The following is a 71,829-nucleotide window of genomic DNA, read 5'->3' as shown; positions in this document are numbered from 1 at the left end:
TAGAACGGAGGAGGGGAGTACCACCTAATACTACTACCATATAACTACACACTTACATTAAACCTAATTAACGAAATTTCTCACTCTAGTTAATATATATAATCTCCGACGACCCATCTCATGGTCATGGATCTCCAGGCTCTGAGCTCGCCGTACCTTGGCAATGGCGGCAGCAGCAGCAATGGTGGAGGTGGTGGTGGAGGTGGCTCCAACAGCAAGCTCCAGCATCAGCCAGAAGCCAGCAGGGTGAGTATATAGCTATACAATATCTACTGTAGCTTATATCCACTGTGCATGCATGCCTGCACTGCAAACGCCCCCCCACGCGCGAGAGATCGATGTGCACAATTCCCGACGTTGGCTGCAGCAGCAGGGGTTTTTTTTTTCTCTCATCATCACCGTGCGTGCCATATCCATCTGCACGCCTTCCATCCGCGGTTCGCATCGCATCACATCGCATCGCATCTGTATCCTTTTGCGTTTGGAATGGCTTTGAATTGGCAGCTAGCTGGGTCAACAAGGGTGAAAGGGAGCGTAAGTATTGGCAGAAAATATCCAGGCTTAATTTGCATTGGGTCGTCGTTGCATCTGCTGCTGCTGCTGCAAATCTGCAATAGCAGCAGCCTGGTCTTTTTTACCGTGGGCAAGGCATGCAGATGCAGATGCAGGCAGCTTCATTATTGGGTGGCGGCTGATAGATAGGAGTAAGTAGATCATCGGAATGAATGGTCGTTGGTCGTTGTTGTTACTTTGTTGGCGTGGTCCAAACGTAACCACGGTCCATATATATAGGAAAACCGTTTTCGTCCTTACTTAGTTGTTGTAGCATTATTTTCTGGCTCATATATATATCGATATATATGGTTGTTGGTACGTTGGGGGGTCGTCGATCGAACTCAGATCGATCACGCTTCAAATTAAGCCCAAACACATTATTTTACCATATGGTGCAATCTATCGTTTGTTTCTTGTTGTTTTTAAATCATATCATTTCAATGGTTTTTAAATAATTATCGTGTGAAAAATAGACACATTCAAATTAAGCCGGCACACATACAATGCATGGGGAGTAGGGAATGCATAATGATGGGGGGGGGGGGGGGTAAAACACATAAAATGTCATTGGAGACTACTATAGTAGAATATTGAGTTGCATGCACCCTTACGCGAGGCCTCCTCAAGCCCTTTAGCATGAAATAGAGCGCTAACCAAGATTTGATCTCGAGATCTTTGGATCTGATTGCATATTAAGTTGTGCACCAATCAATTCAAACTAAAAGCCACAACTGATTAGAAAAAGCAGACAATTCACTTTATATTCGAAAAAAAAACACACTCTCTATATATATTGGTTATTAACACTAGCCACTTTGTAGAGGATTAACAAAAACATTTAGTCCTCTAGCTATGTACAACAGTAGGTGACATAAGGCTTTGTCATGACAGAAACACAACAATGATTTGGTCGGTTGAAACCGATGAAAAATTGTTGGTTTCCTGCAACCACCTCACGATTAATAAAGTATCTCTACCTTTTTTATGTGCACAAAATATAATTCTATCAGTACTACTGCAATTTATTCTAGTTAACTTTATTTAGGAAGCATGACCCGTAGTACACACAAATAATATTGAAATCCCCTCACAGAGCTTGTCCACAATAAAGACAAAGGGTAATGTCAAGTGATTGTGTTCCAAGTACGTTGTCAATTACTATCTAGCATGCATCTATCTGTTCATATGTCAACTATAGTACAGTGGTGCGCACATATTTGTTGTATGTTTTTGGCAGCTAGGCTAAGTTGTTGGGAAAAATATATACTGATAGAAAAAACATATTCGTACATATAGTAGGTTGTTTTGTAATTAAATAACCACACACCACGCATAAAACCTTTTTTTTTTCCAACAAGAATTCTCTTTTAGGAAAAGGCTACATTAGACGGTCATACACAAATTTTAGACCAAACTTCAACCTCACAAATTTTAGCTAGTATAAGTTTATAAAATGTGCCCACAACTTCAACCTCACAACTATTTTCATGTAGCACATACACTTGAAATATTTTATCTAAAATTATGGCTTTATTCCAAACTATGTTGCCTGCACAGGTGTTGCGTCAGTACATTTTGTTAATTGTAGGGTTACGTTACTTCTTCATGTACTGCTCAATATAATATTATTCTGATCCACATTGACACATGCATTGAGTCTGCACACTGCAGAACAGGGAGTACACTTGCTATAATTAATTAATCTAATCATTGCAATTTTATTGTACTGGTCTCAATAGACTATTCTTCCGATCCATGGATTGACACATGCACTGATCTCTGCACACTGCAAAAAGAACAACAAAACTACCATATGCATGGGTTAGCTAGATTAGTTTAGATTAGGTTACGTAATGGCAGAACAAACTTTGCACACAATAATCAAGAATAAAAAGCTTGTGCTTATGATTTTATTCAGAGCATCGTATCTCTGTGAGATCTTTCGATAAAAGTATTGACAGAAACTTTATGCCTGACGAACCAAATGAGTATATATATGCTGGTCGATAAAAAAGCTAGCTGTTTGATTCCCTTTAATTGCTGTTTAATTTTATAGGTGCAAGGAGAAAGGAACAGCATATTTCCAGAAGACCCTGGCCAGGTATTAAGTAACTAATGAATTATTCGATCAATTAGTCATTTTTCCTTTATGGGATCTATACCCAGCTGATCAGTTAAGTAAAGCACAAAAGATGATCCTTTTGTTCCCAAAGGGGCTTTTAGTTTGTCTAAAGCTTTGCTTTAATTGGTCCATAAAAGCATCCTGGAAAGTTAATCATGGGGCCAGTACTTTGTCTCTAGCTTTACACCTTTAATAACTATCACTGCAAACTTAGCTTTGATTAATCACTTAATAACTAATACAACACCCTCTTTATGTGTGGTTCCATTGTACGAGCAGCTCCTACATGACAATGCCGTGAAAAAGAGAGGACAGCCTGATCAAGTGAGTCCTCATCCCTTAGAACGATACATGTACTCTCATCGATTTAAATTTCATGTAAATTACAAGTATACATAATTTAGCAAAATAATTGTAAAATACTAAATGGTGCCTACGATAATTTTGTGTGACAATAATTAACTCGATTAATTAATTAATTAATCAGGATGAAAGCTGTGAGGAAGCGAAGACGATGGATCTGAGGAGCAGGGGCCTGTGCCTGGTTCCGGTGAGCTGCACGGTGGACGTCGGCGTCGACGCCGGCCCGGCGGACTACTGGGCGGCGCCGCCGGCTTTCGGCATAGGGTTCGGCCGCTAGATCGATGCATGGTCCGGTGATCTCTGTGGGCGCCATGGCCAATGAAATGGCTGGCTCGGCTGGCTAATTAAGCTAGCTGAAGAATCAATGGAAATATAGAGATCATATCTTACATATTACATCACATGCATGCATGCTTGCATTTGGGTTAATTAGCTGCATAACATCAGGAGCAGCCATCCTGCTGAAAAGGCTGGTTCCTCTTGATGCTATGCACGTGTATGCTCATGGTTTGATGGGTGCAACAACAGAGTATATAACTGGTAGTGTGTGTGTGTGTGTGTGTGGCTCTTGTCTAGCTAGAGATTGATCTCTTTGGGTGGATTAATGGATTATTATGCACTGGAAGAATGAAGAAGGGTTAAGTTGTAGACAGCTGCCAGAGCGCACCTATGCTTGCTATAGCTTGGTGTTGATCATCAAACATCAGTAACACCCTTGTAATTTAAGTCTTTTATCTTGGTGAATGCATGCATGTCACCTTGCTTGTTCACGAAAATAATGGTCATGAATGTGTAATGCATGCATGTGTATCTACGTTTTAATTTATTGCTTGCTGTAATAAAGTCTAAATGGTTTCATCTTGCGAGACTGGCCCGTTCCCTTTTCAGGAAAAAAATTTGATAAAATTCCAATTTATTAAACTCTGCTCTCATCTTTTTTTAGAAATACACTACTGGAAATTTGTTGTGTAGTTGCCGAAAAATCGCCACTCCGGTATGTGCTTTTCCTGTACTATACAGTGATGCTCCTCAATTCATAGATACATATACCCTTTTCTCCTCCCTCCCCATTTGAGGAACTAGGTCCCGATTTTTCGATAGGTATTGATAACTCTTAATTTAGCGGAAACTTGACAGACACGATCCTGCCCTGCAATCACAACACCATGTCTCCTCTGGTTATCAACCGTGCTGAAACATTGACCTTACCGAAAAGACTAATCCTTGCACGCGAATTGAAGAACATAAGTAAGAACAAGGTAGATTGTAACTCAATCTGAAGATGAATAGTTAAGATCTCAAAGTTGGCATTACACAAATCAAACTAGCAACGAAACTGCAATGATAGAAATAATCTAAGCAAAATCTTATTCTAAACTATGATGGCTACTGAATAAATATTCTTAGGGTCGCCCTAAGGTGCACAACTCTTTGGGCTTAGCTCATGACATAATTATAAGGCACAAGACCCAAATCAGACTCGAATTGGATGATGTACATGGCTTGTTTTGTAGATTTTCGACAGCAAAGAAGGAATTTTGTCGTGAGACAAAAACCATGTGAAAGTAGATTCCATAAAATTTCTAACAAGTACTCATGTACCTTGAGAATCCTTCTGGATCAGCTGCTATGTCCGTTTGAAGTTGATGCTGCCGGGAGACCCGAATCCGAATCTAAGATATGCATGAACTTCATCTCTTGACTTCTATGGAGCAAAAGTGATCTGATAATATTGGAGTAGACTTGTGGAAGGTCTTGGTTTGGTTCCCAATCAACCTCTATGATCGTTCATTTCTTCCTTGCGCTCGGTCTCTTTCCCTTTACCCAAGCAAGTACCTTTGCAAACGAGAACACACAAAACTCATAGTGCAATATGTAACGCGTAAATCTCACATAGAAAGCAGGCACCTTTGCTTGATGAATACATAAGGTAGCTATGGTCATATCCGAGCTAGTGTTGTCCTTATCATCCTCCCTTTCTTGATTAGAAACCGTCATCGGTTTCATCTTGTCATTGAGCCTGTTAGGGCATGGCCGACACGGGGACGTGGACCGCACCCCCAGCCCTCCACATTAGACCATCCGCCAAAAAGCGTCGAGGAGCACGCGCCCGTAGGGAGGCGTGGACCTTCTGCACGTGCGCGCACCTCTGCGCGGGGAGTTGATGCGAGGCAAAGCTTTGGGTCTGGGCACCGCGTTGTGTAGGTCGATTCCTCGCGTTGTTGGAGCGGTCCCCCCTCTCTCAATCCACAGGGGTACAAGCTTGTCGCTCTTGCCCCTCTCGCCATTCGCTCGGCCGGTTTGCCCCTCTCTTTCTGCCTCGGTTCACCTCGCCGTGCGACGCACCGTCGGTCATCGTCGGCCATCATTCGCAGGCATTCCCGTAGGTCGCGGCGAGCCTCGTCGAGCCCCATCAGAGAAAACCCCCAAAAAGGTTAGTTCTTTTTATCCTGAACCCTAGGTCTGTACACCCTAGTCGCCACCCCCATTTTTGTTTGTTGATTTGGTTTTCCTTTGCGGTTCTAAGAACAATCTGTTTGCAGGTCGACATGGATCCGAATCCTCCCACTGGCTTCCCCAACATGTTCAATGACCCAGATCTGGTCACCAATCTTGGCAAATCTTCGAGCCAACCTGCCTTTGTCCATCCCCAGTTCATGTTCCCCTATGCTCATTCACAGTTTCCTGCATTCTGCACTCAACCCCCTCCACCTCTAGTAGTGGATTCACGGGCAGCAGCACAAGGGGCTCAAGATCTTGCCAGCACCATAGGGTTTCAGCAAATTCCCAACCCCAAGTGCCAAATCCCTAGCTGCCAATTCCAGATCCCCCACCCCAAGCTGGTGATGACGGGAGGGTCAAACTCTACTACACACATGATGAGGACCTAAGGCTGGTGAGAATTTTTGTTTCATCCTATTTATTTTGGTTTATGTATTGATGATGCTACTGCTGTGATGGGTGAATAATTGGTTGGTTAAGTCAATTATTTGTGAATGTTGTACATGTGGTGGATGAGTATCATTGGTTTATTTGTTATTTGTTAGTGAGTTAGTTTGATTACTTCAATGATGATGATTTTTGGAGTTTGTAGATGATAGATATGATGATGGTACTGAGATGGATTAGTTTGATATGATGATGTTAGTGAGTTGGGATATTTTTATAGAATTGTTAACTGTGAGTATTGATTGGTTTTAAATTTAGTTACTTATTTAGGGTGCCGAAACTTCTGTAAAAGGGTTTATGCAATTTATGTGCTATTGAGTTTCTTGCTGAGATTACATTTGTTCCATTTTATTTAAATGAAGATGATATTAAGGTGAGTGAAACTAGTATGTTTACCCCACTACATTGAATTGTTGGTTAGTGCTTGGCTCAACAATTCCACTGATCCCATTGAGGGCAATGGAAGGAAATATCATACTGTTGACGATTCTTAAATCATAATATCTGACCATCAATACTTGTATATAATGAAATAAAATATGGTATCCAACTTAGTGGTAGGGATTATTCCTAATCATTTCCACTAGTGTTGGTGAAATATTTGAATGCAGGTATATTAAGGAGAAAACACGTCCGTCATACGACAAAATACACCTCCGGACAATCAGGACACATTTACATGGATTGGAGGGCCCATATGTCAATCAAAACCACTTATAATTGGGCCAAATCATAGTACATGATGTTGGGGGCCCATTAACAACCTCCCAGCCAAAGGAGTGGCCAGAATGTGGGTTTTTGGGTTCGGCCAAACCTGTTCTGAGGCCGTTGATCGCCATCTTCCACGTTTACGCTCTTGATTTATTCCCAATGACGGTTGGAGGGTGTTTTGGACAATTCCCATAGTTGTAACCATCATATGGAGGCTATAAAAGGAGAAGCTCACTTCACTTCACAACACACACAACTTTGAGCTGAATTATAAGAGGCTCTATTGTATCTTTTGTACATTAGAAAATAGGTAGAGGGTGAAGGGAAGCTCTGGAGGAGTGCCCGGAAGTTTGGCGCTATCTCCGACTTCTACCTCAATGGGTGTAGCTTTCTAGGAGGAATTCTGGAGGAGTACCGGAGCTGTCGGTACACTCTGCTCGGGATCTTTTCTTATGTTATTTAATTATTTAGTCTAAGATAGATTTTCATATTTGCGGGTTCATTGTTTAGTATTCGTACTGAGTGCTCCAATACTAGACTCTGGATAAAGAAGGAAGTTTCTGCACAAGTATTAGATTAGTAATTAATAACTTAGGCATGGTGTCTAGGTTAGAGATTACCTTTGTTTATTGTGTATCCCATGGATTTGTCAGAGGTAAACGACAGTTGGTGACAGCCCTGAATCCTATCCTAGTAATCCTCCACGTTCGGATGCATCATAGAGCTATAGCCGGAACCATGCTGGCAGACTAGCAAGGGTCGGTGCCCGAAGCAGCAGATAGGAAATTACCTTTACTTAGCTTAAATAATTAAAACACATAGAAAGTCCTCTTTAGCCTAGCTAGCCTACCAATAGTTGTTGTCCTTGGATTGTCTTAGCCTTAGGTAGATTATACATGTTCCCTGAGTTCGAAATCCTTTTGGGGTCACCCGAAGGTGAAGTGCAACAGTGGTATTTCGTGTGCTTGCGGATTTATTTGTGGTCATAAGAAATACCAACAGGATAATCCAGTGTACAATGAAGAGAACTTTCGTCATCATTTTCGCATGAGAAAGCCATTGTTCCTTCGTATTGTTGAGCCACTTCATACTTCACACATCGTCTTAATGTACTTGGCCGGCCAGGACATTCACCCTTATAGAAATGTACTGCAGTTATGCGTATGTTAGCATATGCTTTTTGTGCTGACCAACAAGATGAGTATGTAAGAATTGCAGCTTCAACTTCACTAGTGTATCTCAAAAAATTCTATGAGGGGTTATTGAAATATTTGGTGACTGATACTTGAAAAGACATACAGTGGAGAACACTGAGTGGCTTCTCCAGATGCATGAGGCTGAGGGATTTCCTGGAATGCTTGGAAGTGAAGACATACAGTGGTGAACACTGAGCGGCTTCTCCAGATGCATGAGGCCGAGGGATTTCCTGGCAGCTTCTCCAGATGCATGAGGCCGAGGGATTTCCTGGAATGCTTGGAAGTATTGACTGAATGCATTGGAGGTGGCAGAATTGTCTTGCATGAGGTCGAGGGATTTCCTGGAATGCTTGGAAGTATTGACTGAATGCATTGGAGGTGGCAGAATTGTCCCAATGGTTGGAAAGGAATGTATATCAGGGGATTATGGCGTTGCAAGATAAGGCATAGCATCATATGATAGATGGATTTGTCATGCATTCTTTGGTGTCGCTGGTTCTAACAATGATATAAACATGCTCAATTAGTCACCCATCTTCACCAAAATGATATTTGGGACAGCTCCTAGGGTGAGGTACACAGTTAATGGGTATCAATTTGAGTATGGTTACTACTTAGCTAATGGAATTTATCCCAAATGGGTGACGCTAATTATAACAATAAGTTACCGCAAAGTCACAAAGACCAGTTGTTTGCAGCTCACCAAGAGTCAACAAGAAAATACATTGAGTGTGCCTTCGACATCCTGAAGGCGTGTTTTAGGGTGGTTGTTGTGCCTTGTCGATTGTGGGAAATAGGTGGCATTGGATTGATCATGATGGCTTGTATCATATTGCACAACATGATTCTTGAAGATGAGAGAGATCTCCCACCCTTTGATCATAATGACAACAATGGAGAGTTCGAGGTTGACGAACCCGAGTATAATTAAGGTGCACTGGATGAATTTGAGGCTGTCCTTGATGAGGACACAACTAGCTCAGATATAAGCATGACTACCTTATGTATTAATCAACCAAAAGGTGCATATGTTCTATATTAGATTTACTTGTTATATATTTAAACAAATGTTGCTACACAATGAGTTTTGTGTGTTTTCATTTCCAGAGGTACTTGCTTGGGCGAAAGAAAAGAGACCGAACGTAAGAAATGCATGGATGATTGAAGAAGTTGATTGGGGACCAAACCAAGATCTTCTCCAAGTCTTCTTTCATCTCACCACGTTACTTTTGGTCCATAGAAGACAAGAGACAAGAGACAAGAGGAATGCGTGGTCCCGATCTTCCGATAGGTATAGATAAACAATCGATTTGGGCGGAGTCGCGGCACAACTCGATCCGGGTTCTGAACGAACACGCTACTGAGCCCTGCAATTGTAGCACCACGTCTCCTCTGGTTATCAACCGTGCCGAAACCCGGTTGACCTCGCCGAGAAGGTTAATCCCTGCATGCGAATCGAAGAACACAAGTATGAACAAGATAAATTGCAACACAATTGCATATGAATGATTAAGCACTCGAATTTGGGGTTCCACAAACCGATCTAGCATCAAAAAAGTTCTTGACAGTTTAATCTAAGCAAAACCCGACACTAAACGATGACGGCTACTGATTAAGTATGATTAGGGACGTCCTAGGGTTGCTCTAGGGCGCACACCCCCTTGGGCTAAGCCCACGGCACAATTACAAGGCCCAAAACCTAAATCAGATTCGGACTGGATGAGATACGTGGCTTTTTTTGCAGATTCCCGGCAGCTCGGTAGGAATTTTGACGTGAGACCAAAACCATCTGAAAGTAGATTCCATAAGATTTCCAACAAGTACTCATGGGCCCTGAAATTCCTTCTAGATAAGCGACTATGTCCGTTTGAAGTTGATGCTGTCAGGAGGCCCGAATCCAAATTCAAAACCTGTACGACTTTATCTCTTGTCTTCTATGGACCAAAAGTGACGTGGTGAGATGAAAGAAAACTTAGAGAAGGTCTTGGTTTGGTCCCCAATCAACTTCTTCAATCATCCATGCATTCCTTACGCTCGGTCTCTTTTCTTTTGCCCAAGCAAGTAACTTTGCAAACGAAAACACACAAAACTCATTGTGTAGCAACATTTGTTCAAATATATGACAAGTAAATCTAATATAAAACATATGCACCTTTGGTTGATTAATACATAAGTTAGTCATGGTTATATCCGAGCTTGTTGTGTCCTCATCATCCTCCCTTTCTTGATTGGAAACCGTCCTCGGTTTCACCTTGTCATGGAGCGTATTGAACTTATCTTTATCTATCACAACATCCGGTGAGGAACATTTCTTGATGGCCATATGGTTGGATTCTAAAATCTTTGTAGTCGAAAAACCCCAACACTCCCTTTCTTGCAAATTAACTTGTAACTCATTTAAACAACTAGAGGAACTAGAAAGAGAATTACTTATACGCATGCGGTCCTCTAGAAAATACATTTTATCATGAAAAGGAGGTATAGTCAAATTCGAACAAATATATACTCGATGCACATTTTATTCTCCTTTACTATCATAATTGCTAATAATATGTAAAATCACATAAGAAGGACATGGCAATTCAAATCTAGCAAATAATTTCTTCTCTAAACAGTTGAGTGGACAAAGATCATCAAATTGAATATAACCCCAAGTATTCAAAGAAGATAGCAGTTTAAGCTCTTCATTCTCGCTAGCAATATGAATAACATGTTTAAACTCAACACATGGTGGCTTTACTATAGAACCAACATGTTCATTCACTAGTTGTGGCATGGATATAAGTGAAGCATCGCACAACTCTTCTTTATCACAAGAAACATCAAGCAAATTGTTTTGTGACAAAGGTATTTCAACAATCGTTTCCACTATGGGTTGCTCTAATGTAGCACAAGTACTGGATATAGTTGGTACATCATAAATATGCATACCTTGATTAGTTGTAGCACCATTATCATTACATTTATTCTCATCTTCACAAATTATAGGTGCTTGTCCAATTGAACATTCTTCAAGCATGCATGGAGCTATAGATAGGTTTTTTTCTCTTCGTCTTTCTTCTCTTCCTCCTCATCATCTTCAACGTCGGAGGTGCTGGTGTAGCCATCTTCCGTAGCAACGTATGCCCGTTGACTTAGGCAAACCTTCTACACATGGCCAAATCCATGGCAGCGGTGGCACTGAATCCTGGGCGTGCGTCCCGTCGAAGTGACAGATGAGGCACTCTTATTGGATACCTGCGAAGAACCTTTACCTGAATCTGCAGGTCGTGGGTGAGGTGGTTTTGGCGCTGCAGAAACTCCGGGTGCAATTGGTCGCTTGCTCGCTAGTGGGGTCGTCCAGAAAGAGATGGGCTTGGGCAGCCCCGAAGATGGCTTCGCCCGCAGCGTGTACATGCTCGCCTTGTTCTTGACTTGTTGATTACGCCCCTGCAATTCCTTCTCTGCAAGCATAGCAAACTGAAACAACTGGTTGACAGTGTTAAATTCCTTATTATCTACTATGTCCTGAATCTCGCGCCTCAATCCCATGTAAAAGCGACAAATGGAATCCTTAGTTCCATCCACTATGCTACATCGCATCAATCCCTTTTGTAGCTCACCATAGTAATCCTGTACAGATTTATTCCCTTCTTCTAAACGCATCAGTTTCTTGCTTAATTCTCTAAGATAAGATGGTGGAACAAATCTATCACGTATAGCTACCTTAAGTTCTTTCCAAGTAGTAGGTAAAGCTCTCTCTACAGCTAACCCAGACCACCAAATATAAGCAAACTCTTTGAACTCACTACTGGCTTGTCGAACTCTATGTTGCTCAGGCACAAGGTGGGCACTAAACTTTTGCTCTACTGTCATATCCCAATCAAAGTATTTCTCAGCATCATAATAACCCGAAAAGGATGGTATTTTAAACTTAACCTTAGAATAAGGATCATCGGGCACGCGATTATTGTCACCTTGTTGGTATCGCTGATTTTGAGCGCCACCCATACATGTGATTGCAAACACAAAAACAACAACAAACAGTGAAGGTTATCCCTAATAATCTGCTATGTGGTGTAGTGGTGCCTCTCAACAACTCAGCCAAATGGAGCACCTTATCAAGCTCTTACAAGTGCCTTACCAGCAGTGCTAAGGACGGTACATCCGGTGGCTGGTTTGTGACACCTTGAAGGACGTGATGTGGCGATTGCAAGGATCAAAGTGGTGCTCACCAGAAGTATATATGTGGAGCTTGGGAGGCACAATATATAGTAGCAGAGGAACACAATTGTGCTAATCAAAAAATGCAAAATTGAATAATAGTTCAAAGTACTAGTCAATGTGCTGGCCTAGCCTAGACTCAACTCTAGCTCAAGTAAGCACCTGACAACAGTAAGGACTAGATATGAATCAATGCACAACTCTGCACTCTGAAAACATACTCAAAGGATGAATGATTTTTTTTTTCTGGTTATGGGAAGATAAATTACCTATCAGAAGATCGGGACCCCATCCGACATCAGTCCTCCAACATGATCAACGTGTACAAGATCGAGGTACGCACTACGCTTTGAAGAAAGATTCGGTAGAGCATATTTGGTCAAGGTATGGTCCCAATAGGCAGCATGACTACTAGGTTGAATAATCAACATTACAAGTTTGTTTCATCCAAATTTTGGCTAAACCTAAGTCTCAAAAGTTCATGGATCGATGGAACGAGGAACTGGAACGTGGAACGTGGGATGCCATTTTCCAAAAGCATGGAACTAGAGGAGTATACCTCTTCCAAAATTTCGGAACTATAGGTGGAACGTGTTCCTAGCTTAATTTTTTGGAACGACAATCTGGAACTCTACGGAACCATAGATGGAATATGTTCCATGGTTGTTCGAAATGGTGTTGACGGTCGTTAGTGATCAGTTTTGCCCGTCAATACTATCCAAATAAAAGAGAACTAGCCATGGTTGTAATGCATATTTGTGTTTAATTAATAAATATTCCACTAGCATTAGGATTACTAACCTCTTGCAGAGAATGAACATAAAATGAAGGAGAATCAACATCAAAATAGACGATCAATCAATCGGACAATGTCGAGAATCAGATTTATCAATGAATAGGCCAAGAACTCAGAAATGACACGACCAATTAGGCCAAAATTCACAAGTCGGCATATGGGAGCAAGAGAGGAGGCCACCAGCCAAAACCTGGTTCGGCCGAATCCCCCTCGCAGCCGTTTGATCTAGGGCTTTGCCTGGGCGGTGTAGATTAGCTCCCAATGACAGTTGGAGGGTATTTCCGACCATTCCAACCGTCACAACCGTCATTAGGAGGCTATAAAAGGAGCTTCATTCTCCATTTCAAGACACACCTCAAGCAAGAAGCTTCATTCATCTCTCAAGTTTAGTATAGTCTCTATAGTATAGTGGAATAGAAATAGAATAGAATCTTCAGTCCTCGGAGTCTTCGGACGAATTCGTGTATGGCTCTAGTAGCTTTTCCTTCTTTTGTAAGACTTGTACTTTATTTGGAATATTCTTCTTTATACTACTTTGGTATTGTATTACTTTCCAAGTATACAAATACCAACTTTATTATATATCCAAGTTATATTTATTATGATGTTAGCTTATCTGGGAGATGCAATGGTGTGGGTATAATGATCGTATTTACGATGACTCTATGTCATCATGATGATATTAAAGTAGTATTCGGTAGTTTAAGCGTGGTGTTTAGATTACTGGATATCATTATTTGGGGTTATATGCTACGTAAGCGAGGTGGGCCGCTGATGGTGATAGCTCAGTACGGGTATTCCTCCGCGCGTATATGTAGTCCAAAGTTAATTTCCTGGGGAGGGTACTCCTCCGTATTTAGCCCCAGTTGAATGGTCATGACGGATTGTCATAAGGAACTCGGCAATCAAGAGTGGCTTCTCGAAGCACCAGGAGGATATCGGAAAGAGGGTATTAGCTAAGTAATCATATAACTAGGATGTTTGTATTTGGCCCCATTCGAATGTCTTGGAAAGTGTGATTAAATTTTGGATTAAAGTGGCACACTTTTCAAACTGCTAATTGGTTCGTTTCGTGCGAAATTTTCTATATGAAAATTGTTCTAAAATATCAGATTAATCCATTTTTCAAGTTTATAATAATTAAAACTCAATTAATCACACGCTATTACCACTTCGTTTTGCGTGAAACACTTAATCTTCATCTTCAGGAGATTCAAACACCACCTATGTGTACTAGAAGTATAGGAATATAATTTTTCTATTTTCTTTCCACTTAGCTTAGATAATTATGAATGAGTATAAATGCTTCTGCTTAGTGTCACTCTACCCTTTGAATTATATTAACCACTACCTAGACTTTGGTTATTACAAGTAATATATAAATTATTAGTACGATTCTCTTTATCATAATCTTCCCACGGGATTAAGCAAATACGGTACCCTTGGAATACTCTCGAGTGAAATGCTACAATGGTATATCTGTGTGCTTGCGGATGAACTCTGTAACCATAATATATCAGAAGTATTTTTGCGCTATTGCTGAGAATTATATTTCTAGTAATGTCATTAAGAAATACCAACAAACAGTATACCATGCTAGAGGATCGTGTTCCTATATTTGTTAGATACATTGTCTGTTATTACTTGAAGGACATTTCTTGGTCCAATTTCATCAATAGCCTTCAATAAGAACTCTGCAATAGCTTCCCCTGTTTTTTTCAACTCTAGAGAAATCTTCTGCATATAGAAAGCATGAACCTCGGGTATTAGATGCAATCACATTGATCAGTGGCTTGTTCTTTATATCAGTCTATCCATCAGACACAACAGAAACACCTTGTGTGCACCTGCTTGATGCAAAAATAAGAGAAGTGATAGTCAATAACTCAATATTCAGTTAAAAGGTTAACAAATTTGCACCTGTACAAGGATGAAAAAGGTTAGCAACTGAAAATTACCATGTACTTTTGACTATTGCCAAATCATGTTCTACGCTTCTTTTGCATGCATCTAGCTAAGTTGTCCTTGCCTTCTCAGAGGATGGACCTTTGTATCCACTAGAAGCTTTGTTAATGGCTGTGACCATTCCAGCAAATTGTGGGCTTCTCAATACATTAAATGGAATGTCATTAGCACATAAAAATTTAACTATTTTCATATCTGCATCATGTCTTGAGTAATTATTTCCATATGGGTTTCTCTAATCTAGTATAAGTAGTGGACATATTTGGCGCATCATATCTATGCATACCTTGAGTAAATGTAGCACCATTATCATTACCTTTGTTTTCATGTTCAGAAACTGTAGACGCTTGCTCAACTTAACTTTCTTGAAGCATGCATGGAGCAACGAGTAGACCTACTTTTTGCGCGCCTTTCTTCTCTTCCATATTACCTTGGTCATCCACAGATATCTACAAAATGTTAGTACTAGAATCCAAAACTCGTGTAGTAGGTGGCGGTGATAGCATTGCTCCAGCGGTGGAAGAAGGTCGTGTGCTCGCTGGTGGATGCACGGTATGAAAGCTTGTTGACAACTTAGCTTGTCTAGTCGTGGTCGATGTTCTTGACATGAGGGAGTTGCCAATATTGATCTAGTTCTTTTGTTGGTATTCCTGCGACTCTTTCTCAACAAGCATAGCAAGCTGGAACAAACGATTGATAATTTTTTCATCTTTGTTTGTCTGAAAATAAATTATTTTAGGATCTCTTTAAAACAAAGAAAAGCATATAAATTCTAGAGGATTTTATCCTATGGGAAATAATCCTATGAAATCTTTTGAAACAAGTGATTGTTTCATACCCATTCCTTTGAAATTACTATGGAATGGATCATTCTAGAACAAGTTTGAAGGAAAATAAGCATGAGGTCTCACCTCATGTTTTCCTCTTCGTATGTCTAAAATTACTATGTGTTTTCCTATGTGCTCTTCAAATAATATTTTAAAAGTTTCATGTGTTTCAAAATCCTGTTGGAATCCAATGAGTATGACATCCTATTCATATGTTTTTCTTTTCCTATCTTTTCTCAATCCTGCGTCTCGAATGGCCCTTAGCAATCACTTCATCAGAGTTTGTGAAAGTAAAGGAATAAATATATTGAGAATAGATAAAGAGAGGAATAAGTACATTGAGATTTGATAAAGTTGGGGTATTCCAGTCCTCTTGGTTTTATATTGGCATGTATGGTATGGGTGAAAAATAAACTTATTTTGGGATGAAGGGCATAGTAAATAGAATAATTACAACCAACTAGCTAAGATGATATGTTGTTAGTCGTTACCAAGCTGCCTGGGTTTAGGGAAGCTCACTCAATCGACTGCTGACGATGACGTGTATTGGAGGACGATGAGGAGGATGAACTATGCTAGATCCTGGTAGGAGAAGAATGGGTAACAGTGGATCCGATGATGGCTGATCTGGCCGAGGGATAGGCCAAATCGCCTATGATGGTATGGTGATGACCGCCAACTGTTGCGCTCGAAGTACTTTGTCGCAATCCCAAGGGCCACAACAGTGTAGTGGTGACTCCTGGCTGCTATGTCTTGGGTGCTTCGTCATCACCGACTAAGGGCACTTAGTCATGATTCATGACGCAGAGGCCCACGATAGCTCCACCATGATGGTATCCATTTTAGGAAGATTAGAGCGAAGAAGATAAAGAAAACATCGATATATTTCGTGGTTTTTCTGTCTTCAATTGGGTGGATGTTGTATTATAATGTACCTGTGTTCTGTGGTAAATTACCACATTTTTTAAGTGTCCTTAGGAAAATTCATATTCTTATATTGTCTGGAAGTAAAGACTGCACTTTTTTAGTGTCCCGTAGTAAGTCTTATTGAAAAAAGTACTAATGATTGGATATACTTTAACCGACGATATTTTGGTCCTTTTTTACTAGTACTAAATTTACTTTGGGCTTCTACAGGTTGATATTTTCTGAACGAAACGAGTAGTTTTTCTCTTTGTATTTTGATGTTCATGATTGTAAGATGTGGAGTCTAAAATACTGGAGTAATATGTGTAACTTTTAGCTATGTGTGGATAGAGGCAAGATTCATATTCATTATTAAATAAATTTACAGCAAGACTTATACACCCATAGTTCTGTAGTTCAGCGAGCTCTGCCCCTGCGTCGCTCCAAGGGGATGGCTCGAGCAACAACCAAGACGCCGCGCCGCCACCACACGTTAACCCTTTCCCTACCTCACTGCCGCCTGAGTAGCTCGCCAGAGAAAGCACTACTAGAAAAACGATTTTTCATGGCGTCACCCTATAATTTTCGCTGGCGGCCATACGCGAAAACCACCAGCAAAAATGTAACGAGGGATGGGGGGCTGCGGACTGCCTGCAAAAATCTATTTTCGCTGGCAGCCACGCTAAGAGATCCGCCATAAAAAAAAACTCTATTTTTCGAGACGGACCTCTTAAGCGTCCTCTTGGAAAAATCGTGTTTTTGCTGGCGGCTACTAAACTCCTCTGCCAGAAAAAAAAAGTTTTTCAAGCGTTTTTTTACCCTTGCCATATGATTTTAAAACCACTTCATGTCTTCTCTCCACCCACCGCTTCATCTGTCCTCTCCACCCACCTCTCCGTCTCCTCCCCTTCACTCCCCACTAGCAGTGGCGGCGAGCCCTGCAGCAGTAGCTCTGGTGGCGGCGGGGGGAGCGGGAAGACGACCGGTGGCGGGATCGTGACGGCGCGTGGTGGCGGCGCCCGAGGCGGTGGCGCCCGAGCAGCTCGCGGTGGATCTGGCGACAGGACCACATCTGGAGCGGAGGAGCATGCGGATCGAGGTGGCCCGCCTCCCTAGGTCTCTCTCCCCCACTCCTCCCTCCCCTTCCCCGCCGCCACCACTCTCTCTCCCTCTCTCAGATTTGGCGCACGGGCCATGATGGAGGCTGCGGCACGGCACTGTAGTGGCTGTGGCAAGGCGGAGGTGGTGGCATCCTCCCCGTCATCGTCCTCTTCACGGCTCGACGTGGCTGCCATCCTTGAGGCAAGTGGATTTTTTGTAGAGAATAGTGGATGGATTTTTTTGGTATTTTATTGTGATTTGTGAATGGATGTGTTACTTTGTGGTGAATTTGTGATTTGTGAATGAATCTGTTGAATGTATTATGAGATTTGGGGTGAATTTGTGATGTGTGAATGGATTAGGGTGGTTGATGCCATACTGCAGCCGCGCGCTAATGATTTAAATTTTTGTTAAGTTGATTTTTGTGATGCTCATGCTTGGGTGGATGGACCGTTGACGGAGGCGGAGGCGGAGGCGGACGGAGCGTTCGCTCCGTCCGTCGTTTTTTTTTAAACTTGGTTAGTATTTTCTCTGGCGGCTGGTATAGTGTAACCGCCAGCGAAAAAACATTTTCGCTGCCGGCCATCTTAAACCAGCCGCCAGTGAAAATGGATCTTTGCTGGCGGCTGGCTTAAGACAACCACCAACGAAAATGTTTTTTCGCTAGCGGTCGATAACCGCTAGTGAAGATCTTGATTTTCACTGGCCTTTGCTTTGTGGCGGCTCCAAATTCCGCCAGTGAAAACCCAAAATGGCCGCCACGAAAGATGGTTTTTGTAGTAGTGGAGGTGTGGTTATAAGGATGGTGTCGGTGGGGTCTTCTTCCTCCTCTTTGAAGTCCATGGAGGTTGCGGTGACGATGACATGCAAGCAGCGATGGTGGCCGTAGAGGCGGAGCTAGCATGGATACTGTACCTCAACAGCAACCGCTGCGGCTAGGTTGGGTGGAGGTGCAGTGATGGCGGCTTCTATTGCTCCGGCGGTTTCAGGGACGACTAGATGTGGCATTGGCTAGATCCAACATGATCCTCCTGCCTAGATCTGCTGTCACTCTGACGAGGGATTAGATTGGGGGGTCGCGGTGGCTTGTTGAACCCTTGGGCAGCGGACTATGGCAGTGACAATGTGGCAATCATCGTTGTTGGTGGCAAGTGGGCTATGCCAGCCTGGTGTTGGATGCACGACCATAGGCGTGGGTTGCTCGATGGCAAGCGGGTCGACAACGGGCTTGGCTGGCCTGGCATTCGATGACGCTGGTAGGTGTGATCGCAACAGCTTGGGTCGTAGTGGAGGACACACAATGGTGCGTCGCCCTATGCTGCAGTAGACAGAGATGGGGTAGACGGTGGCGCGCTGGTGAGGGGGTCGTGGCTTTGGCCGACGGCCTGACTCCTGAGATGACGACGATGATGATGGTGTGCAGAGGTGGGCGTTAGGTGGCATGAAGCAAACTCTTCTCCAGACACATGCCCTCTTGAGGCAGCGGCTAGCCACTACAAGATGGCCACGTTGGCAGGCTTATACTGGGAAGAGCGGATCCACTCTTCTCTCTCACCCTCTACTTCTGCAACTCAAAGACGTGGATGAAGTGGAGCATATCGGAATGTCGAGCTCCTACCTATTGGCCGACCGATAATGAGCACTGGTGTGGTGGCTACGCGTTGAAGGTGTTTAGATGGTGGTAGCTACTAGTGACATGCACACCTTGATAGAGAAGATAGGAAGAGTCCCGGTGAAAGCCCAACATATTCGAGGCCGGCAACAGCGGCACTGCTGGGCGTCACAACCCTTCTGGGGTTGTTGTCGTGGTTTCTTCCCTTCTCTTTCTGATGGAATCTTTCGGGCGAAAACTACATCCTAATATCTCAGGAAGGGTGACGTAGGCATCCTCGGTGTCTTAACCTCCCTGGAGACATTGTTTGGATACCCATTTTCTTCTAAGCTATTTTCTAGACAATTTGTCTCTTGCGGTGACACCTAGTTAGTATAAGTTGGCCATGCTAGATGGGGTGGTGAGGGGGAGAAGATTCCATCTTTTCTCTCACTGTTTTCCCCTTCAACACAAAGGCGTGGATGGTTATGGGATTGTGGGGGGGGGGGTGTCGTGGCCTGCTCCTCAACAGTGATGACTTGTTGTAGACGCGTGACGTGGCTTGGCTTATTTTTTTCCCTTACGTAGTCTCTCGGGAGTATGATCTTGTAATTTTTTTTGTTATATCAATACAAAGTTTTGCACTGTTTTATGTGGATTGTTTTAAATAAATTGTTAATATCTCTAAAGAATGTTGCTAAGTACGATAAGATTTGACTTATCTTTAAACAATGAATATACTACCTCCGTCCCATAATATAACAACTTTGTATGGGATGAGATAATGTCCAGATACATTGTCCTAGAATGGGACTCATCGTATCTTAAATTGCTATATTCTAAGACAGAGGGAGTACATAACGGAGGGTCTAGATTTGTCGTACATTTTGGGACGGATTGGAGGTAGTAGCAAAATCAGCCTTGGGTCCTGTTTAGATTCCAACTTTTTTCTTCAAATTTTCAACTTTTCCATCACATCGAACTTTACTACACACAAACTTCGAACTTTTCCGTTACATTGTTCTAATTTTTTCAAACTTCTAATTTTAACGTGAAACTAAACACAGCCTTATCTGCCGTTTGTAGCTCGGTGACACGTGACGACGTGAGATCCAGCCAACAGGGCGGCGGGCCGGAGGCAAACATTAGAGACGTGGAGCCCTCAACCCCCAAGTCCCATCCCAATCACATGGACCACGGCCCGCCACGTAAGCAGCACAACTGCCCTGATTGGTGGGCCCCCACTACCTCTACCTCCACAGCCCACACCGATCGATCGAGGTCCCCTGCCCGCACACTTCGCGTCAGCTGCTGCCCGCCCGCAGCATCAGCATGGACCTCGCCGCCGCCGCCGTGGCCGTCTCCTTCCCACGCCCTGCTCCCCCGCCGCGCCGCTGCGCCCCACGCCGCCACCGCCGCGCCCTCGCTCCGCGCGCGGCCTCCTCCTCCCCCTCCCCCTCCACGGCGGTGGCGGCGCCCGTCTACGCCCCCACGCCGCGGGACCGGGCCCTGCGGACGCCGCACAGCGGGTAAGCCGTCGCCCGGAGACTGATCATCATACCCTCGATTCTGATTCAGAAATGTAGGATTCAGTTTGGATTCCTGCTTTAGCTCGGATTCTTCGGCAATCCTTTTAACATCATGCATGTTTGAGATTCAGTATGCCTAATTGAAATGATGTGATGGGATGATGCTGTCAGGTATCACTATGACGGCACGGCGAGGCCCTTCTTTGAGGGATGGTACTTCAAGGTGTCCATTCCCGAGTGCAGGCAGAGCTTCTGCTTCATGTACTCTGTCGAGAACCCGTTGTTCCGAGATGGGATGAGTGATCTGGATCGGGTCATACATGGTTCGCGCTTCACTGGCGTCGGGGCGCAGATTCTTGGCGCCGATGATAAGTACATATGCCAGTTCACCGAGAAATCCAATAACTTTTGGGGAAGTAAGCTACTTTTTCTAGATCCAGTCTTTTTCACATTCACCCTCAAAGACATTTCATCTAGGATATTTTTATTTCCATTCAATGGTGAAAGGAATACATATTCGCGCTAACAATCAGCTCTCTGTTCTGCGCAAAATCCTAACGAGCTGACTGTAAGATATTTAATAAAGCAAGAATAGAAGAAGGTTATTAACAACTAGTACAAAACAATACCAACCAAACGCCTGAAATCATAGCCGCTCTTTCATGGTTAACTGAACTCAACGAACTTGTTGCATTTCCCTTCCATCCTTCTTGTCTGGTGCAGATTGATGAAAAGAAGCTTGTCACAGAGCTTTATTCTGAACCATCACCTGAATTTGCAACGGAAGAGGTTGCTTAGTACGATGCAAGTATGCAACATGTCCTCTTTCACGCACCTTTAGAATTTCTAATCAGCCTTTTTGAGATGAGACCTAATCAACTATTTTGTAAAAGCAAGCTTTCTTCATATTAGAGATTGATTTGAGGAAATAAATTTGTGAAAAAAATATGTTTATAACAACAGGGAATTATATTGTGAAAAATATGTTGATAACAACAGGGGCTTATATTAGAAAGACCTTGTGGTCTAGTTCTCGAAAAAGATATAGATGTGTACCTGTGTAGCTCATCACAAACCTGTTCTGACCAATAAGTTGGTTCCAGTCTTGATAATAGTGTTGTGCTGCCGAATCTAGTTAATGTGCTTAACAAGTGGTTATTAGTTAGGGATACCTAACAATTACTACTTTACAGCCTTCTGTCATTATCAAAGTTAACTAAGATGTCAATTTGACAACAATTCCTATTGGTTTATATTCGCAAAACCTAATAAGATCAGAACTAATTTGAAATCATGTTGTTCTTTTGACGGACATACTTGTACTTTCATACTCATCCTACATCTTCCCAAACAGTTCAAGTGCATATATTCTTAGGAGTCTTATTTGTTTTGGATGTAGTGTGCATTCCATGCATCTATAAAGGTAAAAAGTAGTAAACAAAACTGCAGATCAAAAGTCAGAACAATGCAAACTAAGATGCAGTGCAGATATTGATTACTTCATGCTTCTGTTATTTGTAGTTGGTATTGTTTTTCCTGTTCATATGGAACTTTAGTAGTGCATCACAGTATGTTGATTTCCAAATTAATAAGCTGCATTTCGATAGGTAGGCATGAACTAATGCTCGGAAACACTTTCATTCCCAATAATGGTTCAACACCCCCAGAAGGGGAGGTTCCCCCTCAGGTAGATTCTTTATGGATTCTTATGAATTGCAAAAACTCATATAATGATCTGCAACTATTCTCGACTTAACATTTTTTCCTATTAACATATTTTAAATGCCATTCCCTGAGCTACTCCACATCTATTTGATATCCAGTGAATTCATTAAAAAATCTTAGTTTTCTTGTTTAATTTGTGGTTATAACTGACTACCTTTCATATCTAGCATGGTTGGTTCTTTATGCATTAGAATTATATATGATTATTTCACCAACTACCTAATGTGCATGATTTTTCTTTTCAATAACAAGATTAAATTTCACCTAGCAATATTAATAATAAATATTAATGTATGTACTAAAATGCATATACTTAACATCATCTAGTTGTTTAGGGGTGCTGCTTATTGTGAACGTTCCTTGTCCATACTGTGCAGTGCTTCTGTATTAAAGAATTCAAGTAAAAAAATGTTTATTTAGTAACTGGTGTGCCTGTAAGGGAGATTCGCAGTATACATTCTTGTAAGCTTTGATCCTTTCTCAGCGTGCAAGTTTTTTACTAAATAATGAGATGTCTTATCTATTATTCTGTTTACCCTGATATTTCCTCTGATTTGTAACTTATCACTCTCTACATTGCTTTACATGCCAATGGCTTTCTTCAAGTAATCAACGGTTATTATGTTTCATTAGGAATTTTCTAGTCGAGTTTTGGAAGGCTTCCAAGTGACACCGATTTGGCATCAAGGCTTTATACGTGATGATGGAAGGCATGTGCATCTTGATGTTTATCTAAGATCTATTCTTGTAACTATTATTATGTTTCTATGTTTTATTGAAAAGTCATTACAGTTTACTTACTGAGCTTTTTTTTTTGCCAATTTAGTGCGAAATGCTTCTTTCCATAGCTGAACTATAAAGAATAGTTGGATCTGCATGTTGAGAATTTATTTATTTTTAGCTCATCAACACAATGCTAAATGAAATAACCTGAGAATTGTATTCTGGTCAATCAAAATATAATATTGTAGAATCATGTACAAAATTTGAAATATCTGCTTAGTACGAAACTATTTGGAGAGGAAGGTTTGCTTGTTTGTACAAAAGGATAATAGATATTAGTATCCTTCGAATACCATGATGGCAGGATTTTCTGCCAATCTGAATTTTGAAATCAGGCAGATGGATTTCCTAATCTGTAAAATGGAATTATGCATTTATGCAATTGAAAATATGACAAGACAAAATGATGAGTAAATTTTAGAAAACTAAAACTATTTGTCAAAACTATTAATTTGCTACAACTTTAGCTAGGCATTTCAGAGAACTGCAACTACATTTTATGATTTTATCATAGAACTACAACTTTATTTGCTTGACAAGTTTGGACCAACATGCTATACACATATACCATACTCATGCTCCTGCAAGTTGGGCCCACATGTCATAAACACATAGGGGGATAAAGTTGTAGCTTTCTGATAAAATCGTTTGCTATTGTTGCAATTTTGTGAAATATGTTGCTAAAGTTGCAGCAAAGTGATAGTTTTAACCATATAATTGCTGTTTTGTGAAATTTACCGTAAAATGATAAAATGAACATAGCTCTTTCGCTGTCACTTTTGAAGTTCATGAAAGACAACACACTTGATACGCTTATTGCCTTGTCAGAGAGGGATATAGAAGTTTCTATCCTTTAGGTGCTCCAAATTTCTTGAACTATATATTGTGCCCAAACACATTTCTAATAGCAAATTCAACTGTAGAGAGGAAAGGTGATGCGACACCATCTTTGCTCATACATTGCACTTAACTTAATATAAATTTTTTTTAGGAAAAAACAGTAGTTCGTGTGTAACCACGATTGCAGGTAATTAAGAAAATTGCTCTGGATGGTTTGATTGTATCGAATGTTACATATTATAAGAAAAAAAAAGACCTTGACAATGCTTTTAGATTTATTTAGTAATGTTATGCAATGTGTTTATTACTACTATGATGATGCTTATATTACATGCAAATCCTAGAGAACAACTCCTAGCAGTTTATGTCAGGACTGGATACAATACCGTAATTAATGTTTCCCTTCAAAATGTAAATGGGGATTGAGTAGAAAAGAGAGTTTACACTTTATTGCTATTAAATGAACAATTAAAATTTAAATTACCTGTTGCTCCCCTGTCAGGTCAAAGTATGTGCCAAATGTCCAAACAGCTAGGTGGGAGTACAGCACTCGACCAGTATATGGCTGGGGTGATGTCACGTCAAAGCAGAAATCAACTGCTGGTTGGCTTGCTGCTTTTCCTTTCTTTGAACCTCATTGGCAAATATGCATGGCTGGTGGCTTATCCACAGGTTTGTATTTCTTTGTATTTGATAAACTGAACAGAGAGATATTTAATTTTTCTTTTTACCTACTGGTTTTCATTCTAGGTAGATGGCACATGTGCCACTGAGTAATTTACTGAATGATACATTCATCTCTCATGTGTAAAACTATCATGTACGATGGAGTTGTATTTCTTAGCCTAAAATGTGAAAATTGGTTTTCCATTGATGAAGCTTTATTTCAAATTTTTTCTTTAATATTTCTGTAGGAATCCAAATTGCACTAAAAAATACCAGGAAATGTGGCTAGTCCTATCTATATGTCCAATCCTTTTATTCCATTCAGTATGATTTCTCCAGTTCAGTCCTGTAGTAGCGCACGATTGATTGAGGTGATATGATATAGTGTTAGGAAGGTTATAATAATATTAAGTTAATAGTTCAATACTAACTTCTGCAACTTAACTACTCAGGATGGATTGAATGGGACGGAGAGCGGTTTGAATTTGAAAATGCTCCTTCTTATTCAGAAAAGAACTGGGGTGCAGGTTTTCCGAGGAAGTGGTATTGGGTGCGTTTTTCTATCTTCTTTCTGACCATTAATCCTGATGTAATGGATACACTGGAATACTGAATAAGTTTTGCTTCATTTACAGATAGAAAATATGCTGTTTCTTGCTGTAATTCTGTGTTTTGTGTTGCCAGTAATGTTCACCCGTAGTAGCTTTTGGGCTGTTTAGATCCCTTGCCTCACCTGGATTTAAGAGTTTAGGCCTCCAGTAACAACAAAAATGCTTGCTTTGCCTGGCAATCTCACCTCATTGAGCAAGGATATTGTTAGTTCCTTGCTCACAGGGCAATGTTTGGCTTGCATCTCATCCTGCATCTCTTTATCAAAGGAAGCTGGGTGAAGGTTCTGAACAAACCCAATATGCATGAAGGTTTCAAGAATGGCATGCAATATGATGGTTGTAGTGGTCATGATAAAAAATACCTTCTTTAAACATAGTGTGGTCGGTTGAAAGTAGTCAATTTTACTGGTACATTTAGTCATAGTTATAGAGGTTATGCACTTTTAAATATTCATGATATAGCTAGTTTACAAATACTTGTCGCTTCACGTTTCGTAATGCACATTTTCCAATTTTATCCATATTAATTATCTAGTTAGTTGTGGAGGGTAATATGGTCATTTAACATGAAAACAAATGATTACACAAATTTATGTGCCATGGTTAAAAGTGACAAGTAAACGTGAATGGAGAGAGTATGTTTTAGTTTGACTCAAAACTTCACATGAATGACCAAACTAACTGATTGAACACCTTTGCTCATACAGGTCCAGTGCAATGTCTTCTCAGGCGCATCTGGTGAAGTTGCATTAACGGCTGCTGGCGGATTAAGGAAAATTGGATTGGGCGAAACCTATGAAAGTCCTTCACTGGTAGAGTCCTGATACTTTCAGCTTTTAATCTGATGCATACTTCTAATTTGTTCTGCAACTTAGCTCATCATGCAAGCTTGATTGCTGGATGTCTGCCAGACTGCCAGTAAGGCAAAAGGGAATATTATTGATCAACCAGTTGGCCTAAAAATTTTGACTGACAAAATCTTATCCATTTCCGAAGTATGGGTTTATTTTCATTTCAGGACTGGTCATTGATACAACATTTTATGGATTTAGTGGATAAATGTATTGCTGGTGATGGTTATGCCACAAATTAGAATCCCCTTTACCGCAGTGGTTTTAAGTTTAGATCTTTTTTGTGTATGTATCATGAAAGTTACACTAATTGTATGTATCTAGGCGACTTTTCATCCCACAGAACATTTACATCTAGACCTCTGACAGTCGAAACAACCAACGTACAGAAAAGCCACCAGGGTGAGTAAAAAGCATTGGCAGCATAAGCTTGTGTGCAGCCTGAGACAGGGTTGGAATAATCTCTTGTTCCAAAAAGAAGTGCAGCATGCTTTGTTTCCTTTAAATGTCCTGTGGTGTTTCTGTGATGTTATTATGGATTCTTCCTCTTTTATAGAAGGTCCAACGTCATTCTTATCCACTTTCTTGCTTTGCTTTTGTACTCACATCCACATCAACAAAACCATGTATTTATTGAGACCAGGTAATAGATATATTTTCTTTAGCCAGTAATTTCAATACGATGCTTGTTTGCTTTGTGCCCTGCATATTAACTTTCATAAGAGGAAGCATACAATGATCAGACAGAAGATTTACGAATTTAACTATGCACATACATAACAGTTCTGTTTGTTCCCTGCAGATTGGAATTCATTATGAGGGAAAATTCTATGAATTTGTGCCTTGGACCGGGACAGTGAGCTGGGACATTGCCCCTTGGGGTCACTGGAAGTTGTCCGGCGAGAACAAAAATCATCTGGTAATTATCATCCAGCGTGCTGAAAATGTAATGCAGTGCCTGTGCTAGTTGGCTACTGTTCACATTCGAGCAAGATTCCCACTTAGCTTTCTTACTTGTATTATAGATTCTCTTAGGTTGTAAGGTTACTTATGTGGTTCTATGTTCCTTGATTAGCATTCAATGTTCTAAAAGCAGATTATCTAGGTGCTAGGCAGCCTGCTGGCCTAGTATCCAATTAAGTGCCAGGAGCTGATCTATCACCGGACTAGTGCCTAGCACCTGGTGAATGCGACCCTTAACATGCATTGCTACTTTTCTACAGGTTGAAATAGAAGCAACCACAAAAGAACCAGGCACTGCTTTGCGAGCTCCAACCATGGAGGCTGGACTAGTGCCAGCATGCAAAGACACCTGCTATGGTGATCTGAGGCTGCAAATGTGGGAAAAGAGAAATGATGGTGGCAAGGGAAAGGTATGCATGCATGATAATAAGGCCATCAGAATTTTTCAGATAGCTGATGTATTATTGCACTATTACTCTTGTTGCAAAATCTAAGGTGCCAGTTGGGTTAGCTGCCTCGAAAATTGAACTTTATTATGCAATTCACAAGGAGGGCCAGATGTAGCATATAATATGCAAATCAGTATGCGGCCCAAAAGTCCACTACTACCTTCGTTCCAAAAAGAGTTTATACATGAATTTGGACAAGCACTTGTCTAGATAGGTGTAGAGAAAACGAACTCTTTTGGGACGGAAGTAGTAATACTATTTTTTTCTAGATTAGCTTGGGGCTGTTTGGATGGGACTAAAATTTTTAGTCTCTGTCATATCGGATGTTTGGACACTAATTAGAAGTATTAAACGTAGACTAATGACAAAACCCATTTCATAACCCTGGACTAATTCGTGAGACGAATCTATTAGCCCTAATTAATCCATGATTAGCCTATGTGATGCTACAGTAAACATGTGCTAATTATGGATTAATTAGGCTTAAAAAAATTGTCTCACGAATTAGCTCTCATTTATGTAATTAGTTTTGTAAGTAGTCTATGTTTAATACTCTAAATTAGTGTCCAAACATCCGATGTGACAGGGACTCAAGTTTAGTCCCTGGATCCAAACAACCTAATGCCACTATTTTGCCTTAGGAAATATTGAAAGTTAAGGACACAATGAACTCTGATGGATTGATGGCCTCTATAGTTATCTGCCCCCGGAGCAACTGAAAATTTATTAATTCATATATGATAATATATGCATGATACTATCTGTCCTGTCAGGCTCTCCATATTCAAATACTAGAAAATATTTTAATAACACTCTTTAGCCTTTACCTAAGCACATTGTGGGATCAATTTCTGATTCTGCACATACATGGTCACTGTTCAGTATAGACACTTTTATTGAACAGAATATAGTGACCGACTTCATTGATAGTCATCAAGGCATGTAACCATGATCCAAATCAAGAAAACTCTTCTTATTTACTCTAAAAAACTGTAACAAGATTATATGGTGCATTACCAACAAGGCTACAATGTATAAAAATTCCTAGTTGTTTTCAGATGATACTCGACGCAACAAGCAACATGGCGGCACTAGAAGTTGGTGGAGGCCCTTGGTTCAATGGTTGGAAAGGCACGACTGTTTCAAACGAGATTGTGAACAACGTTGTTGGTACCCAGGTCGATGTGGAGAGCCTCTTCCCTATCCCATTTCTCAAGCCCCCTGGTCTGTAGCATTGTTCAGGTCGAGCCATCGATAGGTAGAGATGAATAGGCCCTCCAATCTTGTCACACCTTGAGTCTTGATCTGTTCCTCACTTAGCATCATGTTTTCAGCCAGAGAACTACAGAAACAGTAAACCAATCAGCATGGAGTTTATTCTCGTTGGGTTAGAGAAAGGCGCCTTTCGGGTGAAATCATGTTGCACAAATTTTTACAGATCAGGAATGGATGCTGTAATTCAAGAAAATAAGTATAATTCATCTTAGGCAGTTCCATCCTTTTGTGCTCATCTGAACTTCTGAAGTATCATAAAGAAGTGATAGCTGGATGCCCGGGCCTGCATCTGCAATTGTGGAGGTCTTTCTGGTCAGAATTGGCTGGAAACAATTGTTGTTAGCACACTTCATATGGTAAATCTTTCAGAGGTACTGACAGACAAAGACGTGTGTTTTCAATTATCATTGTACTAACAAGGATACCAGTGGGCCTAACAGCACATGACGGAAGTTCTAGCCTGTTGGCATAACATTGGATTATAGTATTACAAAGCTGATTTTAAATTTTAAAATTTGTATCTAGTATTTATTTAGGGGTTTCTTCGTCACTTTTTTGTAAAATTATTCTTCAAAAAACAAATTTAGCTTTGAAATATAATCCAAAGTTGTCAAAGCGGCTGCACACATATACAAAAAAGCTCAATACAAAGACAATAAGCAATAACTTGGCACATTAATGGACAAACAAATCTGATGACCGAATTTTGGTAACATGTAAATTCTTTAAAGAAAATTTGTTATCACCAACCAAAAACAACTCATACATTCCAAACAAATCTCAAACCATAATACACCAAATTCCAAAAGAATATCCTTTTTTCACTACAAACGTCAAAACCTTACTCCTCAAGTCGTCAAGGTCCAACCTCCAAGGACTACCACTCACCAACTCCTCCCAACCAAACCACCACAATCCTCTGAATCTCACTCACTTCAAACCCATCCAGAATCCCAGATTCACAATTCTGCAGGAGCCACCACAGCATTCCGAAAATCCATTTTTTTGACAAATTCGTTCCTTTTCTTTTTCAAACAGTGAGCTTTGGGATGAAAACAAAGTCATATTATCTGCAGCATCGCATCGGCATCATATTTTTCTTTTTCTTTTTTTGTTGTTGGGATTGATTTATGACATCACATCTGGCGTTGATGTCGTGCCTGCTGGTGCTGCTCCTCTCCCTCGACAAGTTCCTCCTCCACTACCTCAAGAAGCGCTGGCTCTCCCCGAGGATCTCGACTTCCCCGTCCAAATCGCGGCGATCCATGGCGGCGGCGGCGGCGGGCGGCGGTGGCGCCAAGTGGAGCGAGACGGCCATGCTCGTCATCGACATGCAGGTATGTGTGTGTGTGTGGGGAAATTTCTTGGTTTCTTTTGGAGATGTTGGGTTGGTGATGGTTGATGTGGGATTTGCAGAAGGATTTCGTTGACCCGGCGATGCGGAGCCCGATGCTGGTGGATGGCGGCCAGGCGGTGGTCCCCACCGTCGCCGAGGCGGTCGCCGTCGCGAGGGAGCGCGGCATCTACGTCGTCTGGGTACACTTCTTGCTTCCTTCCCCTCTCTCTCTCTCCTCTCGCGGGGTGGCTCGGTTCTTGTTGATTAGTGAAGCTCCATTTCGTCCTCGTGTAATAATTTGTTTAGTCTCGGTTGCTTGGTTTGGTTGAATGCGACGAGGACTGCGAATTTCGTGGTCGGATTCAGGAGGAATCTTGTGTAGCCTGTGGTGCTCTAAGCAAGTGCCACAGATTTCTTGGTTCAGTGCAATGTATGTGCAGCAGTGTGGGATCAAAATTCGTGGGTGGATTTCCTTTGGTTTTTGACCATCCTGCTCGTCGTTTCGGTTTGCAGGTGCAGCATCTGCCAGCATTTCAACGTTTAATGGCGTGGAATTGCAATGGTTGCTCACATTTCCTCACTCTGTAGACTGATTGACGAATAGAAGTTATCTTTTGATTTCTTGTTCTGTCAGGTCATTTAGAACCATATTCTAGGCAACAAACCAGATATTATGCATTATTTTCTGCATGAGTGTATGCAAAGAACAGAGTTTATGTGGTATAGTAGACACACATTTGTTTTTATCTGATGAAAACCAATTTTCATATTGGAGGGTCGCTGCTTTGCTGGATTAGGTGACTGACTCCCTCTATTTCATCTCTAAATAGCAGAAGGTAGGTGTGTTGTTTAATGTTTGGCGCTGCACGACATTATTCTAAAATCTACAAAGCGAATAATTTGCTAGGTGCGGTTTCCACTATGAAACTAAAATTTGGTTCTTTTGAATTGGCTTCTGCAACTTATACATGTTCATGGTTCATTAAATGTAATTTTGAATTTTACTAAACATGCTATTATGATAATCATTGGACGTGTTGCAAAACTAGCAGCTAACCTGTATTAATGTGATCTACATTTCCCCCTTCCTATGCAAAGCATTTTGCTTCACCAGGTAGGGATTTTAATGCCAATAGATTTACATGTGGTCATAGTTTTGAGTTCTGAGACCTTGGTTGATGATGACTGCATGTAGGTGGTCAGAGAGCATGACCCTTCTGGAGCAGATGTTGAAATTTTTCGGAGACGCTATTATTCTGGTGGGAAGGGCCCAACAGTGAAAGGTTTGAAAGGTGCTGATCTAGCTGATGGGCTTGTTATCAAAGAAGGGGAATACAAGTTGGTGAAGACAAGGTTCAGTGCTTTCTTTGCGACACCCCTTGATTCTGTCCTCAAAACCTCAGGAATAAAGAAATTGGTTATCGTTGGTAAGCACTGATATCCATCTATCGAGACAGAGGTGAACATTGTTTTCTTAGCTTGACAATAAATTCTTGTTGTTTTGTGTTTGTTCTTTAAGGGTAGCAATTCTTTTTCGCTTTATTCACTTTGCAATTTTCAACATCCTTATGTTCTAAGTGGACATATAATGGCAGTAAAAACTATCATATGAAGTGGTGAAAAGTCCCGAAATTGAATGCTTGCACAGTACTGTTTTGTAGTCTAGTACATTACAGACAAATATTGATACTTTTCTTTTGTGCCTGAGGATCTCTACCGCATTGCTCAGAATCACATTACTTAAGTGTTTATGGTTTTTTAGGGGTTCAAACACCAAATTGCATCCGGCAGACAGTCTTTGATGCTGTAGCATTGGACTATGAGAAAGTGACAGTCATTATTGATGCAACAGCTGCTGCTAGGCCAGAGATCCATCTGTGTGAGTAATCATTTTTCTCACTTCCTCTTCTTGATCTTGGTGATTTGACATGGACATGACATGTTTAGACTTTAGATTAATGGTAGATGCACCTTTTCAAACTAAAAGACAACTTTCCATGCCAATTAAGTGCTCTATTTTAAGATACCAGATTTTGTTCACGACCCGATTTTGTCTTCGGTGATGTAAATGTTACTGGGTAAACACTGAAATTCTGGAATAGCACGTAGGCCTAGAGAGCTAAGCTCATTTAATGATAGACTCTTTATATGTTATGGTTCCATCAAATTCTTATTGCATAGTGACTTGATTCGTTCTCTAGAGCTGCTTGTCAGATCGCATGCTATGTTGGACAACAGGTGATTTAGCCTTTTATTTCTATAAATATTAGTACAGTTTGAATGCGTTACAAATGTAGGAATCAAAGGGTAGGGAAACTTGTAAAATCCTATTCAATACGAATAAATATATAGTTTCAATATGTGATATATTCACAATGTGCAATAATTTAGCATCGAAGTTGCAAGTATTAGGTTACAATAAGTTAATAATCAGCCACAGCTCTTGTTGGCAACTATAATTCTTCCTGCTTTGTCAGCTGACGAAAAGAATCTGGAGTTTGTTTCCTGTCTTTATTCTGTTCTCTGAGATTACTGGTGACTGAAGGTTACTATTTTATGTTAACCAGCAAATATAAGAGATATGAAGAATATCGGAGTGGAAACACCAACCTTGGAAGAATGGCGACGATAAAATTGCTGTTTCTAGTGATATACTACATGCTCAACTCCAAAGTATTGGAGACATCCCTGTTCCTTTCCATCTCAGTGGGTGTAATTATATTAACCTTATGTCAGGTAGACCAACAGCAGATACTGTTTATATATATATATATATTCAACTGTACAACTCCTAACCATTCCTATATAAAATTGATCATATTGGGATTACTGCTATCAGTTTTATGTGTTTTAGAGTCATGGAGCACACAGAATTGCAGATGATTTGTTCTAGATAGAAGAAAGTTGTGAGACAGAAAAACCTTCTTTTTACAAGTCTTTTGAAACTGTCCTGATAGAAAGTTCTTGATATCTAGATGAAAGTTGTGTGATGAAAAGCCCTTTTTTTTCTTTTTTGGGACACCTTTTATTTTTTGGAGAAAAAGTAAATCTCCTGGTGGATTTTGATATCTACTTTGACGATTGATTTTTGAAATTGTAAGATGAAAATCTAAGGCCCTCATCGGATGGCCTAATCAGCCAAAGAAAAAGCCAAATTTTGAATTTTCAAACTTAATTTTGAGATATTTTCAACGTAGTTTCTTTTTCAACATTGGCTTTTAAGTCACGAAGAACACATTTATAAAAGTTTTATCTACAAATTTATTTTTATTTCCTAATAAGCCAAACGATGAGGACCTAACAGTTTCCAGTAAAGTTGCCTGCCGTTTACCACGCATAGTGTATTCATGCAGCTGTGCCTTAGCTTGTTGAAATAAATAAAAGAGTGAATTGTAGTTTTGGGACCGTCTTTCCTCATGTTAGTTTTCCTCCAAAATTCCTATGAAATGAACTATTCCATACGGATTTTAAAGCATTTGGGGGGAGGGACATTCCTTTTTTTCCAAAGTCCCATGTAGGAAAACTTTCCAACGGATTTTAATTCTCCAAAAATCCTCTATTTTTTTTTCAAAGGAACCCTAAATGATCATTCATGCAATTTTCCAAAGTTTTTTTTTCCCCACCTTAGTATTTGAAGTGCTAAGCCACTTGAATCCTACTTTTTTTTTGGGTGCAAATCATGTGTTCCAAAAGAGTAAATAAATGAAGTACATAGAGCTAGGACAAATTATATTGTTGAGATGTCGTTAGCATGGCCCAATGTGAAAACAGTTGCTCGCCTACTCCATTAGCCTTGTCCAAAATCACGTGTATGCATGAGGATTAGTCAAACGTACCATGGGCCATTAAAATGATAAGATGCGTGCATTTCATAGGAATTTGTTTTTTTGTTCATTTCATCATAAGATGCGTGCATAGTGCATACATACAGAGAGATCAAGTGCTAATAATGCTACTGGTATTCTTGAAGTGATATTTTATTCTTTCAACCTCTCACTCAGCCTCACCATAGCCTTCCAGGTTTGCCCCTCAGCTAGCCCCTCTTACCTGATTTTTTCACTTCATATGCTATTTAGATTTTCTTCACTGCTCCTACATGCTAAAAATCTAATTTTGCAGGTGTGGCTTGTCTATGTAACTTGCAAAAAACACTAGCGATAAAATATATAGGTAAAACTCATACGTACATATAGGACATCCTTTCTAATTGCCAACATGCTAAAATTTAATTTTATTAAAATCTATAGAGAATAATGTGGACTGTGGTTTATACGGTCCCAATTCACAGTTCACTGGAATAAACCAGAGATGAAGATTAGAGGAAAAAGAAACACAATTGCGTTGGGACTTTATCGTGCTATAAATTACAAAGCGCTCTGAAGGTACACACAAGAAAGACCCTGTGGTATGACCCAAAACAAAAATAAGAATTCCCTTGCAATTGGAATAGCAAAATTTCTCTACATTTTCAAGATATACAATGACATTTGCAAATTATATATCTCCTAGCAAGTTTTTTTATCTTAAAATGAACAAAAGTTATAAATCTTAATGATAGGTTTGTAAATGATGTATCACTAAACATCATTAAGAACATAATATGGAACTAAACACTAAAAGTTTTATATATCTCTAAAACCCGTTAACTCATGACATTCCGAATTTTGATGCCAACAAAGGTACACAATTTTTTCTTCATCGATCAATTCCACACCATACATATCCCAAACTACAGTAATAGTTTATATCACAGGTGTCGTTATACAAAAGATACATCACACTATACTCAGATCATAATCTCCACATGGCAGAAAAGTGTGAATTTCGTGTTTAGAAAGGTAACCATATATTGCTGTAAATTCTGACCTTCCCTCAAAATAATAATACTCCTGTCATTTTTTTAGCAAGAAGATATATACCATCATTTTTTAACAAGGGAAGATACATCTATCATTGTGTATTGACATACTGCTTGCAGGATCTGAGCATCCATGTGAAATGAATTAATCATGCAGCAACAAAAAAGAAATTCAAAAACTACATATTGAATTGCACTGTAGTACTACTTGAAGGACATTTCAGTCATAAAAAAATGCATTATGTATCATCCTCTACTTTTACTATAAGGGGACAAAGCTAGATTGGTACATTTTACCGGGGCTAAGCGTACATTACTTTGAGATCCGCACATGCAAATGAATGGTGCAGATTGCTGGTGCATATGCACCTAGGTGTAAAATTCCAACTCCTGTATAGTTGGGTTCGTTTGTGTGTGTTGGGAACCCATTTGCGCATGGAAAAAACAGAGCAGTCTATTAGCGCATGATTAATTAAGTACTGTATTAGCTATTTTTTTTCAAAATTGGATCAATATGATTTTTTAAGCAACTTTTGTATAGAAACTTTTTGCAAAAAAAACGCACCATTTAGTAGTTTGAAAAGCGTGCGCGCGGAACACGAGGCAGGTGAGTTGGGAAAGTTGGGGGAAAGAACTCAGCCAATATGTGTGTGGGGGGGGGGGAGGGGGGGAGGGATATGGATGTGGATGTGAAATTGATGTCAATTTGGATGTGGCTATGAATGTGATGAATGTGACTATCATATTGTGTGTTAGTTGATGAATGGATGTGAATTGGATGTGTATTTGGATGAATGTGAATGCGGCTATCATATTGTGTGTTTTTTTGAAAGAAATACCGCAAGGGAGGTCCCCGCTGTTAAAGAACTTTATTAATGAAAGGTATAATGAGAAAGATTACAACAAACTAATCCAATTTAAGATTACATCCTTATCTCTCTCACTTATTCTAAACAACAAGAGGAGGAGGTTACCTTTTAAGAGTTGCCTCTAGGAAGACAAGGAAAGAATTTTTGTTAAAAAATGAAGCCATTCCTCTGCTTCCAAATATTCCATGCACCATACACAAACTTTTCCATAAAACACTATCCCTGATAGTGAGATTTTGCATGAATCATCATACTATCCATGCTCAGAGAAGTATCCCAGAAAAACAAGAGCATTCCAATAGCTCTGTGCAAAAGAACATTGAAAGAAGAGATAAAGCAGGTCCTCGATAGAGTTAACTGAACAAAGCACACAACTTAAGTCACAAGTCCATGGCATCACATCTAGTGCTGACCGTGCCAACCAAATATGGAGTGGTGGATGCCCACAGACATTAGCATCCTTAACAGTAAAATTTATCCACAAATATAATGATTTCTAGAATGCTACTTATCCCATCAACCATTACTAAGGCACTACTAGAGACCGGAAGGCTCCTGTGTGCCCCAGGGTCACACGGGAACAGGTAAAAAATGCACGATAACGGCGTTACCAAGTGCCAGCTCACGGTAACGGTGACATAGGAGCTTCACCAGTTTACTGTGTGGACTTCCCTTGAGTTCACGTGAAAAGCGCATATAGGATGGTTATATTTTTTTTTACCCAGTAAGTATACACTGGTTATATCTTTTTTTTACTACCTGTAATTCCTTTACCCCTTTTTCCATCACAATATATACAAATCATCAGCAAGCCCTACATCATGTCCCATACATTTATCTCTAATGCAATACAAACCATACAACACAATAAAAAGAACAAGTGTATATTTCAGTAAACATAGGTTAAGATTAATTAGCATACAAGCAGTTCATGGTTCATGTCAATTAAAGCAATACTCAAAGCACTGAGACAAGAACTAGCGACAACTTATTTAGTTGATTGATGGTACAGAGCCTAGAGTTGATACTTGAATATACTTGCAATTATGATAAAGTTATAAGAAACAAATAGGCAAAGACATGAAAAGGTTGTACAATTGAAGCAAAACATAGCAATGGAAACTAAGACTAGTTGCTCAATGGATAAACTATAACTAGATCTGTTAGACTGTCAATATCTAACTCAACACTGTAACTTGAGCAGTTTTTCAGTTAATAAAATGTGGAGATGCCTGTATTTTATTCACCGCATTGAAGCATTACAACACAAATAATAACTTAGAAAAATAACCCACAATCTTCCACAGATACCATTCAGATTGAAACTTCTAACTCTACCAGGGAGAAAAATAAGTGAAGGCAACGTTCATCATAATTAATTGTGGCAAGATTTTCCCACAAAACAGATGAATGTTATAGATGAAAGTAAATACCTTTCTCATCAACCCCACAGTTGCTACTCACTGCAGCTACACATATTACTTCCGTCGCCGGTGTTTATATTTCATCATTGTCATCTTCATCAGTTCTATCAAAACAAAAAAAAGCAAATTTTAGTATAAATGAAATGAATCAACTTCATCATCACTTATTGACATCACAATACAGACCACCAGCAAGCACAAGGGCACATCACATCACACATCCTCACCATTACTGCTCTACTTAGCCGAAGCCTGAAGAAGTGAGTGGAACCTGGGCGAGCTTGGTGCGCTCGAGCATGTCCTCGGCGGGGGAAAGCGTGGGGTTGTCCTCGCTGGTGTCTGCTCGGGGAGGATGGAGTTGACATGAGGTGGGGAGGAATGTGCGGCGGCTGAGCGGGCCCCGCCTCCCACTCCCTTCTCCCCGAGCTCCTACCACTCTCCTCCATCCCATCACCACAAACGAGAAACTCCAATCAGTTAGAGATTGAACTTGAAAACCCGATGGAGAACCATGAATAGTGGCCCTCAGGTAAAGCGCCACCGAAGACGGTGTCAACCGAAAAGTAGATCTTGGAACATCCACCACCAAACGAAACGGAGAAGAACTGAAGTGAGAAGAGAAATGCACCGGAGAACCAAAACACCGCCACGCCTCATCACGGATGGAATCCCCCAGGGAGAAATCCCATCCTCTCAAAGGCGCAGGTGTGACCATCGCCGGCTACGAGAGATCACCATGGGGGGTCGCCTCCTAGAGCCGAAGAGCTCGCCATCTAAATCCCGGAGTGCTATATTGTGTGTATGTTGATGAATGGATGTGAATTTATTGGAATTTTTGTGATTGTATGATTTGTATGTGAAATTGGTAGGTTCTGCCTTTTTTTTTCTTGCCAACTATAAAGTTCTGGTTTTATTAAAAACCGACACCTATAGTCTTTGCCACGTGTCTAGACTGGTCAACAACCGACACATATATGCTATTTATAGTTTTAAAGAACCGGCACCTATATAAACAGTCACATGACACTTTAGTTTAGAACTAGCACCTATAATATCGAATAACATATAGGTTTCGGTGATAAAAACCGACACATGTATGTCTACAGCGACGATAATCGAAGTCGTTAGTGTCGTCTGCTGGGTCAGTTGAAAAATCCGACACCTATGACCAGTTTCCAACCGGCACCAAAGTATCTTTTTTGGGTGCTGTCCTCTTCTCCCTGCTTTAGCTAGAGTACTTTTGATTTGTTAAGAGCAGCTATCTTGCTCCAACGGCATGGAGTTTGGGCACTAATAAAGACGACTTTTGATGATGTTCCCCTACAATGCACAGGTGCACGGCTCATAAGGGAATTTACCCGTGCAGTATATGCTAGCTCTGGGGCCTGTGTCACCGGCTGTATGTGGAAACATATTTCTAGAGGCTAGAAACGGTCAGTTAAAGTCGACCGCCTATCCCTATTTTCCTAGCTGGTGATCTTAGCTGATCATCTCTAAAAATCGACTTCCAACAACGGCCGCTATAAGGTTGCCTGCCGTCTGTGGCGGCACGTTGTCCTTTGCATCATTTTTCACATGCTTTTTATTAGAGGCCATCATCTGCACCACCTTTCCAAACGCATTTTAGCTGTTTATCTAGAAATGGTTTCCGTAGCAGTGGGGGCTACCGGCCACGTTGTACCCAAAATTTTGACAAAAATGATAATTTTAGAAAACTTATTCGAAGAATGAACCGTGAAAAAAATCTTATTGAAAAATGAACCGTTGGCTTAGTGCTAACCTAGATAACGCTGATCAAGCTATAATGTCTTAGTGCCATCAATATTGGTGCTGAGCTCTCGTCCGAGGTGTTGTGACTTTGCCAAGTCATCATAGCTTAGTGTGAAATGACTTGGCGTTGAGGTCTCCACGGATTAAATAGTAGCACAGGCATATTCTTTGATCAGAACCGCAATAGTGTGGTGGTTAAATTCTTCAGTTATAAGCCCTTGGGTGTCCATCCTGTCCATTTTTTTGGTTTTTTTCCTTTTCTCTTTCTCCTAATACTAGGTGAAACCCACGCGTTGCTGTGAGACTTTAGTAAATAATGGATAACTAGGTGGAATCAGCTTATATAAGTTGATATGATTTATGATAATTTAAATAGTATATGGAATAATGATGATTCAAATGTAAAAGTAAGGTGATGTGGCTTTATGGGATAAGAAAAGGAGGGAAATAATTTGAACCCTAGATTAATCACTAAGGGCTAAAATAGTTGAGATGATATGGCTTAACGAGAGAAGAAAATGAGAGAGATAATTAATTTTGACCACTAATTAATCATCTAAGGTCTAAAAAACAGTTGATATGATATAGCTTAATGAGAGAAGAAAATGAGGAAGATAATTTGAACCGTAGATTAATTCTAAGGGCTAAACACAATTGATATGATATGGCTTAATGCGCAAAGAGAGAAAGAATATTAACTAAGTGATGATTAACTATAGGGATATAATTTACACCATAGATTAATTATCTAAGGGCTAAAAACAATTGAGATGATATGGCTTAATGAGAGAAGAAAAGAGGCAAATAATTTGGATCATAGATTAATCATCTAAGAGATAAAAACAATCAATGTGATACAGCTTAATAAGAAAAGAGAGAAATAACATTAACTAAGCGAGGATGAACTATAGGAAGATAATTTGGACTATGAATTAATCATTTAAGAGCTAAAAACAGTTGAGGTGATATGGCTTAATGAGAGAAAAAAATGAAGGAGATAATTTGGATTAAAGATTATTCATCTAAAGGCTAAAACCAATTAATTTGATACGACTTATGAGAGAAGAGAAAAATAACATTAATTAAGTGAGGAATAAAAAATGATGGAGAGATATGTTGACATATTATGTGAATTATGTGGATGATGATTTAATATTTTTGTATTTCTAGAGCTCTAAAATTTAATAAATTATAGAATTATAGCATACTTTGTATGATGTTTAAGATGTAATAATTGTTATTGGATAATGATATGGTATCTTTACATGCTGCACTTTAGAATTTAATGAATTGTAAATTTACAGTAAGATAGGATACTTTAAAAAAATAATATTTTTTTATTTGTAAATTTATTTTTATTTTGAACTTGAAAAATATGAAATGAAGCATATTATATTGCAGATTTGAAAACTTAAATTATATAATATTTAGATTAGTTTATATGAATTTCTATATAATATTAGGAGAGTAAGAGAAAAAAGTTTTTTTTTTTCAATTGACTACTCACTCTTATTCTTTTACATATTGATCTGTTTCGTTTGTAATTTTTTTTATTTTGAATTTGATTTCGAGTGCCAATATGAAAGAAGTATATTATTACGCTCGTTTCAAACTTTCATCAAGGACATCGATTTGTAGATAGCTAGTAACCTAATATATAATTTAAGTTCCTAAATTTTCCATATCATTCAAAATAAAACAAACTTTGCAAATAAAACATATCAATTTAAAAATAATATTACGAGACACGAGAAAAGAAAAAGAAAGATAAAGAAAGAGAGAGAAAAGAAAAGAAAACGAGAAGAGAGGGGAAAATTAAAGGAAAAAACACCGGGACGTTATAACTGTGTGAAGTTTGGCATTCTTTAAACATATAATTAAGTTTTCGTTATGTCCATGCTTTAAATAAGTTTTTTAGAAAGATCATTTTTTGTTAAAATTTCGGCACGTTGTAGCTTGGGTTGGCAATGCGCCCTGCCCCTGATTGACTACCGGGGATCGATAGATGAGACGATCGACGCGATGGAGTGTGGAAAAGTAATTAGAGGAGGGCGTACGTACGTGTCGCCACCATGAGACTAGTCCTCCAGCGTACGAGGATTAGACGTACCTACCGTCGATCACGCACCTCTAGGGTCGCTGCCGATCACCGTCCATGTCATGTCTGCTGCTGCTATACCTATAGAAATGCTCCTCTCCAACCATAAAAAGGACCCAGCCAGTGCTGCCATTTTCTTCTCTCCATGATCAGGCAGTGCTATATATGCTAGCTAGTACACACAGTCACACACTACATCGCAAGAGGATTAATATAATCCCGATCGAGTAGATCGAGCTGTCCGGCCGTGCGAATCTTGGTGATATCCATGGCGCCGGTGGCCGGCTCCGGCGACGAGTGGAGTGAGACGGCCATGCTCGTCATCGATATGCAGGTATATATACACCTACTCACGCGATCAAGGGTATACATGTCAATTAGCTGATATTACTATTGTGGAATTACAACATGGTGTGTGAAAAGACGGGTTAATAGTTTTAAGTGGGGTTCAATTTTTCTGTCCATTTTTTTCTCGGTTTGCCAGTTTTGGGGGTGTACCGTTTTTGGTAGAATGGTTCTTTTTTCCTAATAGAGACACGGAGAGAAGCTAGGATGGCTGCACTTTGATAATAATAGTAGAGAGATATGTCATATGCTATGCGGTTGAAATCTAATGGTTTTTCTGCTCGAGTTGCATTGGTGGTTTAATGCAGAAGGATTTCGTGGATCCGGCGACAAGCAGCGCCGCGCTATTGGCCGGTGAGGCCATTCTACCCACTGTCACCGCAGCAGTCGCCGTCGCGAGGCAGCGTGGTATCTTCATCGTCTGGGTTAGTCCCTCTAACTTGGGATTGAGTCTAGCATGTAGCATATGGTGGGTGATTATTACCGTACCACTCAAAAAATTTAACAGGTCCTTCCTTAGAATCTCGTGGGAAGCTAGCTGCTATTCTCAGATAATAGCCTACATATAGTTTATTTTTCTTAACAAGCTTATACATATTATTGAACAATTTGATCAGTTTGAGATAGATCGTGGATTTTAGGACTAGCTAAAGAAGGTAGGGACCTTAATTACGAGTTTCCTCAAACATGCCCTTATTTTTTAGCTAGCCGTCACTAGCGCTATAAATTTGCATTGCTAGAGCTGGGTAGCCTATGCTTACTTGAGTGTGATGTGTATTATATATTTGTAGTTTTAGAAAATAAATGTTTAAAAAACAAATCTCTTGTGGGCATCAATACAAATATAACACAAATATATGAAGCAATTGACTTTTTTTCTTAAACTTTAAGCAACATATTTATTAAATTGTTCAGTTAAGTGAAGTAAAAAAGAATATCACTAGATCCATCATCGAAAGTACTTTAAGCATGCCAGCAGCATGTTTGTATGTTTGCACGCATAGAAATGCATTGTTTATTAACCGATGGGTTTTATTAATTATGAGCTACCACATGTTGCATGTTTTTATTGAACTTGAGCAAGCCGTGTATTTTAACTTAATGTACACATATTGTTACAATTGTATACCAATATTATCGTCCTTCATATGCATCTCATTTTCCCCCCTATGATTTATAGTTGTGGTGGTTGAATGATTTATCAGTTATATGTAACAAGCTATACTGATCGTTTTATAAATCCAATCCAAGAGGAATCTTATACCATGTTAAAATTTAGTTCACTCTCCCAAAAAGGTCTTATGACACACTATAAGAAAACCATTTTCTCAGATGAGGTATTTTTTTCAGGCGGGTAGGCCTCTCGGAGCCAAATGCCTGTCTACGAAAATAGCAACAGGGAGCGAGACCGTCGTCCGCTTGCGAAGATTGATTTTTCAGGCGGACGACATAAGGTGCCGCCTGCGATTATCACAGGCAAACGTCTAATGTGGTCTGCCTGCAAAAATCATACCTGCAGCTCCAACCAGAGGAGTAGTGTCTAAGAACCATTCTTATCCTCTCCATCACTCATTTCCCTCCCCCTCCTCTCTGTCTCTCACACGCGCTACTTCACGCATCGGCGGCTCCAACCAGAGGAGTAGTGTCGGCGGCGGTTTCGAGGAGGAGCGCCTGGGGTAGGGGCGGCGTCAGCGACGGCTCCGACGAGTGGCGTCGGCTGCGGCTCTGACGAGGAGGAGCGGGCAGTGGCGGCAGCTCCGAGGAGGAATAGTCTTGGCGAGGGTCTCGACGACGAGGAGCGGTGTCGGCGGCGGGAGGAGCGGCTGGGGCGGCTGCTCCGATGAGCGGCAGGAGTGACAGTGGTTCATTAGATGGGAAGGGGCGGTGGCGGCGGTGTGGCGCCGGGCAACTGGCGACGGCGGCAGCACGGTCGGATGGGGGATTTTTTTTTGTTCACGGAGTATATTTTGGCAGGTAGGTGGTTATACCGCCTGCAGATTTCGCAGGCGGAGCTGATGCCCGCTTGTAAAAATCGTATATTTTTGTAGGCCTTTACTTGCATGTGGGGTGGATGGCTACCTAGAAAAATCCATTTTGTCTGCTTGCAAAAATCTATTTTCTATAACTAGTGTGAAACTAGAACTAGATTATATGTTCTTGTGCCAACTACCAAAAGGTCATCTCGTTCATTTCAGAATTACTATCTCCTTCGCATAGCATAATATAATGATTGGAATATTAATCGAATTTTATGCCAAATATAAGGGATTGAGTAGTCCTACTTTTCCCTCCAAAAACAACTCCAAATTTAGGGCATTTCGAAATGCATAATTTAAAAAACGGAGGAATAGAAAAAACATTGGGTTTTGATAAGAATAGAAGTGTAAATCAGAGAATTACAAAATACCGAAAATACATAGGAATTGTCATTTGGTTAGGCAGGAAGAAAAACACAGGATTCAGATAAGAAAGATAGACTCAAAGAAAATTTTTCAAGTGGTTGGAGCTTTTCTAAAGTTTCCTCTAAAATTTGCATACAATTAGCCATTCCATAGAAATTTCATAAGATTTAAGCTCAACTCCTTTGTATATATCAAATAGAAAAATTTCCTATAGGATTTGAATCCTGTGAAAATTTTCACAAATCCTTTGATTATAAGGTGACCTAAATTTGTCCCCACCTTATTACCTCCACCTATCCAACCATTCCCAACACACTACTCAACTAATGAGGGGCGTCATATTATTTTTTTCCTTTCTCCAATGCATCTCTAAAACCGTCCTCTGCAAAGTCGCTTCTGAACTTGCTCGAATCAGAACAACCATTATTTGGGTTTGCAACACTTATCAACAGTTCAGCTTCAGATGGTGGTTAATTCCTCAGTTTGTTCACTTTTCAGCCACCAGTTCAAGTCACAGAGAGGCCATAGGCTGCCACCATACATCTATCTGCTTGATTGCCTCCCTTTTGGATCTTCTGATCTACATGTTACAAGAAACTAAGGGAGAAAACAGACAAAAATGAACATGTTTAGCAGTGACCACTGAGCTAGGAAACATGTATCAGATGACAGACAAAACCAAACCACATGAAGAACAGTTAAACGAAAGGGACAGGAGAACAACATGTTGCACTTGTGTCATCACAAAAAGAAAAAAAAAAAGGTTGCAATCAACAATGAAAGGGAGATGACAATGCACTTCTTATTAATTCCATAAAAAAAAGGCTGAACTCATGCACACACAACCTGGGGATAAGATTCAAAATTGGAGAGAGAATAAATAAAGCAAAAGAGGAGAAGCACCGTGCCAAAAGGTAGGGAAAGATGTATAACAAAAAAAACATTTACAGAAGGCATATTGGAATATGACAAATAGCAGGGAGAATGACACATGTGGAGCTCACCACCTTTTTTTTAAGTTGATTAGATTGCCAATTAAATATTCCATAGACCAAAATTGTCCGATTTAGATGAAGGGATGTAGATCAAATGTCATGTAAAGTTTGTCTGGTTTAGAAGTTTAAAGAATTATAGTTGATTTTTGCCTTCAGCAAAAGTACAAGGTGTGAAATAACCTCTGTTTCCTTTTCCTTGTATACATTATGCTCTATAAATTAGGGGCTCTAAAGTTCTCATTTTGAGATGCTGCCATGCCATGAATGTTGGACTGATGAACTGATTGATGAAGATGAACTGCATATATGCAGGTGGTCAGAGAGCATGACCCTTCTGGGAGAGACGTTGAACTTTTTCGCAGGCACTTCTATTCTAGTGGCAAGGGCCTAGGGGTGGAAGGTTCCAAAGGTGCTGAGCTCGCTGATGGGCTTACTATCAAAGATGGGGATTACAAGTTGGTGAAGACTAGGTTCAGTGCTTTCTTTGCAACGCACCTTGATTCTGTCCTCAAGACCTCTGGAATAAAGAACTTGGTTATTGTTGGTAAGCACAAAATATATATTTAATCAAGCTATGATTTTGTAATTTGCGGTCATTTGTCCTGCAACCTATAATAATTGGCTGTAGCAAAGGCCAGAAATAAATTCTATTATTAAAATATATATATACACATATGTATCCATGGGAAAACCATATCTTGAACAAATCATATATCATACCTTGCATTTCTTTTGTGCTTGAGAGTTCAGTACTTCAGTACCACATTGCACATCACTAACGTTACAGCTTATATATTTATTAATTTGCTTTTGAATTTCAGGGGTTCAAACACCAAATTGCATTCGACAGACAGTCTTTGATGCTGTAGCACTGGACTACGACAAAGTTGCTGTCATTATTGATGCAACAGCTGCTGCTAAGCCGGAGATCCATTTATGTAAGTACACTTTTCACACTTCACCTTCTATGTATCTGTCACGTCCAAAAATTTAGCCAAATTTATAGATTATTTTGTTTCTAATCAAATCAGGGTACATAAAATGACAAATTAATATAAAGATCCAAACGTAAATAAAATATAAATACTTACAAAAGACACTTAGTGATCCTTACACCGAAAAGAAAGTAGCAGCAACGAAAAAAATGCGATCCTAGCGAGGCTTCAGCTCCACTCCATAGGTAAAACTCAACTAGGGTATAAGCCTTTATCCTCTAACTCCGTCTTCAACTCAGGAGCACTACGCTTCTACAAAAGTTGAAATAATAGCGAGACTGAGTACAACCATCGTACTTAGCAAGCACGCACCAATGATGCAGGCGTGCATAGGGAGACAAAGAGGGGTTTGCGGCAATTTACATAGAGGCGGTTGTAAACATTTTATAACTAGTCTAAAACAGTAAAATAGTTGATTAATTAAGGCAAGATTAAATGTCCACGGAACAACACTACACCATGTTGAACAGGCCCAACCAAACCACCTAAACTACACCAGTTCATTATGTCAAGTTATTAATAATGTGGGACTAATCACGGTGAATCTGGTTGATCGACCATAACCACAAACACGGCTATTCGAATAGTTTTACGCTAGCCAGAGGTGCACAACTGTACACACAATACACAATCCATCGGCATGTCACCGTGTCCGGCCAAACACGTAAACATGTCGAGTGATTGTGACAAAACGCTTCGCATAACTCCCCCTGACCATGCGCACCACACCGCAGGTTTTGCCCCCACCTTTAAAACAAAGGTGGGCAACCCCCTCGTGACTAGGTGAATCCGGAAGCCACATAGGCCATCGCAGGGCCCATCCAAACTCCACCACACCCATCCTTGCCTGGGAATGTCGGAAAGGGGAAAGTTATACAAGTCCAGCAGTTACCCATTCTTGCTTGTGGTAAGCGCGGTAAGTATTCCAATGTTTCCGTGAACCGGTCCTTATTTGCCATGGGTGTGACCAGCAAAACCATGCACCCAATTTTTAATCCCAAACGGAAATTGGGGCATGACAATAACTTTCAAAACCAAAACATCTCACGACAATAGAACGAATCATCCATAATGGATTGGAACCCTCATCATTGCGGCAAAGTGTGTGTGGTCACTGTTAAGTGATCAATAATGTGAAAAACCTCTCTATGACGGGCGAGTAGCCATTACTGATGATAGATTTCTTTATCGGGCCCAACTTCCACCCATCACCGATAAGGTTTTCCTAAAACGCCACACTTCTAAAAGCCCATCACGAATGTGTCATCAATGACGGGCTTCAACTTTCACCCAACAAAAGTGACGGTTGTCACCTTTGATGGGGTGTTTTAGCGCCCGTTACGGATGACCATTTGTGGAAGCTTGGAAATTACACACGGGAAAAATGTGTATCTCATCGATAACTCCTTTCTTTTGCGACCCAACACAGACGAGATTTTTCACAAGAAAATAAATTTGTTTTATTGGCTAGCCTTAGACAAATGCTACCCACGCCCGCACGTCCAGTGCTAGCACCATATGCCTCACACAAAGCCCACATGTGCCATATGCCCACAAACTGACCCATACGCGCAACCGCGAGGGTCGGCTCAGATATCATTTATAACAGTCTGTCCTCCAGAAAACGCAGCCCAGCCCAACCGACAGGCTGGCCTACTTACATAGACCATCTCATTTACACTTTCGTACTCGCTTCATGTAAAATAGTTAACCCAGAAGTGATATGGTTAGAGGAACAAAGTCTTATAAGTTTGTTACAACATTGCTAAAGTAGTAAGGTGGTACTAAACATGCGCACACAGCTCTCATGTGCCACATAGGCCAAATCCTAATTAGGCCAGGATGTCACACGGCAATTAGAGTATGCCAATTTCATTGAATGTAAGAGTAAAAGGTATTGTGAGAATAGTTCAAAGAAAAAAAAAGTAAAGCTAAGGGATAAGCTCTAAAAGTCGTTTTGCTTCTGGTAGAGTCTAAGTTTTGGCCTCCTCAACTTTCGCCACTAGGGCTATCGCAGAAAGTTCTCTGTGTTGGGACATTTTTTGGTTTCTCCTTTCAATATTTCAAGCCATTAGTAGCATGATGGTGCAAACTCCTTTTTTCGGTCGCCCCTTGCTTGCAGTCAGCATCGTCCACCACTCATGAACTATTGAAGCTATGCTCCATATTGTCGGTTTGATTTGCTCGAGCAAGATCCATGTTGATAGCATGTCCCATATTCCCTCTGTATATCTACATTTTGCTAGGAAGTTGGAGGGTGTCTTTGGGTGTGCCGATAGAGTGAGTAGTAGGTACTGTTTGGTCAGCCATAGGTTGCTAGTCTATCAGACATCCACATTCGCTACACCATGACCTGAAAGCTACAATAGCTCATCTGTCGGTAAAGACCACCTATTGCCAAGGAAAGATCTTGCATTTCTTCGGCGCTTAGGGCATCGAGATAATCATCTTGTAATTCGTGTTGATGGAGCCAAAGAACTACACTTTGTAAGTGGATACTGCCATGTGTTCTCCATGTCTTATGAGCTTTCAAGTGATTCCATCCTGTTCGTCGTTAAGGAAATGTACTTCTTGCATTGTGTTCTGTAGGGGGTTGACATCTTGTATCACATGTCCTGTTCAATGGCCTTCTTCAATGTTCCATTTTTTCTGGAGATAGTGTAGAGTCTCAGCGCAACATCCTTTGGGCGCAAACCATGCAAGCTAGATAGTTGTGCCCACTCAAAGTTTTTGGTGACAAATGAGTTGCCTACAATTGGAAATTGTTAACCTCATTTCAAGGTGTTACATGAGGAGAAATTGAAGTCCCACAAAACATGGTAAACCCTATTTAACACAAATAAAGACATATTTCAAAAGGAAGGAATTCAACACACATTTGCAAGAACTTGTTAATTGACTTCATGACATGTGTGTACATATGTGTGTGTCATATTTTGGCATGCATGGCTTCTAAATTGCAAGTATACATAAATTGTTTTTTAAAAAGGAAAAAGTTCATTTACTCCCCCGAACTATTTCACCGGAATGCTAAACTATTTTGCTTATTTTACACCTCCGAATTATTGAAAATGGTTCAGTTTACGCCCAACACTATTTCTCCTTTTCATTCTCTTTATATAACTCATATTTTCACTGAAAGTTTGATATGATGATATATGCATTACAATTTACATCTCAACATTTTTTTGTAGATTTTTTCTCACTGTTTACGTAGGCTGGAACACATCTAAAACCAATCGAAACATCAATATTATAAAGTTCAAGCAAATATTTATGAAAAAAATTAAAAATATTTTTGAATTTAGATATGAATTCATCTATGGCTCCAAAATTTTCAGCTTAGAATACAACTTGTATAAAATGTAACATAAAAGAGAGAAATATTAGAGTAAAGTGAACCTTTTTCAATAGTTTAAAGTGCAAAATGTGAAAAAAAAAAGTTTAAGGGGTTAAGTGATCCAATGGATTAGTTTGGGGGAGTAAATGGACTTCTTTTTTCTTTTCATAATGGGCCATCATTGAGGCCCATCCAAACAAGGCCTTAACGGATAGGATTTATTTTAAGTGTAAATATAACTGAAACTGGACCTTGTGTACATGTGTTGATTATGTACTCTCTGATTAATTACTTAGTAATTGAGCACTACTTTATGTTAAACAGCAAACATGATAGATATGAAGAATATCGGAGTGGAAACACCAACCTTGGAGGAATGGAGACGTTGAACTTGCTGTTACGTACTGCTCATGTTATTACAGGAAACTTGCTACATATATACGCAAGACCACCACCTTCCTGGATGCATCATCAGCAACAGCGACTGGACCTCCATATTGTTACTTGTTTAAATTACCTCCATATGCGTCATTATAATTATATATATATGAACCTTGTATAACTGTGTTTAATGTGGTGAGTACTAAATGTGGTTATATATATATATATATATATAAAATAAGTGATTCCCTCGCTACTATTAAAACCATTTTTCGTTGCGGCCATTTTAGGTTTTCGCTGGCGAAATTTGGAGCCACCACAAAGCAAAGCGATAATTCATTTTCGCTGGCAGTCGTCTTAAGCCAGCCGCTAGCAAAAATGGATCTTTGCTCGCGGTTGTCTTACACCAGCCACGAGCAAAAATTCATTTTCGCTGGCGGCTGTGTTAAATCGGCCGCCAGCGAAAATCTATTTTGGGCCAAAAAAATATGCATGCAGCTGCCCAGCCGCTAGTGAAGATTTGGAGAAAAGCCTATTAATTCATTTTCAAAATTCAAATCCAATTCATATGCATATGGCTGCTCATTTCCAAATTCAAACACAAAATACAAAATCATCATTAGCACAGATCAAACATCATGTAAACAGATCAAACATCACAACATGCACTAAACATCTGCATCATCTGGATAATCTGGAAACATACCAAAAAAAAATCCTAGTCGAGCTCGTCAGATCCGTGCTGCCGCCGGTCTCTCTTCGTCACCACCTCACCGCTGCCGGTGGGGAGGGAGGAGGCGCCGGATCCACTCCCCGCCTCCCCCTCCCCCGCACTGCTGACGATGAGAGCCGCTGCCACCGCCGCCCCCTTCCCCGCGCTGCTGCCAAGGTCTCGTCGGCAGATCCGGCCTCCCCAGTCGCCGGGGCAGCAGATCTAGCCTCCCCAGTCGTCGCGGCGGCGGATCCGGCCACCCGCGTTGTCGTGGCGACGGCTCCGGCCTCCCCCGTCGACATGGCTGCGGATCTGGCCACCCCCATCATCACAGCGGCGGATCCGGCCACCCCCGTCGTCACGGCAGCGGATCCGGCCTTCCCCGTCGACGCGGCGGACGGATCCAGCTCCAAGCTCGCGGAGAAGAGGCGACGGCAGCCCGCGGCGGCGGTGGTGACGGCGATGGAGGACGGAGAGGGAGAAGGAGAGAACGCGGGGGAGGAGAGGAGGAGACTAAGGTGGAGGTGGTAGGTGGCTAGGTGCGGTAGGTTTATATATTTGCCTCAAAAAAAATTTTTCCAGCGGTCCCCTTTACCTACCGCCAGCGAAAACGCGATTTTTGATAGCGGACACTTAAGAGGACTGCCTCAAAAAATAGAGTTATTTTTTATGGCGGACCTCTTAGCATGGCCGCCAACGAAAATCGGTTTTCGCTGGCGGTTTGTAACCCCCCTCCTCTCGTTATATTTTTGCTGACGGTTCTTACGTATGGCCGCCAGCGAAAATTATAGGATAACGCTATGCAAAATCGTTTTTCAAGTAGTGCCTTTCTCATCCCCGCACCCACCCAAGACCATGGCCTTGGCCTCGAAGCCCCGCGGGACGAAAACTTCACCTGCCCCTGCCCCCTAGGGGTGGGTTCTGGCCCCACGGTCTGCGGAGGAAATTGCTACCTATAAGAACAATTGTTATATTCATACTAGTGATAAATTCTCCTCACTAATGACCGGTTTGTTTCTGTGAAAATATTTCTTCACAATGGAGATATGGGGCAGGGAAAAAAAATCTGATTTTATTATGGTGAAATGTCATCCAAATGTGACAATTTCTTTTTTCTGAAATGAAAATTAACCGGCTACCCAGTAGCAACACTGCCGCCTGCGTACTGCCAGTTTAACTGGCAATGATGCCTTTTCCAACGGTGATGAGGTTTTATGTACTATTGCATATTCCTCTCATTCCCCTCGTGTTATAAATATTTAACGCAATTGATTGTCACCAATTGTGTTATTATGTTTTTATAAATATCATTTGTTTTCTTATGACTTGGTTTGTGTTAGTGTTAATGGTACTTTAAACATCCCCGCAAAAAAAATGGTACTTTAAACATGACTTATATTTTTTATAATCACACTAAATATATAAACTTATTAAAGTAATAGAAAAAACCCTCCACGTTTCTCTCACCCAGCCTAAAAATTGTCATATTAATCGAAGAAAAAAATAGAGTTCACATAGAAATATAATTTAAAAATAGCTGAAATTCAAAATTAAAAGTAAGGTATATTGGAAGAGAAGACTAGAGTCCATACTAGCATATAATTTAAAACTAATTGAAATTCTCAAATAAAAAATAAGGAAAATGAAAGCACAGGTCAGAGTCCATATAAAAGTATAATTTATAATTAAAATTTGGAATTAGAATATCTCTACTATTATAAAAATTGAAGATGTTTCCACGATCCGTCATCCTTGTTTGAGTCGGTTATAATAATTGAAGATGTTTTCGCGGTTCGTCATCCGTGTTTGAGTTGGTTTTAATTTTATGTTTTGGTTTAATCTATATCTCTTCTCTACTAAAAATTGAAGATGTTTTTGCCGGTATTTTGGTACGTCATCCGTGTATGAGTCGATTTTTAAATTTGTTTGCTTTTGAAAATACATATCCGTAATTGAGTCGGTTTTTAAGATCGTTCACTTTTGATAATACAAAAGGAATCACATAAGAAATCTGTTTAAGAAAACTCACATGCTAACTTGAGACGATCGGACTCCTAACTGCAGCTCATGATTTTCTATATATATATATATATATATATATATATATATATATATATATATATATATATATATATATATATATATATCCTGGCGAACTTCCACAGTGAATTTCATCTTAACTAAACCATATAATAATAATAAGATTAAAATAGACTTCACCCGTTGTAACGTATGGGCATTTTTTCTAGTTAAAAAAATTTTAGAGTCCGTACAGATAGTCTAGAGTCCATATAGGAATAAAGAATTAATTGAAATTCAGAATAAAAATAATAAAATTAAAAGTGGAGTTTAGAGTCTACATATAAATACAATTTAGAAATAACTCAAATTCGGAATAACAAAAAATGAATATTGAAAGATGAGTTTGAGTCCATATAGAAATACAACTAGAATTGATTGAAATTCGAATTAAAATAGAAATATTTAAAGAAGAGTCTAGATCAGTCGATATAAAAGTACAATTTAGAAATAACTAAAATTCATAATTTAAAAATAAAAAATATTGAAAGGAGGGTTTAATTACATCGTTGTTCCATTTTTATCATCACTTCGATGGTGTTTGAATCTTCTGAAGATGAAGATGAATATTAAGTGTTTCACGTAAAACGAGGTGGTAATAATATATGATTAATTGAGTTTTAATTATTACAAACTTAAAAAATGGATTAATCTGATATTTTAGAACAACTTTTATATAGAAAGTTTTCGCACGAAACACACCGTTTAGCAGTTTGAAAAGCATGCCACGAGAATCTAAAAGTTTATCCAACTTTTGTTGGAGAAAAGAACCGGACCGAAGATGCTAAAACAGCCAACGTACAAACTAAAACATAAACACCTAACCAACCAACCCAGTACTAGCATGCTCTTCAGTACCACTACTATTTCTTCCAATGGCCACTAGAGCAATCACCATCTGCTTTACTTCATCATCTTTCCTCATAGCTACAGCTTTATCCAATTTTGCTGCAATCTTCAAACCTGCACCTTCACATCTACAGCCTCATCTCTATCAATCAAGTTATTATTCTTCAAATAATTCATATATCCTTCTTCCCATTACCAGAAGTTATACCTAGATCCATCTTTCTACACCATTAAAAACCAATGTCAGCTCAGACCGAACTCAACACCACACCAAACACAATCAATTATTACTCATAACTCATCTCATGCTCAGGACAAGCGTAGATAATACGGTTCAGGTTAGCGATGGTCCCCGATATGTGCTTCCCGACAATTTTCTTCTCGCATAAGGGCACAAGATTAACGGTACCCTCTTTCGACGACTACAGGAGGAGGCCTAGCTAAAAGAAGCCATGGGACTGCGACCTGCACTTGGTTGCTGGTTGTCTCCCACCGTGCCCTCGCCACCACACTTTGGCTGCCTCCCGCCATGGGCCTCGCCGGCTACCGTCCTAACCCTAGCCAATTTGGTGATTTTGGGGATTTGGCCAGCTACAATGGCATGGATGGGGAATATGTAATATTTCAAAACACGGTGATGTGGAGGTAGCCGTGCTCAAAAATGATACCTACTTAGCGCGCCACGTTAGCGGTTAGACGCGGTCAAGAGCCGATTAGACTGACGGTGGTACATTAAGCCAAGTTTATAGACCTAAACGTGTATTTTTAAGTTTACGGCTCTAAGTGATACCACCCTATAACTTTTAAGGACCGGCAATATGTACTTTACTCCAAATCAATTAACCAATTCGTTATTTGACAAAGGATACCGACCAACAGTTGAGTAAACTACCAGTGGCTGCTTCCTTTGACGAGCTGGATGCCCCAGCTCACATCCTCGCAGCGCCGGATGTACGGCACCGCCTTGCCTATGTCCTCGTAGTTCCTCCTCGCCGCGCAGTCGTAGTACGACGGCGAGTGGAAGCACGGCTCCGGCGACGCCGCCCGCACGCACGGCGGCTCCGGCACCTCCGTCGCGGGCTCCTTATCCCACACAGGCCGCCTCGGCATGAGCCACGGCCGCTCCCCGGCGAGCCCCTGCGCGTCGTAGCCAAAGGTGGAGAAGCCGGTGGTGAGCAGCGCGTCTCAGGTGCTGAGCAGGTACATCTCGCTCAGCGCCCTCATGTCGTGCGCCGTGTCGCCCATCCGCTGCCACCCCTCGTGGCTCGGCTGGTGCACGCCGCCGCCGCCGCCGAGCTCGTCGCGGATCCTGTCCGAGTACCACGAGTTCAGCGACGTCACGAGCACGGCCTGGTCCGACGACGACGTGTTCGTCGTCGTCCCTGCGGTTGGGAACGGGATGAGCTTCTCCCTGCGTGCGCAGGAGAGGACCTGGTCGAGCACCACCTGCGACACCGGCGGCGTCTCCTCGTGGTACACGCGAATCTGTATGCCGACGAGGTGGCCGGCGCCGGCGAGGTGGTCGCGGTGGTAGGCCGTGATGGCGTGCCAGACGGCGTTGGCCGGGTGGAGGAGGTAGCGGCTGAGGTGGTGGAACACGGCGTCCTTCTCCGGGAACATCCGCTCGAGCTCGCCACGGAGCGACGGCACGAGGAAGAGCCCCGGGACGAGGTAGCTGTCCGTCTTCATCAGCAGCCACGGCGTGCCACGGAGGAGGCGCTGCTGCTCGTCGCAGTAGAACAGCTTGTCGTGGTAGTCGGCGCCGCCGTCGAGGTGGAGGTACACGTACGGCGGCGGCCGGCCCGACCACGACGACGTGCCATTCCCGCCGGCGTCGACGGAGACGGCGTTGCTCTTCAGCAAGGTCCCGAGGCTCTCCCTGGATTTACCGTCGAGGTCCCGGAGGCGCCGGAGCGGGAACCGCCGGCCGCCGGGGTGAATCCACGTCGTCCCCGGGAAGGGCTCGCAGAAGAGGGCGTCGACGTCGCCGTTGTACGGCGCGACGAGGAGCGCGCGCTCGGTGAGGACGGCGTACAGGAAGGCGGAGATGATGGGGATGACGCGGTTACCTAGCCCGCGGTCGTAGACGATGGATACGACATAGCGGCAGTCGTCGTCGTCGCCATCAGCAGCGATGGCGCCATCGCCGGACTTGGGCTGCCGGAGCGCCTTCTCGTACGGCGCCGTGCCGGGGCCGCACCGCACCTGGAGCGCCTCGTGGCTGCGGAGCTTGGCGACGAGGTAGGGGGAAGGCTTGTGCGCCGGCGAACTCGTACCGGCTCCGGCATGATTGCCAGCTGAACGCGGCGGAGAGGAGGTCGCCGAGGAGCTGGTCGCCGGTGAGGTTCGAGTTCGAAGGAGGCGCGTCCTCTAAACCTGAATAATCAGCAGAAGAAGCTGAACGTTGGTTGAATGAATTATTTCATTTTTTTAGACTGTAATACCACATGTTTTTGGCCAATTATTTCTCCAGGCACAAGTTTCCTGTGGAACACATGAATTTCTCAAGATTTCCATACGATTTTCGCATTAATCAATTCGATACTGGAACCTGAAAAATTCAAAGGTTCGAAACGTTTGTCTCGATTGTCCAATGGCACTGGCCATTGTGGCAGAGGAGCTGCTTCCGGTTCCGAAAGTCAAAAGAGACCTTAGGGTCTCCTCGGATGCACATAGGAATTTCACAAAATTTATATATAGTCCCCCTAATTTTAAATATATGGCGTTGTTGATCTTTGAACAAAACTTTAGTCCATTCGTTTTATTCACAATTATACGTAAAAAAAATATATGTCATGTCTAAAATAACTTTAATAAACAAAGTCACAATAATATAAATGTTAAATATATATGTCGATGGGCGGTGCCCAATACGTCCAAATATGGGAACCTAGTGTTCTGTGATGGGGATCTAAGGTTTATTTAGGTTCAGGTTTTCAAAGGATAATAACCCTAGTCTTACCACCCCCATATAGCAACTTTGGTGTACCTGGGAGCCCACATTTTTTTTCCAACCCCCTTTCGGAAAACCCCTGCTCCTTATATACAAGTGGAAGCCTACCTGGCTCATGAGAAAAAGTAGAGGATACTATCTATGACTGCCTATACCTTAGTGCAACCTTTGATTGGTGCGTAACTAATAAGCCAACTGGCGAGACCCATCCTAACCCTGCTGGAGACTCCTAGAATGGTTCTCACCCATGGCTTGCAAGGGTGACGCGTGCTTGGTCCAACACGTCGCTAGGTAGGTACCCCTTGATGACTCTGAGAGCCCCTAGGTGTCAGCTACTGAGTAGTGACGCGGTGAACGGTTCTGATCTATTCGCACTACCACGCGACAGCTGATCGGGTAGCTGATCCAAGCTTGCCTCCATGGTGGGCTACCCCAGTCAACCTCCGGGTAGGCAGCCTATCTTTCTCTTAATTCTTGTTTAGACATATGGCATAGCCGAGGGTGGATGTCGGGACAGAGAGATATGATATACCAAATCTTTTTTATTTTAGTCTCTTCGTCTTACAGCACAACATGCTTGATTAATATTGGTTGTAGTTGTACTAATGAGACATGTAGGTGGCGCGGTCTACCCACCCCAAGGTGTGGAACCCATAGGACTTCTATAGGCCTTTCTTCGCACAACCCTTAGCATGTGAGATCAATACACTGTTATAAAACCAGCCCCGAAATCGACATCGGTAGCTAAACGCGGAAGAAAATGCCATAGGAGATCCAAATATGATGACGACAACGAGACACGATATTTGATAACGGAGTTCAGCCGTAGCCTACATATCCAGGGCACTGATTACGGGCGCTCCTCCTCGATCCAACATATACAGCGTATCAGAGTTACAACATCGACTCATGGCCGGTCGCCGCCGGCAACCGCTCCCTCTCGCTATGCTAAGTCACCATGCGATTACAACAGGCACGCCCCTCTATTTATGAGAGATCCTAGGATAGAGTCTGACTCTTACTTTAGTCCTTATACCTATTACAACTCCAAGTTCTAAACTGTAACAGACTTTGTACACATATTCGACAGAAACTCTAACATTCTGTGATGGGGATCTTCAAGGTCACATGGGTTGATGTGACGGGGGAGATTATTGGATTTAGTTGCACATCGGTAATTGATGATGGGGGAGCATGACTTAAAAGGTGGAGGCAGTCATCACTCATAAGACTAGTACTTTGGGTTGTGTAGGTCTAGAACCTAAAGTTGTTGCTCCGATTGGACCTGTGGTGGAGTAGGTCCAATGTGATATAGGTGGCCTACGTTTGGTGGGCCGGGCTGCGCACTGTAACACACACCATGTGGTGGGTCTAGGTACGTCTGATGTGCTCGCTTCATCCTATAAGCGTTCCAATTGGCCAGCACTCGAGCCAGTCTCCACGCTTTGGATCCCGAGCAGAAGCATCACGAGTGACGACTGCCCAGGATGGCTGCCACGCGGCTTAGTCATACAGCGCCACGCGTCTATCTCTAGCGAGCTCCTTAGAGCAAGTATAATGGAAGGCTGAATGCTGAGATGGATGAGAGAGGAGAGGAGAAAAGAGGGGATTTATAGACTGTAAAGTTCTATACAGTCAATTGTTGACTGTATTATTAGCTTTGCTCTTAGCTCCCTTCTCCCTTCTTATAAATGGGCCATGTTTCTACTTTTTCTGGAAGACCGGGTGAGTGGGCCTAACGCCTTGACTTTCACCCTAGCTTTGCATATAGTGTGGGACACCATATTTGTGATGCTGACAACGTAGTTTTCTTTAATAGATGAATGTTCAAACATCAAGGTACCTTACAGTTTTCTTTAGTATAGTTTGTGGGTCAAGTTAGTTCCATGTAATCTCATTGTCACTACTAGAGAGAACAATTTTCTGTACGAGAACCCCTATAGGTTGCAAGCGGACCGTGATTGACGGCGTCTGCAAAAATCGATCTCTATTTTCACATGCAGTTCCTTAAGAGCCCCGCATGCAAAAATCTATTTTCGTATGCGGATTTCTTAAGTGGCGGTGTGCAAAAATGAGCCTATTTTTATGTACGGTACTCTCAAGGGACCGCATACAAAAATAGGTTTTCGCATGCGGATCTCTTAAGTGGTCCACATGCAAAAATAACTACTCCACAAATTTTTTTTCTCCTCTCTATTTTTCCTCTCAGGCACTTCAAAATTTTCACCTCCTCTCCTCCCTCTTCCTCTCCTTACATTATTTTCACCCCTCCTCTCATTATTTTCACCCATCATCTCCCCTCTCTCTCTCCTGTCCTCCCCTCTCTTCCTCCGTGTCGGCGACTGGCGGGTAGGCGGCGCGCGGGAGGTGAACCACTTCCTCCACCGCCGGTAGCCGGCTCGGCGCCCTCGGGTGGCGCCGCTGCCGACGAAGAGGCAGCCGGGACCGAGCGAGTGGGAGGCGCGGCCACCTCCTCCACCGTCGGGCGACTCCACCTCCCCCTTCACTGCCTCCTTCCTACACGGTTCCGGCCGCCGCTTCGCCTCCCACGCGCGTGGATCCAGCTGCGGCACGGCAGATCTACCACGGTGGCGAGCAACGGCCGGTTCGACGACCTTGGGCTCCACCTCCTCCACCGCTGGGTGGCTCCACCGCCTCCCTCCTGCATGGATTTGGCAACGACGCAGCGGATTTGGCGACAATGGGAGGCACAGCACCAGGCGGCGGCGGATCTGGCGTGGGCGACGGTGGGCTCGGCCTCCGGCAGCTAGCGCCGGCGAAAAAGTGGGTGGGCACCGGAGCTAGGGTCTAGGGTTTGGTTTTTTTTTGCTATTTTCTTTTTTATTATTTTTTTATGTTTGTATGTGATCGATATAAGCACCGTATGCATAAATTGGATTTTTGCATACGGATGCTCCACCCGCATGATAAAATCACTATTTTCGCAGACTTTTTGGTGCAAACATGCGACTCAACCGCGTGAAATTAAAAATGATTTTTTAGTAATGTGTATTTAAATTTTAGACAATGTTGTTTCTTCATGGCAACTTACTCGTATTTTCTTCTCATCGTAACACACGGATACTTTGCTAGTCAAATAATACATAAAATGTACGCCTGGAGTTCCTTATAATTTGATAAACAATCATGTCAAACGATATTAATTAACTTTAATCATCTAAAGGATTACACCTTGGAAAAGGGAAAACTAAAACAGAGAAACTACTACCGTAATTGATCAAGAAATGAGTATTCATCTCTAATAATCAGCTTAATTAACTGTCTCACGTGCACCAGCTATCAAATCCGTCTACTAATCGGTCCATGATGGCCAGTGGTTCCACCCAAATATGTGTGCTGGTTGTGGGTTAACGGGGATAGTGTTTTTATCTCTCGAGGACATCCCCTCGTTGCTTGCATGTTATCTGAATAGTGATAAAAGAATTTAAAAAAAAATAATAATATAGATTAATATAAAATATTTCGTTCCACAAACATGCCAGTTAAAATTTTACTCCTACATGTTATAACAAAAATTATAAATATAATTGCGAATGTGTATAATAACTAGCTAGTTTTAGTTTAATTTGTTTTTTTAGAAATTATATAAGTCTAATTTTTTATTGTATGTCTGTGAAGTGATATATTTATCTTAAGAGATGAAAATCCATATTCGGTTAATATAATGGCTGTTTGATGGCATTTTTGCAGCGGCTAGAACGATGAACCTGATAGCCATGATCATTAGGTATATGTGAGGCCAGCTAGCTCTCCATTTTATGTGTGCATGCGCCATGCAAATATAGAAATACACACTGTACCCAATCTATACTTGTCAATTAGTGTATATATGCGTGTGTATACTGAATCAAGAGCAAGCTATGTCAGTCGGCCGGTGAAGCAACTACGTACATCCATGCATGCATGCATGCATGGCAGTACACAAATATATGGTGTTTGATTAAGGGTGAGGTGATTAATGGGCTTAATTAAGAAATTTAATGCGCCTGCCCCTGGGCTTAGCCCATATCAGTGAATGATACAATCGCGGCGTATTATACATATCCGCAGTTTTGATTTATCGGCTAGATGAGTTTACTTATCGATCAAATTAGAGAGATAAGCTGGGGTTTCAATTTATCTGAACAACTTCTACTCACGCGTGCGGAAGAGATAAAACCAGATGAATTAAGAGATAACCAACAAATCAATTGATTTTATCTCTATAACAAACTTGATCGAGTTAGTTACTTCGCGCGAGCGCTGGCGAGGCGCTTATCACCGGACTGTGGCCCAGCAGCAGAGAAACAGAGCGAATTACAAATCAAGTTTATCTCTATTGATTGTTTCTTATCTACAGAAATAATGACGAAGGAATCGCCACCCAGCTGCGCACGCGCGGGCGGCTGGGCCTCCATCTCCCTGATGCTCCAGAAGTTAACAAAGCTCACATATTTGACGCCGGGAGAGGCTAAGAGATAAAATGAAGGATATGAACAAATAACAAACTGATCGATCAAGCCTTATCTGCAACGAATTTGACGCGGAGAAAACGGCGCGCGGACGCAGCGAGCACCGACCTCAGGCCCCTATATAAGGCGTCGACCCCTGGGTAGCCAGGGGGATTCACGAACTCATCCACACATTCATTCACCAACGCATCCAGTACCCACAAGCCATCCATCATCAACGCATCTGCGCGCCCATCGATCAACACACAACGCAGCTATCCATCCTCGACGCAACCATCCATCCTCGACGCAGCCATCCCTCGTCATCAACACATCCATCATCCAGCACCGGAGCAACAGCGCGCGCGCGGCCGGAGCACACCGGCGGTGGCGAGCGGCTTTGGACGAACCGGCGTCCGGCAGGGGAGCACGAGGAGGGAGATGGAATCGACGGTCTTCCAAGGTAAAATTAATTAAGATCAGTTTCCTTCTTATTTCATATGCAACACGTACATACGCATGCATGGAGAGGCATCAACTAGAGTATGGAGGAGCACACTCGTGCGGCCGCGTCGGTGTGCGCTGGTGTTATGGCACCGGATGACGGCAGCGGCTATCGATCTGCGTCAACAAATATCGCCCGGTTACATATTAGATCGGCGACCGGTGGCCGGTGGCACTCCGTGTAGGCGACGACGGCTATCGGCGACCGGCGGCCGGCGGCACTCCGTGCAGGCGACGACGACTATCGATCTGCGTCAACAAATATCGCCGGCCGGTTACAGATCAGATCGGCGACCGGCGGCCGGCAGTCTCACATCGCATGATCGGATCGGTGATCGGCGACTGACGCGTGATGGCAGCACCCAAAGACGACGGAAGACCGTTGGCCTTACATACACACGTCGCACGGCGGCGTGGCAGCAACAACAGGAGGAAGGACGACGGGAGGACGGCGAGCCAGTGCTGTTGGATGGCAACAAGCTAGCTAATGCATGTTGATTAAGTTAATTATTATTGTGGCAACATGGCCAACCAATCGGAAGACGACACATCATCAAAGTGCTATAGTGCCATGCAACAAGTCATGTTCATTCTTGTCCTTCTCAACGGGGTGCTAGATGTGATTAAATCCAGCTATTACATGCGCTGATCATCTCCAACAGTTCCTGATTCTCCTCTGATCTAATCTCGACGCAACTGTTGTAACGTCAAGTCGTTCAAGTTACGCAACTCCATGCATGTTTTCACCAACAATCTACATCGACATGTTGTTCAAGACCGACGAGGCAAAACGACGGAGGACGGGCGAAGCCGATGCGAAGGCTACGCTACCAACACCAGCGCACGAACCGATGAGGCCGTGGATCGCTGCCAGCGCTCACACATACACATCTACATCATCATCACAACCATGCATGGAGAACGCGAAGCGAAGACGACGAGACGACCACAAACAGCTTAATCGAAGGTTCTTTTGCAGGCTTAGACCTGCGAAGGTAATTAACTGGGAGCTTCTCGAAACCCTAGGAACTAGGAGACCACATCGCACAAGTCAGATCATATATATTACATTGGGAATTTATATTTATGATCTTTTAAGATTAATAAAGAGTATGTTCCCTATATTTTGTTTACATTGTGTATTTAGGTACACTGGCACGTCCGCACATATATGTATATCTAAACATAGAGATCTCATATGTTATTTTCCACTTTAAACAATGGCAAGTCGTTTTGCTGTGGTCAAGTCAACCCCTTCCGGCCGGCTAGCTAACGGCATTAACTATTACCAGACAATTTGCATAGCTTAATTTTCTGAGCTAACGATTTTGTGGTCCTATTACTAGTTGGCATCTAAGTTACCACTCCTTTTATTTGTGTGAGATTTACTATAATAAGTAATCTTAAACGAAGAGAATATAGTACGAGTTATGACTACTACGGCTGAATTTTTTTACTGGTCCATATACTCTATCAGGTTCGTATGGCCAGTATGTCTCCTATCCATTGTATGGTCAGTTATGGATGTGCAATAGTGTCATGTACAGTACCAACGATTGCTAACAGTGCATGATGACTTAGCTAGCTACAGAAAATTTGCATGCATATATATGTTGGTCTGATCGATGAGGTAATATATGCACAGTATGCGTACGTTTTGAGTAGATAGTTAATTATTAGCTAGATATATAGTCCTAGTTAATTACTTTAATTTGTACAAGATAAGTATGTATGGATTTATATATCAGCAGTTCTGCACTTGAACTTGTGGATTAATTATTTCCCCCTTGCTTTTAAATCTTAATAAAGAATTTTTTTTACGAGTTACGAGCATATATTTACACACTTAGAAGAAAACTTTCTAAGATAGTATATAATTAAGCACACGTTGGAAATTAAGCTTTCAGGAGACCTAATTAAGCTCAGAAGAAAAGAGATCGAGCAAGATATAGCTAGAGAGTTAATTAAAAATGAATCTAGCTAGCTATTAGGGACCACTTGAATTAATTAATTATCAGCTAATTACCTCGTGTGGCAGTAGTAGTGGTGAATAAAGAGGACGGCATCTCGTCGTAGTCGCCCCGGGCGTAGTAGGAGAGCACGACGGCGGCGATCAGCACGGCCGCCGCCACGCTCGCCGCCCTCACGGCCTTCCTCCCCGTGCCACAGCCGCTCAACAAAGGCAGCCGCCGCCACCATGGCACCGCCTTCACGGCGACCTCCGTCGTCGACGCCGGCGAGGACGACGGCACGCCGTCGCCGACCTCCGCGTCCATGCGAGCTAGGCACAGCTAGAGCTACCTCTTCGTCGATCAAATATATAGCATAGGTGTATTGAGAGAAAGCTAGGAGCTTAGGAGTATTAGCTAAGGTGTGATCAGCTTGGTTATTTGATGTATACGTTCGATCTTAATTACTGAAGCTTCCTAGAAGTAGCAGATTGACCGTGCTATATTCCTAGCAGCTCAAAGTATTCCACGTAATATCATTATCATATACTACCTTTTCCCATAATACTTTGTATTTCTAGGATTTAAATTTGTTTCAAAATAATTTTCACAACATAGTATTAACCACTTCCCATTCAAAATTTTTCCTATTCTACCCTCAACTACCTTCACACTCTTACCTATACACCATTTAGGTCCTATTTGTTTCATCTTAAGATTATTATAATCTAGATTATTAAATCAGATTACTCTAAGCTGGATTATAATAAGCTGACTATAGAATAAACTGTGAGTTGTTTGTTTTTCTAGATTATTAGAGGCATCTAAAGGTAGTGGGTCTTTAGCCACTTAATAATCTAGAAAAAGCTCCTCTAAAGAAGATTATTGGATTATACTAATCTAGCATAATAATCTACTTGTTTGTTTCAGCTTACTTCTAATAATCCAGGTTATAATAATTCTAAGCTGAATCAAACAGGTCTTAATAAGGGACACCATAGTTTTTTTTTTCAAACCTTAAAATATAATAAACAATCAATCTTAACTGCTTAAAAAATTCATAACTTTTTGATCGACACATCCCGATTCGTCCGTCGTTTGTGTACGTCCGTGTCATGCGAGTGTCTTCCCCCGTCTTCTTCGCGCGGTCAGTTTCCGCGGCACGCATACACCACGCAACAGGTCGAGAGTGATCAAGCCCACAAGTCGTCCGTCTGCATCATCTGTGAGTTTGATTCACACGACCGTGACGCAACGCAGTTCCCGCACGGCCCGGTTCCGATTCCTACCCGGCGATATCACAAGGGAACCAAAATCCACCGGATCGATTTCGATTTCGTTGGGCTTGACAAAAATTGGATGAGGGGAAACGAAGAGGAGATCGAGGGGATTCTGATTTCGCATCCAATTTGAAAGGAGAAACGGTGGAGAAGCTGGATTTGAGATGGGATCGATTTCGGCACTGTGCGAGAAAGGAATCTGGTCAGGTCCGGAGGAAGACGATAAAGCTGGGCCAGTGGGCCCGACGTGCCAGTCAGAGAAAGGGAGGAGGCAACCCATTGAAGGGTCGAACGCATATGTTGGGCCGAGGTGACGAGGATACTAGGTCCTGACCTTCTGATAGGTATTGATAACTCTGGATTTGGTGAAAACTTAACACAAACGATCCGGCTTCCGATCAACACGATCCGAACCGTGCAATCGTAGCACCACGTCTCCTCGTTGACCTTACCGAGAAGTCTAATCCTTACATGTAAATCGAAGAATACAAACAAAAACAAGATAGATTACAACACAATTGCATATGAATGATTAAGCACTCGAATTTAGGGTTCCACAAACCAATCTAGCGGTGAAACTGCAATGGCAGAAATAATCTAAGTAAAATCCGACTCTAAACGATGACGGCTACTGAATAAAAATGATTAGGGACGTCCTAGGGTTGCTCTAGGGCGCACACTCCCTTGAGCTTAGCACACGACACAATTATAAGGCCCAAGACCCAAATTAGATTCGGACTGGATGAGATATGTGGCTTGTTTTGCAAAATCATGATAGCTCGGTGGGAATTTTGACGTGGGACCAAAACCATATGAAAATTAACTACATAAGCTTTCCATCAAGTAATCATAGGCCCCGAGATTTCTTCTAGATCAGAGCCTAGGTACATTTGAAGTTGATGTTATCCGGATGCCCGAATCCGAATCCGAATCCGAATCCAAAACGTGTAGAACTTTATTTCTTGTCTTCTATGTACTAAAAATGACATGCTGAGAAAGAAGTAGACTTGGAGAAGGTCTTGGTTTGGTCCCCAATCAACTTCTTTGACCATACATGCATTCCTTATACATGCTCGGTCTCTTTTCCTTCACCCAAGCAAGTTTCTCTACAAACAAAAACAAACGAAACTCATTGTGTAGCAATGTTTGTTCAAATATATAACAAGTAAATTTAATATAGAACATATGCACCTTTGGTTGATGAATACGTAAGATAGTGATGGTCATATCCGAGCTAGTTGTGTCCTCATCACGAGGAGGAGAAGTACATAAGGGTGGCCCAAATGGATGGAAAAAGGGAGAGGAGAGAAGTGGGTTTGCACGTGAAAAAAAAAGACGAATCTTAATCGAATATCCCAAATCTTGGAATATGTCTATTTGCCTCCCTCATCTCTTACCCTTAGTCGAATCATATCCCTCAACTGCAAAATCGGGTATAACACCTCCCCCAACTTCAACAACCAATTCAAATTGACTCCTTCGGTGGTTTTAAAAACTTTTTTTTTCTAACGTGACAGTTTGACTTGCTCCAAGCTGGTGTACTGACGTAGCAGCCTAGTCATCAAAACAATTGAAAATAGAAATAGGTCCCACATATAAGTGATAGGATGTAAATAAAAAAACATTGGGGTCCAGTTGTCAGCCGCACTCATTCCTTCTTCAATCTGTATGCGCCGCAAGCCGCACTGCCACACCTTGATGCATCCCCTAGCGTCGCCGCCGCCGAAGGAAGGCGAGGGGTCTACTGTGGCGGCTGAAAGTAGATGGCAATGGCGACGACGACGGCCACCGCCATCGCACATGTCACAAGTTGCAGTCGATATAGCGATGAGATGAGGTGAAGGTCGCTGATATGTGGGTCCACCTGCCACCGCCACCAAAAACCTAAATAGCACAAAAATATCTTACGTAGCGTATGAAAGATGGTTTACATTAAAAAAACAATAAAAAAGATTTTATATTGCATATAACAGATAGGCTGTATTTTCAAAAAAAAATAAAAGAAAACTTGAAACTTATATACAAACTTTCATGTTGTGTAAGGATACCATAAAACAATTTTCATTTTTTTGAAATTTTTAATTAGATAAATGAATTGTTAAGTTTGTATGTCTATATGGGTATTTTGGGATTTTTAAAAATAAAGCGCAATCCAATGACATATTGTTGAAGGTATATTGTAGAAAGAGACAATGTTAGTGGTAAATTATTGAACTCGGACAAACTTAAGTGATGGTATAGAGTATTTTTTTTATATTGCATTAACTGATATTAAATATTGAAGGATGTAGGTAGCACAATATACTCCTACATCGAAAATTCAAAATTAATTGTTGGTGCTCAGAAAAGACAGCCACATTGCAGGTCTTGTATGTGCGGTTGGCCGAACGGATTGACTTGACCATCTACGGAAAAATGTCTATTTAACTGTTTTGGCGGCTGGCGGCTATTGATCCATAGTTATTTTTTTAGGGAGATCCATAGTTATATTTGATAGCTGTAGGTTAGACAGTTCTGGTTTTGAAAAAAAAAAAGTGAACACATGGAGTTCGTTAGTGAATATAATTCTTAATTAATCACTCTATTTCGATACAATAGCCCCTAGCTCCCCTGTTTTTCTTCAATATTTCTATAATTTTTCAATGTGTTTTGTTGTTTCTCTTCTCCTTTTTTTTCCCTATCCCGGCATCTTTTTTTATTCAACGACATTTGATCCATTGCCATTTTCTTCTCCCGTAGAAAACACAAGAGATTTGCATTAAAATCACTAGGAATTTTATTTCATCAAGTCAGAACAGAATGTCGAAGCTTAATTTTGTGAAAAAAATAATAATAAGACACATAGTAGTCCTCCCTGTTTCTTTTATCCTTTTAAGGTGTGTTTGGTAATTGAGTGGATGAGTCTAGATAGGAGATAGCCGTCCGGATTTTCTGTGGTGTTTGGTTGGAGGGCAGAATGAATGGGACGGTTCATAAAAGGGAATATTCCCTCAATAAGCTGGACGAGTGCATCCGGCCAATTTGGTCGGAAGAAGCCATTCAGTTTTGGTCTGGGTGATGTGTCATATTCTGATCAGCTATGGTTGGTTTGATTTTCTGTTAGCAAGCTCCAAATTATTTTTTTCTCCTAAACCATTTATCTAATTTATGATTTGATTATACCATTATATTTGTTACAATTAAATCTTTAAAAAAAGATCTCAAACGATTATATTTTGATAAAAGTATAAATATGACAAATGGGAACCACTAACTTTTGGCTTATCTCATCCATGCTATATCCCTTCAACAGTTAAACCAAACAAGAAATTTAGTCATACTATCTATAAAAAAAATGGATCATCATATCCAATAAAATATAGATGAACATATCCCATCCATACATAACCATCAACCAAACGCATTAATGTTTCTTCTTCTTCTTCTTCTTTTCTTCTTCTACCAGAATCTGTGAAGCTCCCAAGTGCCAAAACCCCTCGGGAAATACTCAAAAAGCTCGGGACACAGCTTCCCGAAGGCCACTCTCGGGAAGTAGCACTCGGGAACTCTCCTACGGGAAAGTTGAAAACTCCCGAATGTCGTGTTCGTGCATTCGGGAGCATAAATAACGCCACGTGGCAGGTAGATCAAGTCTCCATAATTAAGGCACGCGGGAAACACGTACCACTCAGGATGTAATGCTTTTTTTTATTGTAAGTTATCCATTATATATAGAGTAAATTTCATAAAACTGCATATATTTTGCACATTCTATCACAAAACTACAGATTTAAGAACTTATTTTACAAAACTATAGATTTAGTATTTACGTTTATCACAAAACTAAATGTACTTTTCACATTACATCACAAAACTACAGATTTAAGAGCTTGTTTCACAAAACTACATATTTAATATCTTCATTTATCACAAAACTACAAGTTTAGTGTCTTCATTATTAAAAAACTATATATTTTAGCATTGTTAAAACCTGTAGTTTTGTGATAATGAAATGTAGTTTTGTGATAATGAAGACACTAAACATGTAGTTTTGGGATAAAAGAAGACACTAAATGTGTAGTTTTGTGATAAAAGTAGACACTAAATATGTAGTTTTGTGAAACAAGCTCTTAAATCTGTAGTTTTGTGATAAATTGTGTAAAATACTTGTGGTTTTGTGAAATTTATATAGAATACTCTTGCTATTGTTTGTTTAAATGTAAATCATCTTTCGTGTCCTACACAAAATATTTCTGTGGTGTTATCTTTTGCGCGAAAAATTTCTCTCTCCTATACCACATATAAATAAGTTTTATTGAAAAAAAATAAAATTACCAAAAAGAAATTGGAACTTAGATATAATATGCCATGTTGTGTAATGAGGCAACATAAAAATTTTCATATTTTAAATCAATTATCAAACCTGCATACCAATTTTAGGTATTTTTTTTAAAAAAAGAGTTCATTCCAATTGTATATTGTAAAACAATTAATAAACTTAACGGTTATATTAAGAAATGGATAATATCAAAGGAAAATTATCAAACTACGACAAACTCAGTGCATAGAGTAGAGATTTGATCTCTCCAATTATATCATGTTTAATTTGTCCTATATGTGTTCAACTCATAGACAGTTTCTGGGATGTATTGAACTCGCAAGATTTTCTCAATTTGTGGGATTTGTGTACTGAACTCGCAAGATTTTCTTTCAGAAGCTGGTAGAAGTAATTCTCTAAGGGAAAATTTATTAAAACAACTTCCATATTTGTATCTTGTATGGTAAATACTATATTACATGAAAATGTGTTTTTTCTCGTTTCAGTCAAGGTGTACTATCTTTTTCACCAACAATTTTCACCAACCAGGTAAATTGGAACCATGCCATTGTACTTTTACAAAGTTTGAGATATTCCATCGGTATCTCAATGACATGTAGGACCCACATGAGTCAATGACATGTAGGACCCACATGATATCTCAAATTTTGTAAAATTATAATGGCATGGTTCCAATTTTCCCGTGTAATACCGATCCGATCAGCATCAACAATTATACTTCCTTCCGGAACAATGTTGAAATTTTCCTTCCAAAAAAATCAACTTTGAAATTTCTGGCACACTAAGTACTATTATAGCTTCCTGCTTCCATATGTCCTTTCCATTTTTCCGTGTGAATAAGTATACAGTACCTTTTCGGTTTTTAATATATGGCGTTGTTGATTTTTCAAATACGTTTATGTTGACGCGAAAAACACACACTATCCTAGGAGATCTGCTTAGCTCCAGTGCAGGTCCAAAAGTTGATGAGATGCGGGTGTGCCAGTTAGTTTGACCCTGCAAGTGACAAGATATACAAATAGAAGATCAATGAGCCGATCGGCTAACAAGCTGATGGAGCAATTCCAGCCGATGCCGATACCAACTGATAGCGATAGGGTTTTGAGCAATCTGCTATATGTCCAATGTTGATAATGATATAAAGACAATCGGCTGATGACGATATAATAAAATATCAATATAATCAAGTAGAAATCAATCGGCTAATAATGATATGATAAATAAGCGTCGACCCGAAGGTTAAAGCATACATCGACTGGAGGTCCGATGTCATTAAATCCACAAGAGAGTAAAATCTTTGTTGCGATCGGCTAAATCCAATATGTATGCAATCCTTGTAAGCCAATGCAACGTTCAAATAACTCATCGGCTGAAACCCCGATGAAACCCTTACTGACAGTCAAGAAACAAGCTAGAGATTATGGTTCTAAGCACGACTTAGTAGATCAAACTTAACTGATGCAGCACTAAGTATAAAAAGAAACATAATATCTAGATGATCAAGCCCTGAACTGATCTTCAGGGTGGTAGATGTCTAAGCTAATCTAATCCAGCAATACGATTTAGCCGATACCGGTAGAAACCCTAAAGCGAGAAGCAACCGATAGAGCTAAATAGATATGTTAAAACTAGATTAATAAAGACATATGATAAATTGGTAGGAAAAAATATCAACCGAACCAGAGCAATCCAAGAGGACGAATATACTGATGCAGCCTTGAATAACACTGTCGACGGGGGATACCCGCAGACCGGATATAGAGGGTGTTGGGGTCCGTTGGAACGATGATCTACATAGTACGACATCAAGCAAACAAAAGACAAAGATTATACTGGTTCAGGCCCCTTGACAGGTAATAACTCTAATCCAGTTGGTATGGGATTATATGATGGAAACCACAGATTACAAAGGAAGTGACAGAACTCGAAGATACCGATGAGACCGTAGTCGAGTTAGTTCGACTAGATCTCCCGGCGAGTTGGCTTCTGCAGGCTCCGGCTTCCTAGGCTATGGTGGATCTGTTGGCGGTGATATTCGACGCCTTAGGTCCTGCCCAGGGGGTCCCTTATATACCGTGGGTCCGCTGATCTCCAAGTAGAACTCGGAGATATCGGACCCCACACGATATGGTAAAGACCCAGTACTGTCCGAGTAGAACTCTTCCCATCCGTAGATTCTGTTTCTATCACGTGATAGGTTTCCTTAACGTATACGGAAGCTACCCATATGTGCGCGGGTATACCGTATCAGTACACAACGTACATCCAAGGATAGAGGGTATACCTTATCCTTAACCCTGACAGTAGCCCCCGACTTCTGCTTAAATGAACTCATGTAATCGATCGCGACTTCTGATGTCGGAATTGTTGTCGTCCTCATTTGATCGATCTCGGTGAAAAAACCGTAGACACAAAAGAGCCATCGACAACATCGCATGAAGTTCAACGGTCATGGGTGAATTTAAATTGAAGTCTGAAAATTACCGCGCGCAACAGACCTAGAGTTTTCCGGCGGCAATCTCTCTCCTTTCCTTAGAACACGCACCATCGGTAGTGCGCTTATTTAAAGGGATTTTGGGAATCCATTTGGAGTCCATTCGCCAGAAAACCCTCCTGCCTTTTAGCGCTCTTCGTCTTCTCCGGCGATCCTCCAGCGGGGATGGATCTTGAGAGGTCCACCTCAAACACCGCGTCCCTGAAGAAGCTGCAAGACGACAGTGCCCTCCCCGGTCGCGGGACCTTGTAGAGGGAGGCTGGAGGTACAGAATCTGAACCCATCTTGAGCCGCATGGTTGTGGTCGAAGATTATATTTCTTGCGGTTTTCTCCCTCCGCCTTCCGAGTTTCTTCTTCTAGTCTTGAATTTCTATGGCCTTTCTTTGCTTCACCTGAACCCCAACTCCATTGCCTTTCTGAGCATCTTCTCTCATCTTTGCGAGGCCAAC

General features: G+C 41.2%; 5 protein-coding genes and 1 long non-coding RNA gene across 8 annotated transcripts in view; 4 read left to right on the top strand and 2 right to left on the bottom strand.

Annotated features, from left to right (window-relative positions):
• LOC4329008 (transcription factor bHLH133) overlaps positions 1–3,901 on the top strand; it is a 7,796-nt gene extending 3,895 nt beyond the window's left edge. The window contains exons 6-9 of one of the 2 annotated variants that reach the window (XM_015767529.3): positions 139–246; positions 2,612–2,656; positions 2,957–3,001; positions 3,165–3,901. In XM_015767529.3, the coding sequence (XP_015623015.1) occupies positions 139–246; positions 2,612–2,656; positions 2,957–3,001; positions 3,165–3,317 (351 nt within the window). In that variant the 3' untranslated portion in view covers positions 3,318–3,901. The remainder of the gene's footprint in view (positions 1–138; positions 247–2,611; positions 2,657–2,956; positions 3,002–3,164) is intronic. The other variant, XM_015767530.3, reaches the window with a different exon arrangement.
• A 16,681-nt stretch (positions 3,902–20,582) lies between these two features.
• LOC4329007 (probable tocopherol cyclase, chloroplastic) lies at positions 20,583–29,487 on the top strand. Of its 2 annotated transcripts, NM_001416510.1 has the most exons (10): positions 20,583–20,814; positions 20,986–21,230; positions 22,422–22,501; positions 23,173–23,249; positions 24,665–24,834; positions 25,281–25,378; positions 26,147–26,251; positions 27,093–27,209; positions 27,514–27,663; positions 28,761–29,487. In NM_001416510.1, exons 1-10 carry the CDS (start codon positions 20,618–20,620, stop codon positions 28,932–28,934), a joined length of 1,413 nt encoding a protein of 470 aa, NP_001403439.1. In that variant the 5' UTR covers positions 20,583–20,617; the 3' UTR covers positions 28,935–29,487. The 2 variants fall into 2 exon arrangements, 1 of the variants encoding a protein (NP_001403439.1); NR_184055.1 differs by lacking the exon at positions 22,422–22,501.
• Positions 29,488–29,853: 366 nt separating this feature from the next.
• On the top strand, positions 29,854–33,150 carry LOC4329006 (probable inactive nicotinamidase At3g16190). Its single transcript, NM_001416511.1, has 5 exons — positions 29,854–30,314; positions 30,394–30,513; positions 31,509–31,740; positions 32,076–32,192; positions 32,881–33,150. Exons 1-5 carry the CDS (start codon positions 30,108–30,110, stop codon positions 32,943–32,945), a joined length of 741 nt encoding a protein of 246 aa, NP_001403440.1. The 5' UTR covers positions 29,854–30,107; the 3' UTR covers positions 32,946–33,150.
• Positions 33,151–37,244: 4,094 nt separating this feature from the next.
• LOC136355400 (uncharacterized) lies at positions 37,245–38,311 on the bottom strand. The gene is made up of 2 exons (XR_010739642.1): positions 37,692–38,311; positions 37,245–37,568 (listed from the first exon to the last, which is right to left on the bottom strand). It is a non-coding gene; the product is annotated as an uncharacterized lncRNA (long non-coding RNA).
• A 3,066-nt stretch (positions 38,312–41,377) lies between these two features.
• LOC4329005 (probable inactive nicotinamidase At3g16190) lies at positions 41,378–50,055 on the top strand. The gene is made up of 5 exons (XM_015768538.3): positions 41,378–41,666; positions 41,986–42,102; positions 45,387–45,618; positions 45,896–46,012; positions 49,734–50,055. Exons 1-5 carry the CDS (start codon positions 41,601–41,603, stop codon positions 49,796–49,798), a joined length of 597 nt encoding a protein of 198 aa, XP_015624024.1. The 5' UTR covers positions 41,378–41,600; the 3' UTR covers positions 49,799–50,055.
• Positions 50,056–54,235: 4,180 nt separating this feature from the next.
• On the bottom strand, positions 54,236–63,746 carry LOC9267083 (galactoside 2-alpha-L-fucosyltransferase). Its single transcript, XM_066307237.1, is given in 3 exon segments — positions 54,236–55,690; positions 55,692–55,806; positions 63,365–63,746. Coding segments are annotated over 3 exon segments (1,737 nt in total). The 5' UTR covers positions 63,615–63,746; the 3' UTR covers positions 54,236–54,318.
• Between the last annotated feature and the right edge of the window lie 8,083 nt (positions 63,747–71,829).

This window comes from Oryza sativa, chromosome 2, assembly GCF_034140825.1.
Source record: "Oryza sativa Japonica Group chromosome 2, ASM3414082v1".
Taxonomy (NCBI): Eukaryota; Viridiplantae; Streptophyta; class Magnoliopsida; order Poales; family Poaceae; genus Oryza; species Oryza sativa.
Note: the sequence above shows the minus strand (reverse complement) of the source record. Positions and strands in the feature narration are given on the sequence as shown.

Excerpts from the sequence above, each read along its gene's own strand:
- LOC4329007 (NM_001416510.1), top strand. The coding sequence starts at position 20,618 with ATGGACCTCGCCGCCGCCGCCGTGGCCGTCTCCTTCCCACGCCCTGCT. Across the intron at positions 20,815-20,985 it reads CTGCGGACGCCGCACAGCGG|GTATCACTATGACGGCACGG; the intron begins GTAAGCCGTCGC and ends TGATGCTGTCAG. Across the intron at positions 27,664-28,760 it reads ATGATGGTGGCAAGGGAAAG|ATGATACTCGACGCAACAAG; the intron begins GTATGCATGCAT and ends AGTTGTTTTCAG.
- LOC4329006 (NM_001416511.1), top strand. The coding sequence starts at position 30,108 with ATGACATCACATCTGGCGTTGATGTCGTGCCTGCTGGTGCTGCTCCTC. Across the intron at positions 30,315-30,393 it reads TGCTCGTCATCGACATGCAG|AAGGATTTCGTTGACCCGGC; the intron begins GTATGTGTGTGT and ends TGGGATTTGCAG. Across the intron at positions 32,193-32,880 it reads TAGGCCAGAGATCCATCTGT|CAAATATAAGAGATATGAAG; the intron begins GTGAGTAATCAT and ends TATGTTAACCAG.
- LOC4329005 (XM_015768538.3), top strand. The coding sequence starts at position 41,601 with ATGGCGCCGGTGGCCGGCTCCGGCGACGAGTGGAGTGAGACGGCCATG. Across the intron at positions 42,103-45,386 it reads GTGGTATCTTCATCGTCTGG|GTGGTCAGAGAGCATGACCC; the intron begins GTTAGTCCCTCT and ends GCATATATGCAG. Across the intron at positions 45,619-45,895 it reads AAAGAACTTGGTTATTGTTG|GGGTTCAAACACCAAATTGC; the intron begins GTAAGCACAAAA and ends TTTGAATTTCAG.